We start from the raw sequence: 68860 nt of genomic DNA, 5'->3' as shown, positions 1-68860 counted from the left end.
GGGTGCTCTGCCATGTCCTAGGTGCAACTGAACACCAGTCTGTGGGTCTTGATGTGAATGTAATTCTGGGCAACCAACTGATCTCTCACCATGTGGAGGGCAGATTCCTCATAGAAGTCCCCTGTCCACTGTTGGATCCTGTGGAAAGGCAGGCTCTCATGACTCTTCCAGCAACATTCTGTGCAGAATAGGGGGCTGATGCAAGCAATCCAGACATCTGTATACCCTGTCATTGCCACACCAGGTGCAGTTCCTTGGCTCTGGGGAGGCTTCCAGCTCCAGGAGTATCTTCAAGAACTCCCCCTTCTGTGGAACCCATTTGCAGATGTAATTGTTCTGTGTCTGACACACCATGTGAAGTCCACTTTCAGGTTGGCAAACTGCTGCATACCTTTTTCTGCAGTAAGATCAGTTGCTGGACTGGTGGGCTCATGCTTGCATGTCCATCAAAGGCTGAATCCACCCATGCATCAAAGTACTTGTGGGAGTGAGACCTTGAATGCTTGGATGGTGAGGATCAGGGAGAATGGACAGGGGTTGTTGGATCTGGGGTTCTGCTATCCATTTGGGAGGAGATGCAGCAATTGGACAGGAACAAGGAGTTGAGAGGGAGCAAATTCCAGACCAAGTGCAAGGTATGCTCTAAAAGTTCTGATTCAGATGCTCACAATTCAAAGCACCCTTGTAGCTAATACAAGATTGGTTGAAAAAGCCCCTCCATTCCAAGAAGCCCCACATTACCCTTAGATCCAGTTACAAATACTCTGTGTGGGCAGTGGTCTGTGAATTGTACCAAGAGCAAATACAGGAGAAGCCTGCAAAAATGAAAGTAGAAGAAGGCAATACCCATGGAAGCAAGCAGATCCAATAGTATCAGAATGCATTGATGGCTTTTATTCAGGATGACCTGATGGAGGAACAATTGGCTGCAGCTGAAGATATAGCAGAAAGGTGGAATGGGCAGGAAGGCCCTGTGCCAGAGACAAAAGCAAGGTGCGATTGTATGAGGTCAACTTCCCAGTCTTCAATTTATCCTGGTTCCCAGGAATGCAGCCAGGTATGGGTACAAGTATGTCCAAAACTTTGCAATGGAGATGTGGAGGTATTGTGGAATGTGCATAGTGTGTATGGCTGGGTGGAAAAATGAGGAGGGAACTATACAGGCATGCACATGAGTCCACCATATTCTCCTCTAGGCCTAGGTAAGACTCATGCAATGACAGTGTGGACTTCAATAATGAAATTGCAGATGGAATCCCCTTCAATGATGTCTGCACACTGGAAGGAAGCTGGCGAGAGTACCTTGGGGAAACATTTGAGGAACCAGGAACACCACCTGAGCATGATGGCAAGTCAAGTCCTGAACATGCTTGAAAAAAGACAGCAGCCAATGCAATGAGGACTGGCAAGGTTGACTCCATGAAATTGGTGAAAAATGCTGATGCAGAGATTTGGATAGGAGAAATCATGGGCCTTAGCCAGGACCAACTACAAAAAATGGTTTGCAGATTCGTGACTGCTCACTACCATGAGTGGCCAGAGTATTTAGTGTCCTCAATCTCTGATGAGTGCTATCAGGATTAGCACGTGGAAATCCCTCATCAGCAGTGCTGTTCAAGAATTTTGGTCATCATCAAGCAGAAATGATAGCAGCCTGCCATCTTCCTGAAGGATTTACCTTTGACCATGACCCAAGTCACATGTGGATGACAACAGCTACCCAGCTGCTGTCCTTTTGGCACAAGCAACAGGAATCCCATCCAAATGATGTGTTTGTTACACCTGCATCAGGGGTCTTTCCTTTTTTGACTTCTCACAGTCATGTGCATCATGTGCCTCGTCATGTCTCTCATAATCATCACCATCTTAGGGGTACACATGATGCAAGGCTTGTTCAGATCTCCAGCTGTCAAGGTATTTCCAATACCTGTCGAGACTGTGCCTCCCCTTTGATCCAGTATTCCACTGCCCTCTCTGATGGATGACATGTTATGTTCCTGCTTTCTGACTTGTTTCTGACTTGTCTATATTGCCCAGATGTTGTACTATAGCTCCAGTGTCTGGCTCCTCACTGCGCTTTGATTGCACAGCTGGTATAGCCTTCATTCCCCTGCCTACCCCCATCATATGACTCCATATGACTCCATCTGACTTATGTATTTGACTGACTGTTCTGTTGATTACTGCAGATACACGTTGTGACTGGTATGGTACTTGTACTTAGGGGTATATAAACCCATGTACTTTACCTTGTATCCTCAGTTTTTTGATAGCTTGCAACTCAGCTAACTTCCTTCTCCCTCATTCTTGTTCCCTCCTCTGTGTGATCTCAAAAGAACTCACCAGAAGGAGTGAACCTTTGTTGAACCTCAGAAATAACTGAGCCATAGGGGTTATGACATGTTCGGCCCATAGACTCCCCCTCATGCACTTCATGCCTATTCCATTTGAAGAAGTCACTGTGCTCAGGCATAACAAAATCGAAAAACTCAGTGCAGCTTTTGGGACTTGTTGACCTCTTCGTGAAAGTCTACTTGTCCCTGGTTACTGAACTTCAACAAACCAAACCTCTATGCACTAGGCTTGTTGCTCTCCCTATGAGTAAAGACTGACTTGCCTCTGTCCTGCTTATTGAACAAGGTCGAGAAGCACCCCTCTACCCTCAATCAAATCCACTGCTCTACAGGCAGCCATTAGGCTTTAATAGATCACCTCCCTAGAGCCAGTGCTCATGCCTCCCTACATGTAAAGTCACTCACACATCCATCATCAACCCACTATGCTGACAGGTGTCTTACAAGAAATAAATCCTCCCTCAGCCTTTGTTGTCACTATCTGTAAAAGTGTCTAACCTGCAGAAATCAAAACTGCCAGTCCCTCCTCATCCTAATCCCCTTGGGCTCGGCAGGAATCCCCTGCTACCACCCATCCCACTAGGAAGACTTGGTCCTTCGGTTACTGCATCAAATCCCCAGTTATCTTATCTATCCTGGTTTAGGGATTTGGAAGTTGTGCTTAGTTCAGAAGAAGAAGACAATGTGAGTCAAAGTGAGGTTCAGTGGTGAAAACCAACCAAAACCAACACAAAAGACAATGAAAGTGAGTGGTGGTGTGCCTATGCGGTACCTAGATGGTAGAACCTGTTCTTTGGGAGGGTTTTTGTGAGCTACAACACTCAAAGATGAGTGCTGAGGGTTGGGGGTGCTCCTGACAAAGAGGGAGCAAGAATGTGATAGAAAGCAATAGGGTAGACTGCTGTCAGCCTACAGAAGGATGGATGGTGACTTAATTCGATGTCCTAAGCTGTACTGAGCTCAGGGAGGGCTTGGAGCGAAGTATATGGATGATAGATGATGATGAGCGAAGTAGATGATAGCTAGACCCTTAATAAAGTCTCAACTATCAAAGCTGATGAATGATTTACTGAGAGATGATAAATTGTGAGCAAGAGGGGCTCTCTGATGTCTTCTTTTTTTTTTTTGCTACCTAAGTACAGTGACTTATATACAGTACAGGGGCATTGCCTATGGAAAACAAGGTGCAAACACTTTGTAAGTGATTGGTAACTGATGAGTAAGGAATGTAAGCAATGGGTAATTGTCTTGGAAAGCATTGGTAAGCATTGGTAAGGATAAGTAAGCCAAAAAGTGAAGAATCAGTAAGCAAAGTCAAAAGATTGGTAAGTATTGGCAATAGGTGAGTCAAAGACAGTCAGAATGTCACAGTATGAGTCAAGCAATGTCAGGAACTGGGAAAGTGCACTGGAATCACATTAGGGGGAGGCCGTGCATGTCACATCTCAAAGAGATCACTTCTAGGCCAAAGTGGGATGACAGAGAGGCAGTGCTGATCTGATGCTGATATAGTACATCCAAAAGCGGACAGGGTGAGTCAGATGTCAACAGGGGTCAAGCTTTGGGGGTCTGTGGGGTGACAGGAGCATAGGGGATTGCAACTTTCCCCCCCAAACCATCCTCTCAGTGAAGCAAATAAAAACTTCATGAATGAGGCTCTGTTGGAAGAGAGGATGAAGGGGGAGCGTCTTCTGCTGTATCTTGCAACAAGGAGGCAAGATGTGCATCATACTCGTCATGGATGTGATCAGGGAGAGTGGAGAACAGTAGATTATACTGTAGCTGTCGCAATTTTGGAAGAATGATGGATGAGACTGGTATGAAGACATTGCAGGGGGCAGGGAGGAAGGATCCATATGCTTCTTGGACTGGAGAGACTGAAATGACCACATAAAACCTTTCCAAGCGAATGACAGACCTGAGGCGACCAAAGAATGTCCTCCTGGAGGTCATACTGACAAAAAGAACACGCTGTCCAAGCTGGATGGGCTGAGAGGGGGCAGATGAGGGTGGGATGTACCAGGATGCTTCAGGATGGAATCTGGTAGGAACTCCTGGTAGATATATGTAGCCATGGTCCCTAGCAAAGGGGACAAGCAAAATGACTGATGTGGAGGCAGCCATATCAGAAGAATTAGCAAAATGAGCGTCTTTTGGAGGGAGTGCTGTAGAAACGTGTGGAGTGCGCAAATCCTTTCCAATCTTGGAAGGTAGGATCACGTGGCTGAGCACTACAAGCGAGTGTGGGAATGGTTTCGGTGTCTGCAGAATTGGTGGAGATATGTCAAAAACCGGAATGCCGTACACAGGCACTTAAGAATTTTATTGGCGCTTAACTTGCCTCCTCCTTTTTCTTTGGCATTGACAACTTGTTCTTGTGCAAGGGATGACTGCCGACATTGCTGGCTGTCCTTCTTCACATGAGGGCTATGGTCTTCACCTCCATTCATCAGCTACATCCATGTCCACCTCACCAAACACCTTTGGTGTGTGACAATGATCAGAAGTCTGAGACTTCTTTCAGATCAGTCCTCAAAGAAGAACAAGAAGCATGCAATCAAGAAGAAATGTCCATGACAATTGGTCACAGAGATTCAGTTCCTGAAATGCCCCTGAGGACCATTTCAGAAGAGGAACTGAGACAGAGGTTGGAAGAACAAAGAGTCACTATGGCAGAGGAGCTCTGCTGGGCTATGCACACAACATCAAGTGACCCATTCCCAACAGGTACACCTACTGACTCAGCTTTGTGAGAATGGTATTGTAGGAACTTCAGAAGGGCTGTACCCCCAGAGCTGTCCACTGGTGATAGCAGCAAGGGGAAAGCCAGAGCCGATGAAGATGATAACTATGGCTCAAGCCACCCACCCAATGGAGGTTGGGAGTTTATGTCAGGCATCCTGGAGAATATGACGGAAGCCACAATGGGCTTCAGACCTGGGTTACACAGGTCGAAGGATATTTGAACCTGAACAAGCATGTGTACAACATGGAGTCACTCAAGATTTTGTTCATGCTCATGTACATGACCAAGGGTGCTGCTGTGTCATTTGCCAAGAACTACCAAAACAAAAACAAGATGCTCGACAGTACCATTTATTACACCAATACCTTTCAAAGGTTCGTTGAAAGGCTGAAGGCTACCTTTGAATTGGGTGATCAAACCACCCTTGCAATCTTACATCTCTTGGATATTCAACAAGGCAAATGAGAACTTGAGGTGCACATTGCCAAGTTCACCAGGCTTGTTAACAAGGCTCAACTCAAAGAAGAATCACATGAAGCAGGGATCTTCTTCAGAAAGGGATTGCAAAAAGAATATCATGACTGGGTTCTCAATTCTGGACACACCCCCTCCATGGTCATAGAGTGGATACAGTGCATGGGAGAAGCTTGAACTGTGATTGCTATGAAGGATATCCTAGAAGGGAAGGAATCTCAGTATGAAAGAAAGTTCATTCATTACTGCAGAGGTTCCTGAGATCCTGATGTGATGGACGTTGACAAATGCAAATGGAACATTAGACATTCCAGCTCGGAAATTAAGTGCTTCAATTGTGGAGCTGAAGGTCACATCAAACATGACTGTAAAGTCAAGGTGAAGACTCAACTGTCCAATGTCTGCATCGTCCTCTTGGAGGACAGAACGAAGACTGCATATGTCAGAGATCATGAAGCAAATGCAGAGGAATGGAAGTTGTTGGGTTTTTAAAGGGGACTGATGAATCTCCTGCATCAGTCAGTCCCGTCTCTGTGTTGTCTGCTAAATGTACTTCTATAAATGATGAATTGAATATGCGAATTCATTCTCCTCTCAGATTGGTCATTCTACTGGACTACAAGGCAGGAATATGGGCCTGTATTGACTCAGGTGCTGAAGTCTCCCTCATCTCAGAAAAGATGGTCCAGAAACTTAGGATCCCGATGTATCAGGTGGAAAAGAAGTTCAAGATGACCTTGTTCACTGGAAAAGATGAAGAGTGGGTAACTTGCAAGGTAACCCTGAAGATGGAGATCAAGGAGCACATTATTTGGGTCAAGTGTTATGTAGGGCCCCTTGTCAGAAAAGAACATGTCCTTCTCAGGATGCTGTTCCTCAAGGAGTTCAAACCAAGAATGAACTGGGAAACCAGCAAAATTACATGTTGGGATGATTGGTATGTGTATCCTGAAGGATCTGATTATTTTGTAAAACAGGTAGTGTCTTCAGACATGGACAGTACAAAGGAATCTTCCAGCCTGTCCCCAGAGGTGGTAAAACAGGGATCAGGTGGAACTCCCAATGTAAAAATTAATAAAACAACTTTGTCCACAGAACTTGAGGCCACCTTGGCAAGCAGAAAAGAGGAAGTCCAACTTCCTGGAAGGTACAAGGACTTTGCCAAGGTGTTCACAGAGGATGACATCCCACTCCCGGTACATTGGCCAGGATTAGATCATGAGATTAGACTCTGTGAAGACTTCAAGCTGAAGAAAGCTGTGGTATACCCAATGTCTCCTGATGAACTTAAAGTTTTAGACAAATTCTTAGACGAGAAAATTAAATGCAAGAAGATTCGACCATCAACTTTGCCACAAGCAGCACTGGTGTTTTTCATAGCAAAAAAGGATGGAAAGAAGCAGTTAATTCAAGATTACTGCTACCTCAATTCATTCACCATCCAGGATGCACACCTGTTGCCAAATGTGCAGGCTCTGTTTAATGAGCTTGTCAAATCCAAATACTATGCCAAGTTTGATATCTGCTGGGGATTCACCAACCTTTGGGTTAAGGAGGGCGATGAATGGAAAGGAGCATTTATCATGCCAAGAGGGCTGTTCGAGCCCATGGTAATGTTCTTCGGTCAATGCAACTCACCCCCTTCCTTCCAGAGATACATGGATAAAACTTTTGAGTCTCAGCATGGAAAACAAGTAGGCTACATGGATGATGTTGCTATCCATGCCAAAACAAAGGAAGAACTTTGGGAATGTGTTTGCGAGTTCCTGAAGATCTGTGAAAAGGAAGGTCTGTGCCTCAAGATCAGCAAGTGTGTCTTCGAGGCCAAAGAAATAGAATTCCTTGGAATGATCATAGGAAAGGGGCATATGGAGACTTCACTGATGAAGACCAATGCCATTAGTACTTGGGAAGCCCCTGACAACCTTACTGGGCTTCAATGATTCCTTGGGTTCTGTAACTTTTACCAAAAGTTCATCCCTTCCTTCTCAAGCATCACCAGACCCCTTCATGACCTTACCAAGAAAGGGGTTTCATATCAGTGGACTCCAGAACACAATGCCACATTCAAAAAGTTAAAGTCTTTGTTATGCTCCTCTCTGGTCCTCACCATCCCAGACTTCTCAAAGCCCTTTGCTCTCTTTACAGATGCTTCGAAGCTCAGTACTGGGGCCATGCTCACTCAGAAAGGAGCTGACAATGAGTAGCATCCATGCTCTTACCTCTCGCAGTTGCTGGTCAGTGCTGAGCAGCACTACCAAGTTTACAACTTGGAAATGCTCACTGTCATCCATGCTCTCAAAGCTTTCTGCCCATACCTCTTGTCACCCATTGAACCCACTGTGGTCTTTACCAACCACAAGAATTTGGAGTATTATTGTGAGCCTCAACAGCTCACCCCATGCCAGGCCCACTGGGCTGCTACTATCCAGTCTTACCCTATCTGGTTCTCCTGGCAGGCTGGTCACCTACAGGTCCTGGCCAACACTCTTTCACATAAAGGCACCCTGGAGGAGCCCACCCCAGTGGCCACAGTCCTTCCCCCAGACCTTTGGCTTTTGGAGGGGGTGGGTTCCCACATTCACCTTGTTTCACCCTCTTTTTCCATTACAAAAATACAAAAACAGTTAAAAATTAACCATCTGTGCTGCATAGGACATCTACCTGCTCGGATTCAGCATTCCAAGACAACTCAAAGCCATATTCTCACCCATCTGAGGAAAAATCAAAGGAGAATCATCTGCCCAATGCTCATCCCCTGAGGAAACCAACAAAAGGAGTGCAGGGAGTTTACACTATATCTGCAGACCTGTATGAACACATCAAGAATGATATGCCAAAGGATTTGACAGGCCTGGAACCCAAGGATAATGTCACTATTGTGAAAGATGGTACAAAACAGTTTGGAACAACTTGGCTATACATTCCCCCAGAAAATTGTCACCATTGCATGCGATCATATCATGACCATGAGTCTGCTGGACACCCCAGACAAAAGGCGATGTTCACAAAGATGCATAAAGAAGTATGGTGGGAAGGTATGGGAAAGGATATACAAGCTTACATGGCAGGTTGCCCTACATGTCAGACCACCAAGGTTGTGACTCACTTGCCAACACTGCCCATTGTCCTGCATGACACACCAAAGACCGTGTTTCCATTCTGGAAAATATCTATGGATCTCATCACAGATCTCCCAGTATCGGGAGAACAAAAATACAACTCTATTCTCACAGTTGTCAATCAGGGGCTGTCCAAAGCTGCTCTGTTTGTTCCATGTCATAAAACAATTGACTCCATTGGGGTTGCCCAACTCTTCCATCAATTCATTTATTCCCATTTCAGTGTCCCTGAATTGGTAATCTCCAATTGAGGACTGCAGTTCACATCTTCCTTTATGAAGGAGCTCTATAAGGCAATAGGGGTAACCCCTAAACTTTCGACAGGTTACCACCCACAGACCAACAGAGAAAGTGAACATGTCAACCAGGAAGTGGAAGGATACCTTTGGCTGTATTGTGCCGAAGTGCCAAACTCGTGGGCCACAAAACTCCCATCTGTCAAGTTCACTCACAACTCCCAGATCCACTCCATTCATCAAATGACACCATTTTCGTTACTCCTGAATTATGACCATCCCCCTATCCAGAAGTTTGGCTAACCATGGTACCCTCAGTAGATGAAAGATTAGAAAGGCTGGCCTCAAACCACAATGTCACCATTCTTGTGCACAAGAAAGCACAGGACTTGATGCATTCGCACTCAAAAGGGTCTCATGTGCTGCCCAAGGTAGGAGATCAAGTCCTCCTTGATACCAGACATCTCCACATCAAAAACCAGTGTGACAAGATTGCACCTCAACATCTCGGGCCTTTCCAGGTGACTCAGGTTGTATTTCTGGTAGCCTTCCAATTGGAGCTCCTGCCAACCTGGAAGGTTCACTCAGTGTTCCATGCCTCTCATATCTTTCTGTTTACCAAAAATGACACTTATGGGGCTGCACCCACAGCACTGCTACCGGAACTTGTTGACAATAAAATTGAATGGGAGGATGAATTGATCATCAATCACAAGGTGGATGGGTGCAGAGGTAAGAGGCAGTACTTGGCCAAGTGGAAAGGGTTCCCACATTTGTCAAATACTTGGGAACCCAAAGAACATATGAACGACCATGCTTTGGAAGCCCTCTTTCAGTGCAAGCCCGCCCACCATCTTCATAACTAATGGACTCCCCTCACTTGGTTAACACTGAAAATGACTATGCCAATCTCCCCCTCGCTGAATCCATTTATGACCCCACAGCCAACAGGGATGACCTCTTCATCCCCCCCATCACTATCTATGCCCCAACCTCACCTCCAACGACTGCCACCAGCTTTTTTGACTCATACCCCTTGTCCCCCATCTTGCAGCCTCGCCAGACATCGCCCCCTCTTGCCCACCCTCTCTGACTGCATCCACATGCAGGTTTCTTGGTCAAGAGAGTCCCTGTCATTGGGGACAGTAACCAGCGCAGAAAGGGAAAGGGTAAGATGCAAGCTGGTGATGACGCCCATAGTCGAGCAGCCAAGACCAATCCCACTGATGCTCCCAAGTCTCCCCACATATGCACCACTTTCACCACCCATTCCAACAGTGCACAACATGCAGCCCTTGACCTTCTTGCCACCACAGCCCTTGCCAGGGATGATGAGCCATGATTACCAGTTGCAGCAGCTGACTACCTGGATGTTGTTAGGGCACTCGATGTCTTCCACAATGGGGACCACATTGATGGGTGCTCACCAGAACAGGTTGCATATTTTGGGATGCTGTCTGAAATCTACAGAGCAACAGACATAATCAACACTGCTGTTTCCAAAATTTGCACCCAGAAACTTAGTGGAACTGCTCCACTGTCAGAAGTAATCATGATTAACATGCTGGAATGTGGCTTGTTGGAGCTTTTAGAAGCTGTTACTGGTGGGGCCTACCACCATCTTTGGAACCAACAGATTGGCAAGTTTCTTGCTCTGCCTGCTTCTTGAATTCTTGATTGGATTTGCCCAAAACAAGAGGAACCATCAGTTTCCTGTGAACAGAAAGAAGAGAAGGCAGCCAAAGAAGAGAAAGTAGCCAGGTGGAAGGCTCTGGAGTTGACATATGTCGATGCAGGAGAGTTGTATAAAGAGGTCGGTGCTCATCTCAGGACTGGGACTCACAACTCCACCTGGGAGGTTTTACTTCAGGATGCGTCATGGGCCAGATTGCATAAGCACTATCACAATGCCATCCACACCACCGACCCTCTCCCTGCGACTCCCTTCCTCCCTGTCCCTCTTGATCAACTTCAGTTCTACCTTGGAGGGCAGTCCCCTGTTCTGTCCAACCATGTCATTTACCAGCACACGTGTTGCCAGTGCTGTTACTTGGGACATTGGTCTTGTCACAACAGATGTGGATCCCACTTTACTCTGGCCCTCAAGGAACCACCATCTCCATTGCCATTGTTGCCCATCGCTTCACACACTTGTTCCTGTGTCTATACTACTTGCTGACCCCTTTCTGCCCACCCTGCTAATGCATCTGGTGCATCCTCAAGGGTCTGAGGACCTTAGAGGGGGGGTGATGTTATGCCTGCATCAGGGGTCTTTCCTTTTTCAACTTCTCATGGTCATGTGCATCATGTGCCTTGTCATGTCTCTCATAATTGTCACTGTCTTAGGGGTACACATGATGCGAGGCTTGTTCAGATCTCCAGCTGTCAAGGTATTTCCAATACCTGTTGAGACTGCACCTCCCCTTTGATCCGGTATTCCACTGCCCTCTCTGATGGATGACATGTTATGTTCCTGCTTTCTGACTTGTTTCTGACTCATCTATATTGCCCAGATGTTGTACTATAGCTCTGGTGTCTGGCTCCTCGCTGCACTTTGATTGTGCAGCCAGTATAGCCTTTGTTCCCCTGCCTACCCCCATCATATGACACTGTATGACTCTGTCTGACTTATGTATTTGACTGATTGTTCTGTTGATTACTGCAGATACATGTCACGATGCATCTCATCATGACTGGTATGGTACTTGTACTTAGGGGTATATAAACCCATGTACTTTACCTTGTATCCTCAGTTTTTTGATAGCTTGCAACTCAGCTAACTTCCTTCTCCCTCATTCTTGTTCCCTCCTCTGTGTGATCTCAGAAGAACTCACCAGAAGGAGCAAACCTTTGTTGAACCTCAGAGATAACTGAGCCATAGGGGTTACAACACATTCAGCCCATAGACTCCCCCTCACATGCTTTGTGCCTATTCCATTTGAAGAAGTCACTGTGCTTGGGCATAACAGTGTTTGGATTTCAGAAATGGATCAATTGATCTGGTGAGCTGCAGCCACCAGTGGATAGAACTTTGGCACCCCTCCAGGTTGTGAGGCAGTGGAAATACCAAAAGACACCTGCCCCCAAATGCAAAAAGAATCCTGGAAGGAAAAATGTCAAGGGCAAGGGTAAAGCACAGGAAGAGGGAGTGGCAGATGATAGTGTGGATGATAGCATGGATGACAGTTTGGATGATCACAGCAAGGCTGAGGTGAGCAATGTTGGAACAGATGGTCCCTCCACTAAAAAGGTGTGCCATGTGTGATTTTCATGCACAACAGATCAGCACTAATGTGATTCTGGTCTTCAGGTATCTGGCAGGAGGCAAAACTGTGCCAAGACACCATTCCCTTCTCATTCCCACTCAAATCCCCCACCAGCTGATGGTTCCCATAGTGAGTGGCTCTCTGCACCTCCAGCCCATGCAAAGACCCTGGTGCATTGTCTGCGAAATAAAGTGATAACTGACTATAATGGGCAGGAAAACAATGGCCATGATTCCAATGATGAAGCTGATGAAGACACTTATTTGCCCACCCTATCCAATTCAAAGAAAACAGCAACATCCCTGAATAGTGAGCTTCCTGCTGTAACTTGTATTTGCAGCAAACCCTGATCTGCACTCAGGGAACAAGTACACAACTGAACTACAGGACCACTCAGAATATGCAGATGAAGATGGATTGGAGAGCATTCCTTTCACTGACCACCCAACTGAGGAGGGGTCAACAAGCAGAAACAAAGGTGGAAAGCTGAAATCTGCCCTGAAGCATGCACACCAGGCAAGTTTGGTCATGTTGAATCAGCTGTTATGGCTAACAAGTTTGTGTTGTATATTAAGCAGGCTCTGTCAGAATTGAGTGAGCCAGACATGAATCAACATCAACCTGGGGCCAAATACTCATCCAAGTCCAACCATAATGGATCTGTGACCACCAATGCAGCATCCACAAATGTGAAACAGGGCATCCCTGGGAGCACCTGGAAGTCACCTCATGTCTGAAAGGCCCCTGCAAGGCCAGATGCAGATGTTCCATCTCCTGATGCAAAGAGATCGCACAAGCAAACAGGCAGCAATCAGAAGCAGAAGTAGTTGTCAAATCCCTCAAACAGTCAGAGTGGAAACCTTTTTTGGAACTCATGTATGGTCTATAGAGGGCTTAGCCTAGTGTGACACATTAGAATACAAGTGTATGGCATGTACAGTAGCTCATGACAATTGAGTGGAGAGCTGAGTGGCACAGGTCTACATATTGGCCATGTGGAAGCAACTGGTAGCTATCTATGTAGGGAGATATTGCTGCTCATCTCCCATGTATTGCTGTTACCCAAAATTTGGCTCCATCTGCCATTGTCCAACCTTGCTTCCCACAGTGTGAATGATATTCTCACCATTGTTCCTACAAGTTTAAATCTTGATTGATCATCAACCTATCAGTGAACCCATCATCATCGAATATGTCTGCTGAACAGTCCTGCCAAGTTCATTTCTGTTGTCAAGGTGAGGTTGTCTTCATTGTTGGATCCAGTAACCTAAGCCATCCACAGCTAATGTAAGACCAATCAAGCCAAGGCAATCTAGCTCCCATGTGAAGCAGTCCAAAAATCTGGAGGAGACACTAGTACAACTGCATGAGTTGCAAGAGCCAACCCCTCCACCAATTGTCTCAAGTGGCAGGGCAGATATGGTGGGGTTGAACATGGATATCATGGCCAGTGAGTGAACATGATTTCTCTCCAAGCTAAACAACAAATGTTCTTTTGCTATAGATTCATGTGAAAGCTTTCTGGATCAGTTCCTGCAGGAAAGGGAGCCAACTGCTCTGGCAGAGGGTGGAATTGTGGCTGGTGAGTTGGCACAATTGCCCTTCAAGCTAACAAACAAACTAATTTTCTAGTAATAGATCCACATGACAACTTGATGAATCGGTTCCTGAATGAATGGGAACCAACTGCTCCCCCAGTGGATGGTATGAACATGGATCTACTTGAGCAATTGCTGAATATGCAGGAACCATCAGCACTGCCAGTCACACACAAGAAATTAAACAGGATGGATGGGTCTTCAACACCTGCACAAGATGTTACTATGCAGGTCAATTTTCTGGCAGACTTGCAGAATGTGTGGGAACCATCTCCTCTGCCCATCACCTGCAAATCATCAAATCTGAGGGACTGATCTCCTCAACCTGATTCTCCAACTAACCTGCTTGCTCAATTGCAGGATATGAGGGAACCAATGCCTCCCTCACTCATTTCAAATGTGCCCATCGAATCTTTTGACTTGGCAGTGGATGAGGACAATGGCACAAACCATATGACTTTTGGCATGCCTGAATGATCAGAGATGAGGGATCTTTTCATGGAAATATGCAATGGTGAGCATTTATTTGGTTCTATTCATGTGATTGGTGATATCCATTGATTATGTAGGTGAACTTTCCATCTGCACAGCAATCTCTTCAAATGGAACAATGGGGATTGGCACCTGTTCCACATTGTGATCAAGGTATGGGCATGAGCTTAGTCTGATACACCTTTGACATTGATAATTTTAGTCCTGTGCACCTTACAAGCTGCAGTATCTTGCTATTGCAGAATCACCACTCCCAGTGACACACTGTTCAATCCCACCCCTGATAGGCACCTTGTGTGGGCTGTGAATGCCATTGTGAGAGAATTGGGCACAGCTGCAAGGGACCAGTATGGTGCAGCCTCTCAGGGCCTTTGACTCATCAACTTGATTTGATGGAAGTCATTCATTATCTGTGTTCTGCCTTTGAAAATTGTCCTGAGCCATTCATCACCAGCCAATCACACCCATCTCACCAGTCTGTGGTAGAGATGGGTATCCTCTACTTGGCATGCCAGATCGAGGTGGCCTCTGTACATCTGAAGCAGACTGCCTGATATCATGGGATGGCCCTTGCATTGGTTTGCAAACCTAGCAATGGACTTGGTAGGTATTACATCAATTTTTCACAGTGTGGGACTGATACATAATTCCTTCAGAATCAGCTTAATAACTTGATTCTGGTGATGGTGTTGTGTGCCAGTTATACTCCTCCCCTCCCAGCATGCTACCATGCATACCTCAGACACCAAGATGATGAGGTTAGCTTCCATGATCAAATGCAGCTCATTCCCCTTAGTGCATTTTGCATAATTCGACAATATCAGTGCCATCATCCCACATTGGACACCACATGCAGCTGATCCCAATTCCAGCTTTGCATTCCCTTGGTGGCTATATCAGTTCTGAGGAATATGCAGCAGTGATTCCCAAAGATTGCAAGGCGAGGGATTGTTTTCCATGGCCTGGGATTTTTTTAAGGTATGCTGCTTATTCTCATCACTGCAAATAGTTGATGATGGCCCAGGGCTTATGGCCATTGCCTGAGGTGCACCAATCACAGACCATCTCAATGGCCATATCAAGGAGCAGGTAAACTACTGCATCAAAAATATTTGGAAATATGCTGATGTTGTCAACAGGCAGGGTTGACAAATTGACCATTTCTATGCTAGGTGGTGGGCATTGTGTGGGTTATTGGGCATGCCACTTCAATAGTTTACATGTTTTTGACTGTGGAGTTGGTTGAATATACATTGCTGTGAATGTCGATCATTTATGAGATACCACCCATTCACATGATGTCTGAACCCCTGCCCATCCATGCAATGTCTGACAATCCACCCATCTGCATGATGGCCTGAGTAGGTTTATTGTTTTTGCAGTTTATGATGCACACCCTTTAGCTCTGAGTACCTGCCCAATCTATGATGTTGAAGCACCCACCCATTTGCAAAATCTTGGTAACACCACCTGTCTGAAGTTTGAGAGCCAGCATATCCTAATAAAATACGAGATCTGCATCGCCTACTAAATCTTACATTAAATTTTGCAGCTTCAAATCAACAGTTCTCCAGTTGCAACTGGTCTAGGTAGTAGGTCATCCATCCACAGTGATTGACACATGGGAATGTGCACCAACTGATGTACATTGGCACACATGTAGTATGCCAGGCATGCTCTGTCACCATCTACAGCTCCCACCCCATGCTCCAATGCTGAACCTGAAAATGCAATGATTGTCCCTGGGTTGTAGTGCAGCCACAGATTCAATGTTGGAATGACAAAGTCCAAGGGTGGGTAGTCACCCACAGTTACCAGCATGTCACACCATGGATGCTGTCCATTGATATCCCTGTGGTAACAAGTTGCCCAATTCACCATCACAGACATGCTGCTATATGTGGAGCTCCATATCAGCAGTATGGAGCTCATATCTGCATCTGCCTGCTGTTCTGCCTGTTTGCCAAGGCAGATCAACACTTCCCTGCCATCTTCATACATTCATGGATGGATGACATGCAGGATCACAGATAACAGGGCATTGGTGTCAGACATTTGGTCAACCCATTCCCTTGTAGAAGTGTTTTCTGTCCCGGATTTGAGCAGCCATGAGGCTTCCAGGAAGCCATTTTGGGGCTTCAAGACAGATGAGTGCTTTATTCACAAGGAAAGAAATGATCACCCACCCCATGACCCTGTTGAAACCATGCAGGTGACAGGTTGATGGCACCTTTCAACTCAGCATTATTGCAGAAATATGACTTGTCCATCTGCCATGCCTGTGGAGAAGCCTTTATGCTCTCCCACAGTGGTTCCCTCAGAAGATGAAGGTGGTTCCATATGTCAGCCTGCCATTGCATTAAGTCAGTAGAATATGAGATTCTGCATTCCCTTACCCTTCTTTTTGGGCTGAGAGCATCTGGCAAATACCAAATTCAGATGGTGTTTGAGTCAGTCACCAGAATGGATGGCTCAGTCACTTCCATGTATCTCTCAGCAGCTTCTGCATTGCAGGTTTTTCCACCCTGATTTTTCCCAACATTGACTGCAGAAAGATGAAAACTTCCATCACACCATTATGATGGACTTACTTGGGTGACAATAGGCCTGTGAGATTACTGATGATATGGGATCCACTTCACATAACACCAGAAACAGAATCAATATATCTGGAAGGGTGTGAGGTCTGCTGAATACCTCCTCTTGAAATCTGGCTTCCATGTATGATGCAATGCAGTCTGTTAGTTCCATTCACCATCTGTGGGGGGTTTTAGACATGTCTTGCATAGTATTCATGCTTGGGGTGGATGAGGTCAGAGTTGTATAGTGGGCAAGCTGCAAGCAGCTTGTTGGAAAATTACAGCATGTCAGGACACTTGCCTCAATATTTTGCTGTGATCCAATCAATATGTTGTGATGCTATACATGCTATTGGTGTTGGGCCCATCTTATGTTGCAACAGGGGTGGATCTTACTAGACAGACCCATCCTTGTTTTATGGCAATATAAAAGATATTACTGAAGGGCCTGTCCATACATTATGACCATATAAATAATACTGCTGAAGGGCCCATCCTTAAGTTGTGACCACATAAATGATACTGCTGAAGGGCCCTTCCATATGTTGTGACAGGGGTGCATCTTACTGGACAGGCCTGTCAATGTGTTGTGACACTGTAAATGATATTACTGATGGGCCTGTCTTTATGTTGTGACAGGGGTGCATCTTACTGGATGGGCCCATCTATGTGTTGTGATGCTGTAAATGATATTACTGATGGGCCCATCCTTATGTTGGGACAGGGGCATATCTCTCACTAGATGTGCCCATCTATGTGTTGTGACACTGTAAATGATATTACTGATGGGCCCATCTTTATGTTGTGACAGGCATACATGTTGCTATTGATGGCCCATCCATGTGTTGTGACCATGTGATTGATATTACTGATGGGCCTGTCTTTATGTTGTGACAGGCATACATGTTGCTATTGATGGGCCCACCCATGTGTTGTGACTGTGTAATTAATATTGCTGAAAGGCCTGTCTTTATGTTGTGACATGGGTGCATCTTACTAGATGGGCCCATCCATGTGTTGTGACCCTGTGAATGATATATATTGAAGGGCCTGTCTTTATGTTGCAACAGGTACATCTTACTATGGACAGTGTCACACACCAAAGGTGTTTGGTGAGGTGGACATGGATACAGCTGATGAATGGAGACAAAGACCATAGCCCTCATGTAAAGAAGGACAGCCAGAAATGTTGGCAGTCATCAGTGCCAAAGAAAAAGAAAGGGAGTGAGTTAAGTGCTGGTTAAAATTCTTAAGTGCCTGTGTATGGCATTCCAGTTTTCGACATATCTCTGCTGTCTCTGCAGATACTGAGACCATTCCTACACTCACTTGTAGTGCTCAGCCATGCGATCCTACCTTCCAAAATTGGAAAGGATTTGTGCACTCCACACGTTTCTACAGCACTCTCTCCAAAAGACACTCACTTTGCTAATTCTTCTGATATGGCTGCCTCCACATCAATCATTTCACTTGTCCCCTTCGCTAGGGACCATGGCTACATATATCTACCAGGAGTTCCTACCAGCTTCCATCCTGAAGCATCCTGGTACATCCCACCCTTGTCTGCACCCTCTCAGCCTGTCCAGCTTGGACAGTGTGTTCTTTTTGTCAGTATGACCTCTAGGAGGATGTTCTTTGGTTGCCTCAGGTCTGTCATTTGCTTGCAAAGGTCTTATGTGGTTGTTTCAGTCTCTCCAGTCCAAGAAGCATATGGATCCTTCCTCCCTGCTCCCTGCAATGTCTTCATACCAGTCTCATCTGTCATTCTTCCAAGATTGCAACAGCTACAGTATAATCTACTGTTCTCCACTCTCCCTGATCACATCCATGACAAGTATGATGCACATCTTGCCTCCTGTTGCAAGATACAGCAGAAGACACTCCCCCTTCACCCTCTCTTCCAGCAGAGCCTCATTCATGAAGTTTTTATTTGCTTCACTGAGAGGATGGTTTGGGGGGGGAAAGTTGCAATCCCCTATGCTCCTGTCACCCCACAGACCCCCAAAGCTTGACCCCTGTTGACATCTGACTCACACTGTCCACTTTTGGATGTACTATATTGGCATCAGATCAGCACTGCCTCCCTGTCATCCCACCTTGGCCTAGAAGTGATCTCTTTGAGATGTGACATGCACAGCCTCCCCCTAATGCAATTCCAGTGTGCTTTCCCAGTTCCTGACATTACTTGACTCATACTTTGATGTTCTGACTGTCTTTGACTCACCTGTTGCCAATACTTACCAATCTTTTGACTTTGCTTACTGATTCTTTGCCTTGTGGCTTGCTAGTCCTTACCAATGCTTACCACTGCTTTCCAAGATGATTACCCATTGCTTACATTCCTTACTCATCAGTTACCAATCACTTACCAAGTGTTTGAGCCTTTTTTTCCATGGGCAACACCCCTGTACTGCATATAAATCACTGTACTTAGATAGCAAAAAAAGAAGATGTCAAAGAGCCCCTCTTTCTTGCATTTTATCATCACTCAGTAATTCATTCAGCAGCTTCAATAGTTGGGGCTTTGTTAAGGGTCTAACTATCATCTACTTTGCTTATCCTTGTCTATCATCAATATACCTCACTCCAAGCCCTCCCTGAGCTCAGTGCAGCTCAGAGCATCAAATTAAGTCATTATCCATCCTTCTGTAGGCTGACAGCAGTCTACTCTATTGCTTTCTATCACATTCTTTCTCCCTCTTCATCAGGAGCACCCCCATCCCTCAGCACTCATCTTTGAGTGTTGTAGCTTGCAAAAACCCTCCCAAAGCACAGGTTCTACCATCTAAGTACTGCATAGGCACACCACCACTCACTCTTTTTGTCTTTTGTGTTGGTTTTGGTTGGTTTTCACCACTGAACCACACTTTGACTCACATTGTTTGGGCATTGATCATGGAAAATACTTCCACTGGAGGTCAGCAACATCATGTGCTTTGCCAGCAGTGAGAGTGTGGATGGCAAAACAGGTGTCATGAGTGGTGAATAGACATGTGTGACTGGGCTTCTGGGTGACATGATGGAAGTCTTCAGAGCAAGCATACCTTTCATAGATATGCTTGATCATTGTGCAATGGATGCCATGCTTTTTGGCTATCTCTGCATCCCCCATGCCTGCCTCCCAGTCTTGACAAATTCATGCCTTCTTTGTTGGAGAGGTGTACCTTGTCATAGTGAGGGGACATATAAAACATCCACAGAGTGTTTGAGGGAACTCCCCAGGAGCTGGGGCTTCACCAGCACACTGCAGGCTGTTTTTTGTAGACCAGCCAGCTGTCATGACCATGTGTTTATCCTAGGTCCCCACTCACTCTGCACCCTACTCTGCCAGTCATTCCACTCACTCTGTACCAACTCCACCAGTCCTCTGTCATTCACAGGTCTTCTCCACCCTGGCTACTGTCAGACTTGGTACCAGCCTTCTGTCAGACTGTGTGGACTGCTTTCCAGTGGGTCACATGACCCTTGCCAGTCCAGTCCTTTGGACTTCTCCTTGACAGTGTGCAGTCAGGTACTCCACAGCATGCACACCTCATGGTCCAGTGCCTGGACTGTTTCCTTTTTGGTTTGTTCTATGTTACCCATCATATGTTCTCTGTCTCCCCTTCATTTATCATCCAGGAAGTTTTCACTTGAAAATTTACAAGTCTCCATATGTCAGTTCCAGTTCCAGTTACTGTGCCTCCATAGTGGTATAAAAAGCCTGTACAGTACTCCACTGTCCATTAGTATGAATATCACCTAAGTTCCTACTCTGTATCTCTCTGTCTTCTGTCTGTTGGAGTTATCTCCAATCTTCTGTTTGGTCTCTTCCTCTGAAATATGAGGGCTGAGATCATGCAAGGGGGTAGCACATGAGTTAAACCCAATGCCCTCACTCTGCTCCACTTCTGTCCCAGCAGACTTCATTCCTGCCAATCCTCCACTTGTTGGAGTTCCATTCAACTGTGTCAGACTTGCTTCCAAACCTCTCCCAAGACCTTGTTATGTGTCAGAGTTGGTTGGAGTAGGCACAGGACTTGACAGTATATTTGTACTCACACTTGTACAGTCTCACTTCCTGTCTCCTAAAAAATTTATGCCATTATGAGAACTCAAGCTCAATCCCAAAGAGAGGTTGCCAACAACCTCACTGCAGCACTGGCTCATCCATGTTCACCTTCCTTCCATCATCAAACAGTTCCAAACATTCTCCACTCAACACTGCTCTTGTGCTGAAGGCAAAAGTGCTTTGCAAGCTGGTTGCTCTGACCTCTGTCTGATGATCTTCCACACTCTGTTGCCTCATAACCAAGATGATGGACCCAACCCCAACCCCAATGATCCTGATGGTGGTTCCAATGGTGGGGGCAGCAGTGACAGGGGTATCCCCAAAGACCTGGCTGAGCCACCAGAAGACCCCCTCATTGCTCTTGCTAGAGCTGTCCATGCACTTGTGCAGTCTGGTTCACATGCTGAGGACTCCACTCTGAAAACCAAGGTCTGCAAGCCTGACACCTTTGACAGCTCTGACCCAAAGAAACTCTGCAAGTTCCTTGTACAGTGTGAGCTGAACTTCCAGGACTGCCCCCATGCATTCTGCTCTGACAGGGCAAAGGTTACCTTTGCTCAGTCCTATCTGAAGGGTATGGCCTTGGCTTGGTTTGAGCTGGACCTGCTAAACCCCAAAGATTATGACCATCTGCTGTGGATGGATGACTACCATGAGTTCTTACATGAGCTCACAACCAATTTCAGTCTGCATGATGCCATAGCTGACACTGTCTAGCAACTCAAGAACCTCACTATGAAGGACAGGTCACAGATCACCAAATATGTCATGGAGTTCAATCATTGGGCTTCACAGGTCAAGGACTATGGTGTCAGTACACTCTGCCACCACTTCTATAGCAGACTTCCAGACTGCATCAAGGATGAGATTGCTTGTGTCAGAAAACCTTCTACCCTTGCACAACTCCATGAACTTGCCCAAACCATTGATGTGCATTACTGGGAGCACAAAGTGGAGATCTTGCACACTACAAAGCCCCCCACTGACAAGTCACAGTCTTCTAACTCTGACAACAAGCCTCAATCATCCTCCTCCTCCTCCACTCCAAAGTCCAACACCAAGGGCAAGGGCAGGCAGAAAGATCCACCCAAGTCCAACACATCTAAGTCCAATATTGCCCATCTTCTGGGTAAGGATGGCAAGCTCACCTCCACTGAGTGCCAGCATAGGATGAAGAACAATCTCTGCCTCTTCTGTGGCAAGGCTGGCCACTCTGCTAAGGACTGTCCCAAGTCAACCTCCTGCACAGCCAAAGCCCACACTGCTACAGCTGAAGCTCTGCCCACAGAGAAGGCTGAGCCAAAAAATTAGTCCACTGCTCCAGGGAGTCCACACAGCCTGGAGGAAGTGTTGACCCCAACTGTGCACAACTAGACATCCAACTCAATGCATCTGCTCTCTCCAGTCCCAATTCTTTACTTCTGCCTGTAACTCTTCTTGGTTATTCTGTTGATACTGTTTCTGCATTGATTGATTCCAGCTCTTCTCATTGCTTTGTAGACCTATCTATGATCAAAAAATATTCTATTCCTGTTTCCTCCATTTCTCTGCCTATTCTGCTCCACTTGTTTGATGGTAGTACAAATGCTGTCATTTCCCAAGAAGTAGATCTTTCCCTCCATTTTCCTTCCAGCAATGTCAACTCCATTTCATTCTATGTTACTCCATTGGATTCCTCTTGTTCACTGGTGTTAGGACACAACTGGCTCACCCACTTCAATCTGTCGATTGACTGGGTGTTGGGCAGTATATCATTTAAACCACCATTACAGGGAATGCCAATGCCCCTGGCACCTCCATCACCCTCTGCTGTGACCTTTGCTCCAGATCTGACACCCTCCACTCTGTCTGCAGCTCCAACTGCACTTCTGATTGACTCACTGCACTCTGCTCCACTCATGTCACTCATCAATGCTGCTGCATATGTCAGAGCTTGTGCTCTCCCTGGCTCTAGACAGTTCCACTTACAGCTCTCCACTGATGATGTCAAGCTACAAGCATCCTCCACTTCTTCTCTGCCTCCTGACCTCTCCTTGGTCCCTCCTGAGTATCACAAGTTTGCCAACATCTTTAGCAAAGACAAGGCTACTGAGCTTCCACCACACCACCTGTTCAATCTCAAGATCAACCTTGAGGAAGGAGCTTCTCCACCCATCAGCACAATCTACTCACTTTCTCTGCCAGAGCTTGAAGCTCTCCACACCTTCATTGACAAGCATCTTGGCTACAGCTTCATCAAGCAGTCCACCTCTGCCCATGGTGCCCCTGTCCTCTTCATAAAGAAGAAGGACAGTTCACTCTGCCTCTGCATGGACTATCAAGGACTCAATAAAATCATGAAAAAAGATCACTATCTGCTGCTGCTCATCTCTGACCTGCTCAACTCCCCAAGCTGCACTAAATTTTATACAAAGATTGACCTCCACCATGCCTATCATCTAGTCCACATTGCAGATGGTGATGAATGGAAAATAGCTTTCCACACTCACTATGGCTCTTACAAGTGGTGGGTAATGCCCTTTGGTCTAACTAATGCACCTGTGGCTTTCCAGCAATTTGTCAATAACATCTTTGCAGACATGCTAGATGTCTGTGTTGTGGTATACCTTGATGACATTTTAATTTATTCACAGGACATGGAGTCACACCATGACCACATAAAAGAGGTGCTCTGCCAACTTCAAAAGCATGGCCTCTATCCCAAGCCTGAGAAGTGTGAGTTCCACTCTGACTCCATTGAGTACCTCAGCTATATTCTCTCTCCCTCCAGTCTCACCATTTCCACTGAGAAGGTTCAGGCAGTCCATGACTGGCCTGAGCTGTGGAAGGTGCAGGACATCCAGTCCTTCCTTGGCTTCACAAACTTTTACAGACAGTTCATTGATAACTACTCCAACATTGTTGTTCCCCTAACTTGCCTCACATGAAAGGGTGCTCCTTGGAACTTTTCCAAGGAGTATCACTCTGCCTTCCTCCACATGAAGGATGCCTTCAGCTCCACTCCTATTCTCACTCACTGGGTTCCTGATGCTCCACTTACAGTTGAAACTGATGCCTCTAACTATGCCATCACTGGCATTTTGTCACTCACCTGCTCCAACAGTGACCTCCACCCAGTCACTTTCTACTCCTGCACCATGACCATGCCAGAACTCAACTATGACACCCATGACAAGGAGCTGTTGGCCATCTATGAGGCCTTCCACCATTGGCAGCATTACATAGAAGGCTCTGCCTTACCTGTTGACATGGTAATGGACCACAAAAACCTTGAGTATTTCTCCACCTCTAAGGTCCTCACCTGTCAACAGGCCCACTGGTTGGAGTACCTTTTCCAGTTTAACCTCTCTATCTGCTTCTGACCTGGCCACTTAGGACCCAAGCCCAATGCCCTTACATGCCATTGGTATGTCTACCCAAAAGGGGGGGATAGGGACTATGTGCAGGTAAATCCTCACAATCTCTGACCTATGTTTACACAGGAGCAACTCACACTGTCCCTCCATACCACTACCCTCATGGCACCTGTGCTCTGCACCACCATGGTCTTCAATGTCAAGTGCTTGCACTCCAACATCATCTCTGCCTTGCCCTCCAACCCTGTTTCTGCCAGTCATCTCCCCACTCCAACTAAGCCTCAGTGGTCCTTGGACTCCAATGGTCTTCTCTGTCTCAATGGTCATGTCTTTGTCCCCAACACTGATGACCTCTGCCTCAAAGTGCTTTGGTTCAAACATGATCACCCTCTGGCAGGCCATTTCAGGAAAAACCACACCTTAGAACTCATCCACAGAGACTATGTGTGGCCTAATCTCCACTCTGACATGAAAAACTATGTCAGGTCCTGCACCACCTGTGGACAGAGCAAAACTCTGTGTCACCACCCCTATGGTCTACTGAAGCAACTCCCTGTCCCAGAAAGACCTTGGAACTCCATCTCCATGGACTTCACCAAGCACCTCCCCAACTCCAATGGCTACTCCACCATCCTTGTGGTGGTAGACTGCCTCTCAGAGCAAGCAGTGTTCATCCCCACCCACTTCATTTCACTTTGGGTTACCACCCAGAAGGCAATGGCCAGACCAAGCAAATGAACCAGACCCTCAAGCAGTACCTCCATGTCTACTGTAACTACCAACAAGACAACTGGGCCAAGCTCTTACCTCTAGCAGAGTTCACTTTTAACAATGCACCAAGTGTGACTACTGGAGTTTCCCCCTTTTTTGCCAACAAGGGGTACCATCCAAACCTGTCTGTGGTCCCTGACCAAGACTTCACTTCTCTGTGAGCTCACAACTATGTCATCAAGCTCTCTGCCCTCCATGACTTCCTCTGCTCTGAGATGTCCACCACTCAGCAGCACTACCAGGGTCCAGCAGATGCCAAATGCATACCTCTGCCTGAGTTTAAGGTCAGAGAACAGGCCTATGTCAAAGCCAAGTACTTCTGCTCCACTCATCCCTCAGAAAAACTCTCCAAGAAGTACTTAGGTCTGTTCACCATCTTGGCCAGGCCAGGTATGCACTCTGTCACTCTAAAGCTCCCTGACTCTATGTGCTTGGTCCACCCAGTCTTCCATGTTTCACAACTGGAAACCACAGCAGCTAATCCCTTCCCTAATTGACATCAACCTCTGCCTCCACCAGTGGATGTTGATGGTGACCTTGAGTATGAAGTATTGGAGATACTAGACTCTAAGGTGGACCACCATCACCACCACTGTCAACTCTTGTACCTAGTCTGCTGGGCTGGTTATGAGAACACTGATGAAGAAACCTCTTGGTTGCTTGCAACTGAGCTAGATCATGCTTCTGACATCATCTCCACTTTCCATGAGCACTATCCACATAAACCTGGCCCATATCAACCCCCACTATAATACTCTGCCCACATGACCATCCTCCACAGACCAACTCCACCCCTTTCTGAAACTCCCCTAGGTACCTTGGAATTTTCTCCAACTGTCCACCTCATTTCTCAGAATCAAAGAAAAAATACAAGTCTATTTCATAGTAGTACAAAGAAAATACACAAGTCAAAAAAAAATCTATCTACTCCTCCATCACCTGCTCATTGTCACCCTCCTGTCCCTCTCTGCCCTTCAGCTCTTCTCTGGCTTCCTCCTCTTCCTTGTTATCCCCCTCCACACCTTTGTCCACCTCCTCAATCTTGTCCTCTGCTGCCTCAGACTGCAGCCTCTTCCAGCCTCCACCTGTGTGCTAGAACTCAGCCATCCTGGCCTCATGCATGTCCTCCCTCCTCCTCATCTCTGCCCACTCTGCCCATGAGTGGTACAGCCCCCACTCATCAGCTGTACACTCTGCAGCCTCTGCCATCTGCTCTGCCACCTCCACCATCCTCCCAAAGGCCATGGTGGCCCTCTTTTGTGCCTCTGCATACCTTTCTGCAGCCTGCAGCTGCCACTCCTGCTCCCACTCCACCCACCTTGAGGCTTCTGCCCTCAAGGGGCCCTCATGTGCCATAGCCAGCTCCTCCCCCTTGCCTGCCTTGCACTCGTTGTCCACTTCCTCCATCTCCACTGCCCTCTCCTTTCCTTTCCCACATGGCTGCTTCTTCTCCTCCCCTTGGGAGCTCCCTGTACCCACCCTCTTCTGCAATGGCCCTGCCACTGCCTCCTCCTGCACCCAGCTACAAACCTTTTTCTCACTTTGACAGGGCACACAGGCCCTTGCCTTGCCCTGCCCTGCCTTGCACAACCCCATGGTCTTACTGGGTATGCACTGCTTTCAGGGGGGCCTCCTGCTTGCAGTGACCACCACAGAGGCCCCAGGGACACTCTGGGCAGTGTGGGCATCATACACTGCACCACATAATCTGAAAAAAAAAAAAAAAACTGTGTCAGCTCCACCTGACTTGTAGCATTCCACCACACGCCTTTTGGCAGCCTCATTCCACCTGGCCTGGGCCCTCTCCTCCAAGGCCCTCTGCTGCTGCCCTTTTCCTTCACCTGTCCTCTTCCTCCACCACTTTCTTTCTCTGTACCTCTTCTTCCTCTCTCTCCCTCCACTCCACCTCCAGCCAGGCCTCCTCCACCTTTCATTGCTTGGCCTCCTCTCACTTGGCCTTGCACTCCACCTTCTGCTCCCTCTCCTTCTGCTCCCCCTCTTCTTGTTGGTGGGCCTTCTCTGCAGTCTTCTCCTGCTCAGTGTCAGTCAAGTTGTCAGTGAGAATGACCAGCACCTCATCCACAACTTGGGAGTAGTTGTGGGAGTGGCCTGGGGTTGGCTGGGGGGTTGTGTTCTGGTGCTGGGAAGACATGATGATGGGAGAGTAAGATATGAAGGTTTGGTGCCCTGGCACATGTTTTTAAGCAGTTCTTTGAACTCTGATGGAGCTCTACTGTTGTTCAACCTATTGTCCTCAAGGCATCAAAACAATTTCAAATAATCAACTTGTGTTGATCTCATTCTATACATGCAGCCTTCAGGGGTTCAGGCCCTAATGGGGGGGCACTGTCATGACATGTGTTCATCCTAGGTCCCCACTCACTCTGCACCAACTCTGCCAGTCCTCTGTCATTCACATGTCTTCTCTGCCTGTTACGCTTCCGTCAGGGGTCTTGCCTTTTTCGACTTCTCACGGTCACATGCGTCACATGCCTCGTCGCGTCGCTGGTACTCGTCGTCACATTAGGAGTGCATATGCTTCAGGGACGATTCGGATCACCTGCTGTCCAGGTATTTCCAATACCTGTCGAGACTCATCATTCGTGATCCGTGACGTTCACTGCTCTTCTGATTGACGAGATGCTTCCTTTCTGATCCGTTGACTCCTTCTGACTCGCCTTTATTGCACGTATGTTGTACTATAGCTCCAGTGTCTGGGCTCTTGCTGCACATTGATTGCACAGCCGGTATAGCCCTCGTTTCCATCCCTATCCCCATCTCTGACACCGGATGACTCTTATTTATTTCAGTGATTAGTTTGTTGACTACTGCGGATACGTGTCGCGACTGGTACGGTACTCGTACTTAGGGGTATATAAGCTCCCGTACTTTACCATGTATCCTCAGTTTTTCGATAGCTTGCAACTGAGCTAATTACTTTGCTTCGATCCTTGTCTTCTCTCCGTGCGAAACCCTCGCCAGCAGACAAGACCTCTGTCGGATCCTCGCAATAACTCAGCCATAGGGGTTACAATAAGTTCGGCCCATAGACTCCCACCTTGCACGCTTCGTGCCTATTCCATTTGAAGAAGTCACCGTGCTCGGGCATAACAAAATCGAAAAACTCAACGCAGCTTTTGGGACTCATCGACCTCTTCGCGAAAGTCTACTCATCCCTGGTTACTGAACTTCAACAAACCACGTTTTCCACTTCGCGTTTCTCGCAACAAGATCAAGAAACACCCCTCTACCCTTAATCAAATCCACCGCTCTACAGGCAGCCACTAGGCTTTAATAGATCACCTCCCTAGAGTTCGCGCTCGTCGATCCCTACGTGTAAATTGACTCGCGCACCAATCTTTCCCCATACTACCCAGACAGGTTTCTTTCGAGAAATAAATCCTCCCTTGGGTTTTGTTATCACTTCCTGTTAAAAGTGTCTAATCCCCAGAAGTCGAGACCACCAGTCCCTCCTCATAACACCCCGTTAGGACTTGGTAGGAACCCGCCTTTACTGCTGATACCTGGAAGATTAGGGCCGTCAGCCACATCAAGTAATCCCAGGTTATCTTATTTGTCCCGTTTTAGGGAATCGGAAGTCACGCTTAGTTCAGAAGAAGATGATCAGAAGTCCGAGACTTCTTTCGGATCAGTCCTCAAAGAAGAACAGGAAGCACGCGAAGTACCCATGATGTCAATGATGTTAGGTCACGGAGAGTCAGCCCCTGAGATGCCGCCGAAGGTATACTCCAAAGAGGAGCTGAAGGAGAAGTTGGACGAACGGATGCACTCTTTGGCCGCAGACTGGCGCAAGATAGCTGGTGTGGGACAGTCGAGTGATCCCTTCCCAACAGGTACGCCTACGGACTCGGCTCTACGAGCCTGGTACGCCAGAAATTTCAGAAAGGTAATTCCCCCAGAGGTCCCCACTAGTGGGTCCAGTAAGGGTAAGGCCTCTGCCGAAGATGGCGGTGACTCGTATGATGTCCGCCCACCCAATGGAGGTCGGGAGTTTAATGTCGGGCATCCCGGAGAATATGACGGAAGCCACAATGGGCTTCAGACTTGGCTTACCCAAGTGGAAGGTTACCTCAACCTTAACAAGCATGTGTACAACACGGAATCGCTCAAGATCTCTTTCACCCTCACGTATATGACAAAAGGGGCCGCCATGTCGTTCGCCGAGAACTACCAGAATGAGAACAAGCTTTTAGACGGTACCATCTGGTACACCGACACCTTCCAAAGGTTCGAGGAACATCTCAAGGCTACTTTCGAATCCGGTGACCAGACTGCTCTCGCAATCTTACGGTTGTCCGATATCACGCAAGGAAAGAGAGAATTAGAAGCGTATATTGCCGAGTTTACAGGGTTGGTTAACAAGGCCCAACTCAAAGAGGAGTCACGAGAAGCAGGGATTTTCTTCAGAAAAGGATTGAACAAGGAGTATCGCGATTGGGTACTCAATTCAGGACGAGCCCCGACCATGGTGATCGAATGGATCCAGTGTTCCAGAGAGGCTCGAACCGCAATCGCCACCAAACATATCCTTGAAGGAAGGGAGTCGCGTCATGAAAGAAAGTTCATTCATTACTGTGGCAACTCCCGAGATCCCGATGCGATGGATGTCGACAAGAGGAACCGAAAGGTTCGCTGATCAAACAATAACGTAACATGCTTCGAATGCGGAGCTAAGGGTCACTACAAGCGTGACTGCAAATCCAGCAAGCCCGTGCCACCTCCTGGTGTTTGAGTTGTTCTGTCCACTGACGGAACGAGAACTGCCTACATGGGAGATCGTCTGGCAACCCCAGAAGAAGCCAGGGCGCATGGGATAAATTTTTAGATGGGACCACTGATACTCCTAAAGTAGGTCCCGCTTCTGTGTTATCTGCTAAATGTACTTCTATAGAGGATGAATCAAATATGCATGTTGGATCCCCTCTCGGAAGAGCATGGCTGCTGGATTACACAGCAGGAGTAATGGTGTGCGTCGATTCTGGCGCTGAAGTATTGCTCATATCAGAGCGAATCGTTAACAAACTCAAAATACCAAGTTACCGCGTCAAGGCCAAGTTCAAGACTACGTCCTTTACCAGAAAAGATGTGGAATGGGTAACCCGAAAGGTCTCCATCAGGATCATCGTCAAGAATCGGGTTATCCATATCAAGTGCTATGTCGGACCCCTCGTAGGAAAAGAACATGTACTCCTCGGCATGCCATTCCTTCGGACCTTCAAGCCCTGAATGGATTGGGAGCACAACAAAATAACATGCTGGGATGACGGGTATGTTCCTACTCAGGAAACTGACATTTACATCCACAGAATAGTACCGTATTACGAAGGAAGCGCTGTCAAGTTCAACAAGGATGGGACAATTAAAGAAGAACCGAGGACGAGTAGTGTCAACAAGACTACTTTGTCCATGGAACTCGAAGCCGCTCTCTCGCAAGGCAAGGAGGAAGTCCTCTTACCCAAAGAATACCAGGAGTTCGCCCAGGTTTTCTCAGAAGAAGATATTCCCTTGCCAGTCCATCGACCCGGATTGGACCATGAAATCCGACTTCGAGAAGACTTCAAACCGAAGAAAGCTTTGGTATACCCGATGTCCCCGGAAGAACTTAAAGTGCTGGACGAATTCCTCAAAGAGAATCTGAAGTGTAAAAAGATTCGTCCCTCCACGTCACCACAAGTGGCTCCGGTATTCTTTGTCGCGAAAAAGGATGGAAAGAAGCGGCTAATTCAAGACTACCGCTATCTTAACTCCTTTACTATTCTGGATGCCCATCCTCTACCCAATGCCCAAGCCCTCTTCGACGAACTCGTCAAGTCAAAGTACTACACAAAGTTCGATGTCAGATGGGGGTTTACCAATCTTAGGGTAAAGGAAGGAGACGAGTGGAAAGGGGCGTTCATCACTCCCAGAGGACTATTCGAACCTACGGTACATGGACCAGACCTTCGGGTCTCAATGTGGAAAGCAGGTAGGTTACATGGATGACGTCGCTATCCATGGGAAGACAAGGGAGGAACTTCGCACCCGCATGCGGGAGTTCCTGAAGATTTGCCAGAAAGAAGGACTTCGATTGAAGATCAGCAAATGCGTCTTCGAAGCAGAGGAAATCAAGTTCCTGGGAATGATCATCGGAAAAGGAAGGATGGAGACTTCCCTGACCAAAACCGATGCCGTCAGTACCTGGGAAGTCCCTGACAACCTCACGGCATTACGCCGGTTCCTCAGGTTCTGCAATTTCTATCGCAAATTCATCCCATCCTTCTCAAGCGTCGCGCGACCTCTCCATGATCTTACTAAAAAGGGAACGTCCTACGTATGGACTCCAGAACGAAACGATGCCTTTGAAAAGCTAAAATCTTTGTTATGCTCGTCTCTGGTCCTCCTTATTCCAGACTTCTCAAAGCCCTTTGCACTTTTCACGGACGCCTCCAAACTTGGCACAGGAGCTGTGCTTGCGCAGAAAAGCTCTGACGGAGAGTGGCATCCGTGTTCGTACTTATCCCAGTCCCTCGTGGGAGCCAAGCAGCGTTACCAGGTCTATGATCTGGAAATGTTGGCAGTAATACATGCCCTCAAAGCCTTTTGGCCATATTTGCTCTCTCCTGTCGAGCCCACGGTGGTCTTTACCGACCACAAAAACCTGGAATACTACCAAGGGCCGCAGCGACTAACTCCGTGGCAGGCTCGGTGGGCCGCCACCGTCCAGTCCTATCCTATTCGTTTTTCCTGGCAGGCCGGCCGTCTCCAGGTCCCCACTGACACTCTTTTGCAGAGGAACGAAACCATTGAACCTGCCCCAGTGGCCATGGTCCTGCCGCCGGACCTTTGGCTTTCGAAGGGGGTGGACGCCCAAATTCGCCTGGTTTCGCCGCTCTTTTCACTGACAAAATTACAAAAACAATTAAAAATAAATTGTTTATGTCATATAGGTCGCCTTCCGGCAGACGTCGCACAGTCTCGCAGCCGCACGAAGCTGTACTCCCGCCCACTTGAGGAAAAGTCAAAGGGGAGTCAGCTGCCCAATGCTCGCCCTTCTGAGGAAATCACCAAAGGAGCTAGGGGCGTGTACGCCGTGTCGACAGAATTGTACAACCGGATCAAAAAGGAAGCTTCGGAAATGACCGAAGGACCGGAACCCCACTCCAACGTCACCATCGCTGCGGACGGAACGAAGCAGTTCGGAACCACCCGGCTGTACATTCCCCCGGATCATCGTTGACACTGTATGAAGTCCTATCATGACCACAGGTCCACCAGACACCCTGGTCAGAAAGCCATGTGCGCGAAGATGAGGAAAGAGGTTTGGTGGGAAGGAATGACTAAAGACATCAAGATGTACGTTGCAGGTTGCCTGGTCTGCCAAACAACAAAGGTCGTCACCCACCCACCGAGACCGCCGGTCGTCCCTCACGACGCGCCAAAAACCACTTTCCCCTTTCAGCAAATCTCGATGGATCTGATAATGGACCTTCCTGTCTCGGGAGAACAGAAGTTCGATTCCATTCTCACGGTTGTCGATCAGGGACTTACAAAGGCCACCCTGTTTGTCCCCTGTCACAAAACTATTGACTCCGTTGGACTCACCAAGCTGTTCCATCAATTCATTTATTCCTGATTTGGGGTCCCTGAATTGGTGATCTCAGATCGAGGTCCACAGTTCACATCGTCATTTACGAAAGAACTCTACAAGGTGATAGGAGTCAAGCAGAAACTCTCTACCGCCTACCATCCTCAAACGAACGGAGAAAGCGAACGGGTCAACCAAGAAGTAGAAGGATATCTGTGGCTGTACTGTTCCGAGTTCCCGAACTCATGGGCCTCCAAACTACCCTTGGCCGAGTTCGCACATAACTCCCGCGTCCATTCGGTACATCGCCAAACGCCTTTCTTGCTAATTCTGGGATATGACCCCTCCCCCTATCCTGAAATGAGGTTAACTCCGGTCCCTGCGGTCGAAGAATGACTAGAACGCCTGGCTGCGGGTCGAGATGTCGCAATTCTCGCACACAAAAAAGCTCAAGAAGTGATGAAGTCTCGCTCAAAAGGGACTTATGTTGCACTGCAGGTTGGAGATCAAGTCCTCCTGGATACTGCCCACTTGCGCATCAAAAACCAGTGCAATAAAATTGCGCCCCAACGTCTCAGGCCTTTCAAAGTGACTCAGGTCGTTTCGCCGGTTGCCTTCCAGTTGGATCTTCCCCCGTCCTGGAAGGTCCACCCGGCCTTCCACGGCTCACGGATCTTCCCGTTTGTCGAAAATGAGGTATATGGGACTGCGCCCACAGCCCCGTTGCCAGAGATGGTAGATGATGAGGTGGAGTGGGAGGTCAAGTCAGTGATAAATCACAAGATTGATGGTCGTCGCGGTAAGCGGAAATATCTGGTAAAGTGGACAGGGTTTCCACACTCATCAAACACGTGGGAACCCGAAGAACACTTAAAAGAGCACACTCAAGAGGTGCTCGACCAGTACAAGCTCGCTCGACACCTCAAAGGATAAATGGACTCCCCTCGCTCCGTAAACACTGAGAACGACTATGCCGACCTCCCCGCCCCTGCAGAATCCTTTCGCTACTCCAACGACGACGGGATCTTACCCCCAGTCACCACCTATGCCCCAACCTCACCCCCGTCGTCCCCCGCCGGCTTTTATGTCTCAGGATATTCCTCGCCTATGTCCCAGTCCCATCCGATATCGCCCCCTCTCACCTGCCTACTCTGACCGCGTCCGCACCAGGGAATCATGGTCAAACATGTCCCCGTCCCAAAGGTCAGAGTCCCCCTCAGTGAGGACAGTAGCCAAAAGGGAAAGGGTAAGGCGCAGGTTGACAATGACTCCGATAGTGTCCCAACCCAGTCCAGTCGCGCCAATGCTCCCGAACCTCCCCATGTACGCAGTGCCTTCACCACCTATGCGGACCGAAGCAATTGGGCAGCCCTCGACCTCCTCGCCGCCGTTGCCTCCGCTTCCGGGACTGACAAGCAAAGATTACCAGTCCCAGCAGCTGAATACCTGGACGTTGTTAGGGCACTTGACGTCTTCCACGACGGGGACAACATTAACGGGTGCACACCAGAACAAGTTAAGTATTTTGGGATGCTGTCTGAGATCTACAGAGCATCAGACGTAATCAATGGGTTGGTCTCCAAAATACGAACTCGGAAGCTTACCAGTGTAGCGCCCCTGTCAGAGGTGATCATGATCGAGATGTTGGAGAAGGCTTCTTCCGAAATTACCGAAGCCATCATGGGCGGGGCCTATCATCACTTACGGCAACAGCAAATTAACGAGTTCCTCGCTCCACCTGCCTTGCGTATCTTGGACCGGATCATCCCGAAGGAAGCGGTCCCCGCCGAGGTCAAATTAAAAGAAGATAAAACGGATCAGGAGAAGGAGAAGGAATGGCATGCTATTGAGTTGGGATATGTCGACTCAGGAGAACTGTTTAAAGAGGTCGGTGCACGACTAGGAACGGGAACTCATAACTCCTCGTGGGAGGTGCTTTTGCAGGATGCGTCGTGGGCCAGTATGCACAAAAACTACTTCAACGCCATGCACGCCTCTGACCCTCTCCCTGCGACTCCCTTCATCCCCATCCCTTCGGATCAACTTCGGTTCTACCTGGGAGGACAGTCGCCCATCCCCCCTGAACATCCCCTCTATCAACATGCCTACTACCAATGTCGTTACTTGGGACATTGGTCATGCCACAACAGACGCGGCTCCCGCTATACTCCGGCCCTCGAAGAGCCGCCATCTCCATCGCCATTGTTGCCCGTCACCAGTTGAACACGCTCCCACGTTTACACTACTCGCAGACCCCTATCTGCCCGCCTTGGAAATGTGCCTACTGGCCCATCCTCAAGGGTCTGAGGACCTTAGAGGGGGGGTGATGTTACGCTTCCGTCAGGGGTCTTGCCTTTTTCGACTTCTCATGGTCACGTGCGTCACGTGCCTCGTCGCGTCACTGGTACTCGTCGTCACATTAGGAGTGCGTATGCTTCAGGGACGATTCGGATCACCTGCTGTCCAGGTATTTCCAATACCTGTCGAGACTCATCATTCGTGATCTGTGACGTTCACTGCTCTTCTGATTGACGAGATGCTTCCTTTCTGATCCGTTGACTCCTTCTGACTCGCCTTTATTGCACGTATGTTGTACTATAGCTCCGGTGTCTGGGCTCTCGCTGCGCATTGATTGCGCAGCCGGTATAGCCCTCGTTTCCATCCCTATCCCCATCTCTGACACCGGATGACTCTTATTTATTTCAGTGATTAGTTTGTTGACTACTGCGGATACGCGTCGTGACGCGTCTGTCGCGACTGGTACGGTACTCGTACTTAGGGGTATATAAGCTCCCGTACTTTACCATGTATCCTCAGTTTTTCGATAGCTTGCAACTGAGCTAATTACTTTGCTTCGATCCTTGTCTTCTCTCCGCGCGAAACCCTCACCAGCAGACAAGACCTCTGTTGGATCCTCGCAATAACTCAGCCATAGGGGTTATGATAAGTTTGGCCCGTAGACTCCCACCTCGCGCGCTTCGTGCCTATTCCATTTGAAGAAGTCACCGCGCTCGGGCATAACACTGCCCTGGCTACTGTTGGACTTGGTACCAGCCTTCTGTCAGGCCATGCAGACCACTTTCCAGTGGGTCACATGACCCTTGCCAGTCCAGCCTTTGGACTTCTCCTTGACAGCACACAGTCAGGTACTCCATAGCACATGCACCTCATGGTCCAGTGCCTGGACTGTTTCCTTTTTGGTTTGTTCTATGTTACCCATCATATATTCTCTGTCTCCCCTTCATTCATTGTCCAGGAAGTTTTCACTTGAAAATTTACAAGTCTCCATATGTCAGTTCTGGTTCTGGTTACTGTGCCTCCATAGTGGTATAAAAAGCCTGTACAGTACTCCACTGTCCTTTAGTATGAATATCACCTAAGTTCCTACTCCATATCTCTCCATCTTCTGTCTGTCAGAGTTATCTCCAATTTTCCATTTGGTCTCTTCCTCTGAAATACAAGGGCTGAGATTGTGCAAGGGGGTAGTGCACAAGCTAAACCCAATGCCCTCACTCCACTCTGCTTCTGTCCTGGCAGACTTCATTCCTGCCAATCCTCCACTTGTCAGAGTTCCATTCAACTGTGTTGGACTTGCTTCCAAACCTCTCCCCAGACCTTGTTATGCATTGGAGTTGGTTGGAGTAGGCCCAGACTTGACACCAGCTGAAATAATATGTAATGCACAGCACCCTTCTCACTATTGCCCACATAACTCACTGTTCATTTGATGTACAGCACACAAAAACACATGGACAGGTAGGCTAGAGACAGGAGAACATGTTCACATTGATATAATTGCCAGATATCAATTACTACATGAGAATGAGAGGAATTTTTGTAAAAGTGGCTGTTGTGCATTTCCATTTTGAGACACTGTATGTCTTATTTGTACTATTTGCACTAAAATAGTCATAAAAGACAGAAGAGTCATTTTAGTAGGTTCATTTACTGTCCACACTATTCTTTGTACTATCTTTTGACTATCTTTCAACTATCTATGCTATTTTCCCCACTATTTCTACTATCCAACTTCTCACTGACATCATTTGTTCAGCTCAAAGGTAGGGAATAGAAATCAATGTACAATACCCCGGCAGTTGCGAACTGATGGCCCTCAGAACCCGCTGGGTTCCGTGAAGCCTTCTTTGATTACCAGTACGTTTCATAAATAGCAAACTACTATTCGAACGTGACTCATCCCATTAATCCAGCTTTGCAACTTTAGGTGTTGCAAAGGACTTGTACCGCCCCTTTTCCCTCGCATTGGATGTCCCTGAAGCGTACTTTGATGACAAGGACCCGTTGTTCCCACGTATAAGCTCGTGATCTTCAACCGGGTTTTCAGCTCAAGCGTAACCTCATGCGGGGTCTTCGTTATCCCCCTCAAGCAGGTCCGAAGACGATGCCATCGTCGGAATTGGCGCATACTCAGAGCAGGCATCTCATTTTCATCGTTGAATACGCCTTGACAAATTTCCTGACAGTCTGGAGGTCGGGATTCTCACCAAGGCGTTCAACTTTGCGAACACATGACTGAAATATCATGCAGTTTTTACCATCTTATGGCAAGAACCTAGAACCCAGGCCTTCCAGATCCTAGACTCCGCGAAGCAATGGACAAAAATTGCGCCAATCCCTGGGACGTTGATCATCAAGAACGTGCCAGACCGAAAGGAATGTGCATAAATTCCCCGATTGCTTGCGCTTAGTATGGGCGACCTGTTTTCAGGATGGACGAATGAGCTGCGATTTCGAACATCGTGATGATTCGAGTTTCACAACCTTCCCCTGAAAGACGATATATTGAGGTCGACCGTGCACCGAGGTCAACAGGAGCGGCGTCTGCCGTTATTCCGTTCCAATGCGGATTCCCACGTCAAGGTCTAGGTGTGTTGGCCTTTGATTTTTGCCACGAGGCCCGTGCTGAGTTGTGTATCTCCTGAGAGACCAGCCAAGCATGAAACCATCAAATCAGGATAAATACGTCCAGAAGCGCATTCGGGATATGCACCAACAAAGGGAACCATCCCGATGACGCGACTAGGCATAACGGACAATGAGACACTCGCCCGCGATCGGATATGTCCCTGTTGCTGATTACTTGAATGCATTATAGGATAGAACTTACCCTTGCTACGGGAACCTCCACAGGCAGGCAGAGTGATGAACGTCCATTTCCTGCACAAAATCAACCTCGACGACCTTACTTGTCGCGCCGAATGTAACTAGGCTCCCCTAATTTGCACCAATAGAAAACTGCGTCAATTGGATTCGTCCACCGGTGCACTTCGACGGCGTTCCTGATGAGATGTATCCCGTGCAAAAGGCATTTGCTCGATGGACCACTCGTGATCTGTTCGCATAGTCAGCTGCCAAATCTAAGACAAAACACCTTTGGTTTAAGCATGATGCACCTCCATCAAATAAGTCGTTTTAGAGACAGATAAACCACACGTTCGACCTGCATGCTGGGTACAGAAATGCTTCTCCGCAAGCTTGACTGAGCAACCAACCTCTGCACAAGTTTGAATTCGGAAGTCGCCAGTAAAGGTTACCTGATCACGTTCACCTCTCACAAGGCTCCCGCCAAGGACTTTGGTTGGCGCTAAGATATCAGGCATTTATTGGGTCCAGCACTCTTGACACGCATCTCCTGGGGCACCAATCACCTACCTTCTTCCCACGTTTGGTTCACGCCAGCGGAAGCGCCTATAGTGGGAACTTCCTAGTATCAGATAAGTGTTGTGTATTTATACCGAAGATGAGTTGTAAGGCTGTCCCCACGAGCGACCCTTGAGATGTCTCTGGCAGAAACCGCGGCCTCGGTGAGTGGTGCCTTCGATAGCATACCCATCATGTGCGTCGTTTCCTACGTTCTCCAGCACTACCTAAGCTCTCTTATCGGACAGCGATATAGGACATGTGTCGACACCCGAGGAACGCGCTGCGTTGGCCCTGCAAATTAGAGATGCCTGCATGAATGTTGGATTCTTTTACAGTGGGCACAGACCGTCCTGTCTTGACACCTACTTTCTAACGACCGATTCGCAGTTAGCAACCATGGTATACCCCAGGAGACCATTGGCAATGTCTTCTTGGCCAGTGAAAGCCTACTTTTCTCTGCCACTCGAGACAAAGATGAAGGTAAGCCTACCGTTCTTACGTCGTCTTATCTTTCTTTCATCCGGAGAAGCTCTATCACAAAGAGGTTGGAAATTTCAAAGGATACGAACCCCTGTTGGGCTCCAACGCCGACCCAGCCAACAGAGGCGACCTACACGAAGGCTTCGAAATGGGTTGGGAAGAATTGGTGCCCAAGGAAAACGACAAAAAGCGAGCGAATGATGGTGCTATGGCTGGTGCAAATGTATGGCCCTCGGAACCCGGCGGGTTCCGTGAAGCTTGCCTCAATTACTAGTACGCTCCATTCTGACGTATCGTTCGAGTGTACCTCATCCCGTCCCGTGATCAAGTCACGCAGCTGTAGGTGTCGGAAAGGTCCTGTTCCACCTGTTTGCCCTTGCATTGGATCTCCCTGAAACATACTTCGATGACAAGGTACGGTCGTTCCTATGTATCCAACTTTCCTTGCTGATGGTTTTCAGACCAGGAATTCTGCTGCAGCCATGCGCGTTCTCCATTATCCACCTCAAACTGGTCCTGAAGACGATGGTATCGTCGGAGTCGGTGCCCACTCAGAGTAAGCATCTCACCTATTCCCACCCTTGAATCTGCCATGACAAACCTCTTCGTAGTTTCGAGGTTGGGGGTTTTCATCAAAGCATATAGAATCTCGAATTGAAATGATATGCAGTGTTTCACCATCTTATGGCAAGAACCCGATATTCAGGCTCTTCAACTACTGAACTCCGAGAAGCAATGGGTAAAGGCACCGCCGATCCCCGGAACGCTTGTTATCAAGTGTGTGGAAGATTGAATGACATTTGAATGATCCGACTTATTGCAACTAGTATCGGTGACCAGCTTGCACGATGGACGAGTGAGTGTCAATCCGGGTATACATACTGATTCCTTTCTCACATGTTCCCCTGGGAGACGACGTATTTAGGTCGACCGTGCATAGAGCGATCAACAGGAGCGGCGTTCGCAGATATTCCATTCCTTTGTTCTTCGGCACGGATTACCACGTCCAGGTCGAGGTAAGGTTGACCTTGATTCTCCTTGCGGCACCTAGATCAATCACCTCGTCCAGCCCATGCCGAGTTGCGTATCCCCCGAGAGACCGCCCAAGTACGAACCCGTCGCTGCAGGGGACTACGTCCACCAGCGTCTGCAGGAGGTGTATTACCGAAACATCTCTACCTCCTAATGTGGCCAGGAACTTGTCATGGTCCATAAGTCGATTTATAATTGTATGTATGCTTTTCAATACACATGATCTTTATTAGATAGGTTTACAACCTTGTCTCACGCTTGTCGCATCCTGTCGGTGGTCGGGCTCGGCCCCAGGAGGGCGGGTAACCCGCTCGCTCTGACAGGTAAAGGTGATGCAGACGTTAAGGTGGCAGTGTGTAGCGCAGAACCTACGAAATATTTTTGAAGCAGTCTGGAAGTCCGCGTTCGACAATTGATTACCTGGACTGGTGTTGTTATTACAGTAAGTGTCTCCAGGTGTATGCCTGCAGATCCGAAATACTTAAAGCGTGTGTCGGCAATGGGGACTGAGCTTTATGATTTGCGCTTTCTTTCCGAACGCCGTCTAGTCTTGTCAAATTTGCGTGGTGCATGCATTGGTCCTGTTTTCAACCAGATAGACCCCTGTAAGCGTGGATAGGCACTGGATGGAGCTGGTCACTTGAGTATCGATATCTTCTCTGAGGTTCTGAACCGCTGCCAGCTCGCAATTTGTCTTAATCTAGTCCACTCCTTCCGCTCCTCAACATGAATAGTACACACCCCTACACTCATGTAACCGGCAGGACCAGCCTATCAAAACATTGGCGACGAACATCTTCATAGACCTGCGTCTAGGAAGCAGTGGTATTTCCAGTTATAAATACAACATTTTATCTTGCGGAGTAACAACGGAACGTCGAATGCCCCTAAGTGCCGCATCGGCAGTGATGTTGATGACAGCCACTTAGCGCATATCAAACTGCCTTGCTCCATCCATTGAACTCTCTACATCATCCGAACGCTTTGGAAAATTTGCAACGTGGACAGCCTTGGTATATCGATCTGGCTCGGTACCTGAAGGTGAACCCTGGCTTCGAAGGTGTTGCCGGGTATTCAGTGATGCTAGAAGCGAGTTGGCATATACTATTAAATAGTAAGCTGGGGTACTGTGTCCGCTGTATGCAAGGTACGAAAGACTGACACTTTCCAATGATGAAGTCCAATACTGTCGCCCATGTGTTTTGTTGATAAACACTCTGTAAAATTGTGTGAGCGGCACAGCCGTCTTGCAGTTGTAACAGGTAGCAAGTACCGCGGTAAGCTCCCCAATGGCGACCAGTCTACAAATTTCGATCAAGTCTCAGTTGCAACGAGAGGGGCATCAAACTTACAAAGTCAGCAAACATCGGTTGACAGCATAGATGATAAGCGTGTTCAGGAGTTGTTCCGTTCTAAACATGGTTCATTAAGCACGAACCAACAAGGCAGAGTGAAGTCACCTTGGGAACATGGAGCGACTGCTGCTGTCATACAAAAGTATGCAAAGTGACGCCGTAATCAGACCCTCTGGAACTATGGCAAGGGCCCCGAACGGTATCAGGACGGAAAACTATCAATAACGACTTGTGAGCCAGTGTGCCAATGTTTCTATTAACACAACTACCCTAATTTGCTCAGCGGCGCTGGCCTCGGTATTGACGAACCTATATGAAGAGATCAATATCTCAGTAGAGATGGTTGGACAGCTTGGAGTACATGAAAACAGCCATCCCTGCTTGTTGATTAGAATAAGGCTCAGAGTGGAGTTATATCACGCACCCATGCCAAACCCTATTAAAACATCATTAGAAATGCCTCATAACTTGCACAATAAACAAAACTCACCGAAATGAGCTAGTACCGAGATTAGCTATAACATAGAAGTCTGGATGATATATGTTTTCCATCACAAGCAGACATACTCACAATCGGGGCGGTCACCAACCACTTCACTTGAGGGCGACAAACTGAATACTGATCAACAAAGATACAAAGCATAGGTCGAATGCGACATACGGTGATATATTTTATGTGCAAAAAAGCTAATAGCATTCAGTATACGAGTATCAACCCATATTGGGTAGTTACTTACCATTGAACTACAAAAACCACAAGTACCTGCAATACAGGGAGACGTTATCATCAAAGCTTGGAAGGTGAAAGGAACGTACATCCACCAGAAGTGATGCCTAAACGACGGAAATATTGAATCAGTGCTTTGCAGAAATTGCAGTTTGCATACCGGTAATGACCTGCCACATGTCATATTTCATCAGTGAGATCTAGCAGCTTTCAAATGGAAAGGTATATGAACCAGACAAGATACTCCAAACTCGTTGGAATTCCATAATTGGTTACCTGCAGTGATTGAGCATAACAGCTACGAGGGCTAGATGGATCAGTTTTACCAGGTAGTAATACAACATATGGCACACTAGTCATCCATTAATGTCTAACCATGTATTCGCTTATATGCACCAAACACTCACTGAACGAGGCATGTAAGCTATCCAAAACCCTGACATCGTCTAAGCAGGTTTGACGAGCGTTCCAAAGTCGCCCAACTTACCATGTGACAGCAACAAGGAACTTCGTAGCTGAGGCATCCTCAGAGTAGTACATGTAATACACATAAGTCTTTATAACTAGTAAGCAGAGCACCAAGCTGAACAATTTCGTTAAAACGCCCCTGTAGAGTTGTTATGCCATATAACCTTGACATGGAATAAAGACATCAGAGGGGCAGACATAACAGCATCAAGCAAAGTTACACATACATCACGGAGACGAAACCCCCAATGAGGGCACAACCTATTGCGATCCAATTAATAGGAAAGACCACATTCGGGTAAGAAAGGTCCTCACTAAATCCGCCCAGGATGCTCATGACGTTCCAACAACTTGTAGGAGGCAGACTCGTTACAAATTTGCTACTAGGCGCGAACTCGAATGAGTGATCGAGTGTGGACGTATCAACCTGATAGTAAAGCAATCCTGCTGTTGCAAAAGGATGGTGTCCGCATTTAAGTACGACTTGGACAACTTGCATCGCCCAAGCAGTACCTCTTTTAGTAGGTAGACTAAATCATCAAAACCATTGATCCATCAGAGATGACGGAAACCTCAATGATGACGGCCAAGTCCAGTCGTAGTACACCTGTCTCTTTATATGCAGCGCTGCATTTCGCGGGGTCCTTGGCTTCCAGGTAGTCAGTAAAGGGGATACCTCATTGCTCTTGGAGAGTGCGCAACATAGATGGAAAAACATCGAATGTCAGCAGTTCATGCATAATAAGATCTCTCACGTACGAACTGCAAGCGTGAACCATCATAAAAGTCCTAAGGCTCTCCGACGTTCTGATGATGGCTCCACATCGATTTATAACCGCAGCCTGGTTGCACAATAAATCAGGTGTATTGGGCAAGATCTGAGATCCTGAAACATCGATCTGATCTGGCGTAGGGACAGGCATTGTTGATTGGCAGAACATGCTGCAACAACACTGATACACACCTCGTCAGCTGTGGACGAAACCAACGGGGGAAGAGAAGAAAGGAAGTACTGTGTACCTGTGACACGTACCGTACCACCAGCTCATACCGCGCACACAGTTCAGGCCAACTCCAACCCGGCCACCTGAGGAGCTGTTACAACACTCTATCGGGTTCGTAACGAATTTGCTTTTCGCATACGCGGCCCCGCTTGGGGTCAGGGCGGTGTCGCTGCAGGATAGCGAAAATTGCTATTGCTGCGATACCAGTTAGGTTCCTAGCGGCGTTGATTAATTTCGCCACGCAGCGACGTAAGGCACACGTAGGTAGAAAAAATACAAAGTACTTGGTTTGGCTGTGCACTTCACTTGTAGCTTGATCAGACACGGGTTTCGGTTTCAAATTCAAACATCTCGTGGCCATCAATCAGTGGCGCAATACTCACAGTTTTCCAGGACTAGTCCTGCTCTAGGATTACTACTCCGTCATTTCGTCGTCTTGTAAAGAGGCCGTTAATGCCGCTAGCCCGGGAGGCTCCACGTAATCGCAGTACTCACCTATTTCTTACCAGATCACTCGTAAGTCTTGAATGGCCGCGGGATCTCCCGAAGACCAAAACCGACAGTTGAGGGGGGTCAGCTAGTTTGCATGCGTATATAAGTGTGAAGCTGCCATGTGAGTGAGCGCTGAGCGCTGAACCTTGAGATGTCTCTGGCACAAACTGCACCTTCGGCAAGCGGTGCCTTCGATAGCATACCCATTATGTGCGTCGTTTCGTGCGTCCTCCGGTGCTACCTGAACTCACTTATCGGGCAGTGACATAGGACATGCGTCAACACTTGAAGAGCGGGCTGCGTTGGCTCGGCAGATAAGGGACGCGTGCACGAATGTCGGGTTCTTCTACAGTGGGAATAGACCCTCCTGATTTGACACGATCGTTTGCCAACGAGCTATTTGCAGTTAAAAATCATGGTGTACCTGAAGAGACAATCGACAAGGCGCTTTCGGCCATGAAAGCTTTCTTTTCTCTCTCAACTGAGGCGAAGATGAAGGTAGGTCCAACATCCTCACATCGCCTTGATCCTCGCCTCATCAGAGTAAGCTTCACCACCGACAAGGCGCGCATTACAGAGGATATGAGCCCCTTCTAGATTCCAACATCAACCCAACGAACAAAGGTGATCTGTACGAAAGCTTCATGATCGGTTGGGAAAAACTGGTACCAGAAGAAAATGTTGGCGATACTCCGGCAGTTGCGAACCGATGGCCCTCGGAACCCGCTGGGTTCCGTGAAGCCTTCCTCGATTACTAGTACGTTTCATAATGGTAAACCACTATTCGGACACGACTCATCCCATCGATTAAGCCATGCAACTTTGGGTGTCGCAAAGGTCTTGCACCGCCTCTTTGCCCTCGCTTTGGAATCTCCCTGAAACGTACTTTGATGACAAGGTACCACCGTTCCCACATGCACACTCATGATCTTCACCAGGGTTTTCAGCTCAGGCATAACCCAATGATGCGGGGTCTTCATTATCCCCCTCAAACAGGTCCCGAAGACGAGCGCATCATGGGAATCGGTGCCCACTCAGAGTGAGCGTCTTATATTGCACCCCCGAATATAGTCTGACAAACCTCCTAATTAGTTTCGAGGTGGGGGGTCTCACTACGGCGTCCAACTTTCTGATGATGGGACCGATACAATTTTCAGTGTTTCACTATCTTATGGCAAGAACCTGGTATCCAGGCCCTCCAGATCCTAAACTCGGAGAAGCAATGGATAAATGCCACCCCGGTTCCCGGTACTCTGGTCATCAAGTACGTGCCAGACCGAATCATGATGGGCTTTGCATAAATTAGCCAACTGATTACGCTTAGTATCGCCGACCTGCTTTCGCGATGGACGAGTGAGTGCCAATGGCAACATATCTACCGATTTTTTGTCTCACATGCTCCCCCGAAAGATGACGTATTTAGGTCGACCGTGCACAGAGCTATTAACAGGAGCGGTTTCAGCCGTTATTCTATCCCGATGTTCATCGGTGCAAATTCCGACGTCGTCGTCGAGGTATGTTGGCCTTTGATTCTTGCCACGAGACCCAGATCACGTAGTTCTTCCAGCCCATACCGAGCTTGTGTATCTCCTGAGAGACCGGCCAAGTACGAAACCATCAAGTCAGGAGATTACGTCCGGAAGCGCATTCAGGAAATGTACCAACAAAGCGTCACCACCTCCAATGGCGCGACTAGACAAAATGATAGACAATAACTCGTTTACATATGTACGCCTTTGAACACACGTCCTGGACTTTATCGTATATGTCGCTGGTTGCTGGTACTCGAATGCTTTATAGGACGAATTTGAATCTGCTACAGGAAGCTCCACAGCAGGCTGAGTAACGAACCTCCATTACCTGCACAAAATCACTTGTACGAACGTCTGCGACCTTTCTTGTGGCCGCGAATGCAACCGGGCTCCCCTGATTTGAGCCAATAGGAACTTTCGCGGTTGGATGAACCTACCGGTGGACTCCGACGCTGGCAGTGAGACGTAGATAGGCTGGAACCTCGTTTCCATTTCTGATAAGACATGTCCCGCACCGAAGGCATGATCTGTTCGAGCCGCACACTCAACGTTCAACGTTCAACTGCCAGGTCTATGCAGCTTAAGCATTCCATGCAGGTTTGTAGAATAAGACAAAACACGTCTGGTTTATCTCACATTATGTACCTCTATCCCGAGGGTGTGCTGATAACTCTTCGGGAAGTGTTTCACCATCTTATGGCAAAAACCCGATATTCAAGGTCTTCAGGTGCCAGACTCAGAGAAGCAATGGATAAAAGCCCAGTGCTCAACAGTAGACTTTGAGCATTGAGTGGAATCCATGAAGCACCTCCACGTCAACCATTATCAATTGTTGGACCCAAATTTAATCACGGATGAGTCACAGATGTTGGCATGACTGCCGTTGGTCTGATGCAGAGGGACGTTACTCTGCACCAGGCCGGGGGTCCGGTATCACGGGCTTTTGTGTACAACCTGCGCAACTTCGCGCGCAGAATGTGTCTGGACCGTTCATGTTGGGAGGGACCATGCCCAAAGGCCGGAAGTGTTTGGGCGCTCGTAAATGTTTATGAAATGACGTGGGATTAGGATGGTGAAAGAAGAGGCGGGGGACCACAATGATTGCAACTTCGATATGGATACGAACAACGAGCAGTATGGAATGGGAAAGTATTGTCACGGTGAATGTCATCGTTGAAAGGGCGATACACATGAAACCGAGCAGGGGAGGCGTCAACGGCACAGGAGGTACACCACACACGTAGCAGAAAGGGACCTAGCCTTGTTTGATCCAGCAGACGGAGCAACAAACATGCAAAACACTGACAGAGAACAACTATAGAATAAAAAGTGTGGCTGAGTCGTGCGCCCGTGACACAAAGCATGACAGCAGAGGGAAGTAGGCGCACCACGCAAGGACAGTAGTCTGGATACCAGACAAGGAAGGGAAACCCAAAAGGGGATGAAAGCAAACAACGTCAAATGTGATCAGTGGATACGGATATATTGGCACTGACTCATCACCACTTCCCCCGACTCCAAGTCACCAAGACTCTTATGTTCTCTAAGTGGTTCATATGGTCCGGACTTTGAGGTTTGTATTTGCATGTTTGCGCCAGTTGTTTCTTATCAGCTAGGCGCTCAGGTTGTATATTTATGCAGAGAATGAGTGATTAAGCCACCCCCCTCAAGATGTCCGTGGCGATATCTGCGACTTCGGTGAGCAGTGCTTTCGATTCCATTCCTATTATGTGCGTCGCCTTTCGATTCCTAGTACTACTCGGATTCACTTTTCGGACAGAGATATAGGACATGCGTCGACACCTAAGGAGCGGGCTGCATTGGCTCGGCAGATCAGAGATGCGTGCATGAGTGTTGGGTTCTTTTACGGTGGGGGAAGACCCTTTTGACTTGACATTAAACATTTTCCAACGAGCCATTTGCAGTTAAAAATCACGGTATCCCTGAAGAGACAATCGATGAAGCCCTCTCGGCGATGAAAGCTTACTTTTCTCTCCCGACTGAGACGAAGATGAAGGTAGGCCCATTGTTCTCGCATCACCTTGATCTTCGCCTCATCCGGAGTAAGCTTTTCCACAAACAGGGCACACATTTCAGAGGATATGAGCCCCTTTTAGATTCCAACATCGATCTAGCCAACAGAGGTGATCTGTACGAAGGTTTCGTAATCAGTCGGGAAGAACTGGTACCAAAGGAAGGCGATGACAAGAAACCAGATGGCGATACTGCGTTTTCTGGAAACCTATGGCCCTCGGAACCCGCTGGGTTCCGTGAAGCCTTCGTCAATTACTAGTACGTTTCACAGCGATATGCTGTTTGAGTGTATTCATCCAGCTCCGTCATCAAGCCACGCAGCTTTTGGTGTTGGAAAGGTTCTGCACCGCCTCTTTGCCCTCGCACTGGATCTCCCTGAAACGTACTTCGATGGCAAGGTACCGTCGTTCCTACTTATAAACTCATCGTCTTCACCCCGGTTTTTTCAGCTCAAGCGTGACCCAATCATGCGGGGACTCCATTATCCCCCTCAAACAGGTTCCGAAGACGACCGTATCGTTGGAATCGGTGCTCACTCCGAGTGAGCATCCCACTTGTATTTTTAAACATGCACTGACAATATTCCTTGCAGTTTTGAGGTAGGGAGTCTCACCAAGGTGTTCAACTTTGCGAATACAGCACTGAAATAACATGCAGTGCTTCACCATCTTATGGCAGGAACCTGGTGTTCAGGCTCTGCAGATCCTAAACTCGGAGAAGCAATGGATAAATGCTACGCCAATTCCCGGCACGCTGGTCATCAAGTACGTCCCAGACCGAAAGCGCTTTTCATAAATTACCTGGCTGATTACACTTAGTATTGGCGACTTGCTTTCGCGATGGACGAGTGAGCTGCCATTCCGAACACCCTGTCCTAATTCGAGTCTTACATGCTTCTCCTTAAAGATGACATATTTAGGTCGACCGTGCATAGAGTGATCAACAGGAGCGGCGTCTGTCGTTATTCTATTGCACAGTTCATGGGTGCAGATCCCCACGTCGAGGTCGAGGTATGTTGGTCTTTGATTCTTGTCCACGAGAGTCAAGTCACTCACCTCCTCCAGCCCATACCGAGTTGTGTATCCGCTGAGAGACAAGCCAAGTACGAGACCATCAATGCAGGGGAACACGTCCGGAAGCGTCTGCGGGAAATGTACCAACACAGTATCACACAATGAGTCGTTTTTGGACTTGAATGTACGCTTTTGAATACACAAGCCTTAGTTTTTGCAGATATATATCTCTGGATGCTGCGTGTTGGAAGCAATCAAAGCCAGCTCGTCTTTGGGAAGTGGAAGCAGCCAAAATTACCGTACGATCGCCCTGCAGGAACCACAAGGACTCTCGAAATGGCCCCCCCTCACTGGGGTGATGTATACGCAACCGAGGCGGATTCCGTGAAAGAGGCCCGTAAACAAGTTGAGGTTCTCAAGTGTGATTCCGAATGTGGGAGACTCGAGAGAAACATTGAATCGACCACAGAATCAACCAATGTCAGGAGTGTCAAACAGAGGCAACGTTAGTTAGATAGTAAATGTGTTGTGTGTCACATCAAGATTCTGCGGGGGGTCCGTCCTTTCGTAGTTGACAATCGTCGCGTGAGAACTGTCGAAGAAGCTTGACTTATCAGCGAGTTTGAGGCCGTTCCTCCCGAAGGTTGCAGTTGCTCACCGCTATCATCATGCACCCATGCCTTTCCGTGGATGAGATTCTACGACTCATATTTCGATGCGTCGAAGTTCGCCCGACATTGTGTGCGTTGGCCAGGACTTGCCGCACGTTCAACGAACCAGCTACGGATCTGATCTGGGAGACTCTGACCGCCGTGGAACCTATCCTGCAGCATCTCCCTTCTGCAAGGTTTGTGGCGAAGGAGGGCAGCGTGGTAAGGGATTGCTACTATGTCGTTTCTGAGAATGCAGAGAAACACCACCAACAGACCGACTCAGTCCAGTACCTGGTGTTATCAGATCTGCTCAGTGAAAATGACTGGAACACCATCCGGCGACTCTCAAGTCGTGTCCGCAGGTTTTATACATCCTTCGTAGATGTAGGACCCGACTATGTGCATAACGACGTTCCCCTGTGGTTTGGCTCTCTTGCCTCCCCACCGGGCCCAGGCTTTCTTTTTCCAAACCTTCGCGATTTATCATTCCAGGTGTCCGGTTATCTTGAGTTAAGTAGTGTTTGGAATCACCACACGGAAACCTTCCAGGCCGTCATTCGTTTCTTCCATCTTCTTCTGGGACCACACTTGTCTTCCCTTCGATTTGACATACCTGCGGCATTCTACGCCTATCTCGACATCCCTTCCATACCAGCACTTTGCCCAAACATCCGCATGTTGAGCATAGGAGGGCCAACATTCAACCATCATGGGTGCTCAATTCCCGACCAAACTGTGTCTGCATTTTCCAAGGTAGTCTCCGAGCTTTGCCATCTGGACCTCGTTAGGTCTTATATGACCTCCTGGGAATTGCTCACCAGTCTGGCCCAGGCGAAGGCATTGCGGTGGCTGTGGATGTTTCTTCCTCGTGGGATCGGCCGTGGGCCTGAGCATCCCAGCGGCAACATTTTCCCCCAACTTCGTGCTCTTGATGTCGTGGCCGAATCCCTGGTATCATGCGTAGACCTGTTTCGCTGGACCTCCCCCAATAAAGTCACTGAGATATGTATTTGCTGTCAGACATGTGAAGATGACGGCGATCCTTCGCAAACACTGGTTTCCATGTCGTCTCTGATTTCATCACGATGCAAGCATCTAGAATTCCTCTGGATTCTTTCCATCTCTGGCGCTGTCCGTGAACCTCTCTCCGCTTGGCCGCGGCCTATGCTGGAACCCTACCAAGCTTGCCATCACCTCAGGGTCATTGCATTGCGCACGCATTGTAGCCTGGCACTAGCAGACACTGACTTGGAGGATATGGTCAAGGCTTGGCCGCACTTGGAGGTGTTCCACCTATCTCACAATGTCATAATGGGCCCTTCACGACGTCCAGTTCATCTCTCGTTACGAGGAGTTACTGCCCTTCTACATCGCTGTCCAAAACTCAAATGCTTTACCCTGGAGTTTGACGCAACCCGTGTTCCGGAACGTGCTACTCGACTTAGCTACGGGACCCCTGTGCGAAACACCGCGGTGAGGCGAATGGGAGTTTTCGCGTCCCCTGTTTCAGCAAGTAGCAATGTTACTGCATATCTCTCCACCATTATGCCATCCTTGGCACTCATCATTGTCGAAATAGGGGCTGGTTATGCGCCTGAATGGGTTCAGATATGTACCCACCATCCACGGAAGCCTTCAATATGTGCATCCATACCGGTGATAGAACTCAACTCTCTACGAGCCGCTGGTACTGAAGGTAGAGGCAGGATGTATGGTGAGGAATGGCTTGGGGGATGGTGATGCAAGGTACTGTAGGATAACCTGCGGATAGAATTCCCTATATACGACAATCGTACGGTCTTCCGGAAAAAGTAGTTGCGACCCAAACCAAGCAGCGCGTCACCGGACCATTCGAGGTCACGAACCAATGATATACCGTACCACACAAATGATGGAATACCAGTGCTTAGTATTGACGCCATCGGCGGACAGAAGGCAGTACGCATTAAATCCTGCCTCATCGATAACGATGTCCCTGCTGGCCTGGAGTTCCTGGGGAAGCGTCGCCACGTCTGGGTTGGCGAAGCCGAACGTATACTTCTGAGGGTGGCAGGTAAGTTTAATTCTGCGCTCATGGGGGTGACAGTATGTGAGCGCTATTCTGGCGTCTTGGACGTGCAGTTTCGGGTTTACATAAAATGCGATGAAAATATTATGATGATGAAAGGATCAGTGGACCTACTCGAGTAGGCCAACCACTTTAGCCCCGGTACAAGTCTCCGATCCCAGGAAAGAAGATTAACCGACTAAATACGAAAGTTGTAACGGAAGATATCACAGACACAGCATTCCGCGAAGTCCGTCTGGAGGGGACGAAATCCTACGAGCATCAGGAAGCGAAAAAATGGTTTAAACCTGTTTAAACCCGTCACTGACTGGTCGTGACCGCGATTCCATCATTTCCTGTCCCTCTGATGAGTTGCGATGCCTAGCCAATGAGATAAAAACGGATTACTTACCATGACCGCTGCAAGTATCACCAACTTGGTTGTCTGCAGACCCCTAACGAAGCTGGCAAGATGCAGACGGAGACGATAATTACTATCGTCTTGGTCCTAAGTGAGCGGTTTGGCAAGCGTGCTTCGCTATCGTCCTCCTTTCGTATTGGCTTCGGAGCCACACCAGTCCGCCCAGTCGCGTTCGAAAGCCATCGGTGCGTCGCACGTATCTCCTGCTGGGTCCTACTTAACCAGGATTCACGTCGTGGCTCTGCCTCGTCTTTTCAAGGGTGTCGCATTGGGAGACTGCCTCCTTGGTGCGTATTCGAGAGGAACAGCGCAGTGATGGGTTTATGTAGGTCGACACGCACGTCGGAAGTCGGAGGATGTTCTTGTACCAGCGGGCACCTTTGGCGAACGGAAAAGTCGTCGGAGGCCTTGAAGTTGGCGTCACGATAACGATTCAACACGAGCGCCTTGAAACACTCGATAGGACTGGTCTCATCGTCGAACTCTTTTTCCTCCATCATCCTTCCGTAGATTGTGGAAAACTCATCTATGTGGCGCCTGTAAATCGTTATTCGCCAGCTTTCTCGTTGACACGCCACGAACACTTAGGCTGTAGTTGGCAATAGCTGTATTGAACATCTCGATAAAGCCTCCCTATGGTATACGTTATTTAGTCACGGTACGAAAAGGTTCCGGAGTCTGGCCTACCAATCGATGATCAAAATTCTTGGCTACTGCCTCTCCCTCGATCTGCACGTTCGTGAATCTCATGCGTCCGGCTTCCCTTTGCTAAGCAACAACTTCTTGTACTGGTCGCGAGTGACATTTTCCCCATTGACGGCGATGTCAAGGTTCTAGGCGAAAGTAGCCTCAAAAATCCTGTCGAACCTGGGACTGTCCTGAGACCCGGCAATAAGTAGCGCGTAGCGTCGAATGACTAATGCTTACCGACTGAGTGAACTACTAGGACTGCTGGAGGTACCACAGCACCGTCCATGTTTTCAGGTCATTAGACCCTCATTCATGCAAACGGCGTCGAAAGCACCAGCTGGGCGCGAATTTTTTTCTATAACACGGTTAGTGTAACAGTCCAGACGCTATGGGTTACCCTGAACTCACCTCTCCCATCCACACAATTATATCTCGACATTCCAAACTCGTGGTTCCGGGCTGGCTCAATCCTGGATGTGCCGGGATTCTTATGGAAGAATCGTACAGAATAGCGTTGATACACGTCATGATGGACACTGGATGATAAGGAGGAGCTCGTCGTTCGTGCGCGCTGCAGAAATTAGTCTCGCGGTCTGCATGTGGTTGTCATCTACGCTACGTCGCTAATCACACAACCAGACAGGCCTGCATGTATCGCAGATCTAACTGTGCAATTTCGCACACGCTTCCTTCTACCCTCAACGCGGTCGTTAGCGCGTATCTCGCCAGTGTCAATGTCTATCTGACCTAAATGAATGCATGCAGACCGGCACAACTATTTCTGCATCATTACACCTTATGACGCTCGCTGGATGGCGAGTGAGAAGGAGCAAAAGACTGCTAATTTACTCTGAGAGGGTAAGGTCTTCATTTCAAGGTTCCTCGTTTCCTTCTGATGGAAATTGTAGGTAACGAAGACGACCACATTGTCGTGTCGGTAGTTCGTTCTGCAAATATCGGCTTCCTCTTCCTTCCACAAACATGATGCTTACCGTTTCAGACAAGGGTATGATCATCTGCGTTATCCAATTTTGACCCAGTCACTGGTGTCAGACACAGTCGTCCGTCGGCTTCCAGCTTTCCATGGATAGTGGGAGATACGACACACCCGACTGTTGGTTCACCTTGCAATCGACTTTAGCCATTGCACAGACAATACTAGCAACAAGAAAGCGTTAATAAGTCAGAGCAGTAATCGTGATCTGGGAACTGGCATTCTAATTTCCAAGATAGTCGGAGTGTCCCGTGGTTGCCTCGTTGTGTGGGCCATGGCTGCATTGGTGCTCTACCTTAGCCACTCGCCTTTGAGTTATCGCCTCATCGTTTCTACCGGCTCATCCACTATGAGATCCTCCAGCACTCGTATTATCCACCAAAATCTGGTCACTTAGATATGGACGGCCTGGATGTCAAGTTAATCAGCTTATCTGATGTCAAAAAGGACCCCTCCGACCTGGGCATCATCGTTGGTCGCAACGAATACTGTAGTCAGTTTATTCCGGAAAAATTTGGAGGTGGCTGTGCTCACAGCCACTGCAAATGCACGGGCAGCCTGCTGACTAAGCGGAGGGCATGCATGCGAGAAAGTGAGGGTCGGGCAACTTGCGGGCTGCATGCAACCCTTGCCCGTTCATCGGTACTCAATTCAATGCTACTGAAAGCCACAGTATGCAGGCCATGTAATTATTCACGAAATAAATGGGTATTCTGCGAAGAGACCCGCCCAAATTTGCTAGATGAGTGGTGTTCGGGTGCGGGAAGCGGTCACGTGATCGCGACCTTCGCGTGGCACTTGTGCTTGGGGCTCGGCTGCGCGCGTGCGAACGCGCGCTTGCAAAAAAAATTGGCACGGGCCGCCCTCCCACCTGGGAAAATTTGCTTATCTGGCTGCAAATTTCCCACTTTTCGTTGGTTAAGAGCATAGATAAACATGTGTAGGACGTGAACAGAGTTCCTCGGCACCCTCCCGAGCCATCCCGCCCGAGCCCTGACGGTGCGATGCCCCGCAGGGCCCACTCGAATGCCCGAACCCCCTCCCCGCCCACCCGCCTGAGGGCGGCCTTTCCTTTTAAGGAAGTTCCCACGGCATCGCCACCTGCAAATTTTTCGAACTAAGTATGTATCCCGACAATGATCATGCATCCATGCCTCCACGTGGATGAGATTCTGCGACTCGTGTTTGAATATATCGAAGATAGTTCGACGCTGTGTGCATTGGCAAGGACTTGCTGCACCTTCAACCAGCCAGCTACAGTCCGGAAGCTGGAGATCTTCTAGTATCTTGCAGACATCCACCTTGTAAAGGTTTGTGACCCGGGAGAATGGGGCATTTCTAACATCGGTAAATTCAGCCAAATTACAGCATGCACATTAGACAGTTTTTGAATGCTCGGCAAACACTGGCGAACATTAAGCGCTTGAAAACCCAGGTTTTTGAACGCTTAGCTTTACTGATGAAGGACCTACTGTTCTCTTGTTGTATGGACAGCTAGAGTGACACCACCAACAGCATCCGGCATTATCACATCCACTTACTGACGATGACTGGAACATCATTCGGCGACTCTCACGCCGTGTTCGCAGACTTGATATGTATGTCCTTTCACCTGTGTCTTTCCATGACTATGATAATGTTCCTCCATGCTCGACATCTCTTCCATACTGGCACCTTGCCCAAACATCCGTATGTTGAGCATAGAAAGGCCTTTCAACTGGCGTAGACTCCGGGTTCCTGACAAAACTGTTGAGAAGTCTTGCTCAGGCGAAGGCATTGCAACGGCTGTGGGTGTTTCTTCCTGATACTTGAAGCTTGGTCCTGAGCCTGGGTAACAATTTCCAGCAACTTCGTACGCTGAATGTCTGGACCCACTCCCTTGCATCGTGCACAGACCTGTTCCGCTGGACTTCCCTCAATCAAGTCACAAAATATATATCCAGTGTTCGGCATCCGAAGATGACGGCGGTCCCTTGCAAGCACCAGTTAACATGTCGTCTCTGATCCCATCGTAACACAAACATCTGGAATCCCTCTGCCAGGATTTCGTCCTACTTTTGTGTCTTCCACAAAATTCCCTCCGCCTGGCCATGACCTAATGTTGGAACCCTACCAGGCTTACCATCGGCTTAGGGTCATCGCATCAATGACTTCGAGGATATAGTTCAGGCTTGGTCACGCTTGGAAGTATTCCACCTATTTCATGGTAGTACAGGCTGCCCTCCATTTCACCTCACGTTACGAGGCGTTACCTCCCTTCTACATCATTGCCCAAAACTCAAGCACTTTACGTTGATGTTTGATCTAATCTGTGTTCCTGAACACGTCGCTCGCCATAACCACGGTAGCGGTAGTGAGGTATATGAGAGTCTACACGTCCCTTTGTTCGAAGAGTGATGATGTTGCTGCATATCTTTCCATCGTTATGCCACACTTGGAGATCGTCTGCGTCGAGGAACAGGGTGGTTATCGGCCTGAATGGCTTTGGGTATGTACCCGTCGTATGAGTGGACGTGTGGCCGAAGAAACTACGCCGCCTACTAGCTAGGTACTTAAGAGACGCCTGATGGAGAGTTTATCCGCCAGCGCGAGCTTTCGCTCTAGGAACTAGAAATGTCAGTGCAGTATGTAGTCTTGAACCAACCGACGACCATATCGTTAGATATCGTATACAATAGTTATCATGGCGCATGCGCGCAGACACTAAGTTCGACATACAACTGCGCGAACACGTCCTCCCCCGGGAAACTGACTGAGTCCCCACGTCGCTATCGGACAGTATAAATTTGCACGACAGTCTCGCCAGGCGACGACGCCCCAAAATGCCTGACCGAATAATGAATCTCCACATCGAGCTCCCTGGAGTTCCCCTCGTTCTTCTTACACGAGAAAGTCCCCGACACGACCGTGCCTGCGCGATCGCAGATCATCAACCACCATTAACAGTCCACTCTTGTCACCCCCAACAAGCAAAAAAAAGAAAGATCACACACCTTCCTCTGCAGCGATAGGCTCGCGCAACAAGAACACTGTCTGCTTCCAATGCGTAGGATGACTCAGCGGGCCCGTACTAAAACTCGTGAGCTTCCCCTTCTTCTTATTCTCCTTAGCCTTCCACGCCGACGAACCCATACTCGCGCGTCGTTTAGGGAGCGATTTACCCCCGACAGGCCATATCTCCGCCAACAATGGGTCCCCTTCTTTTACGATCGTCACAGGAACAGAGGGATCCAGCGGTTGTTGTTCGCCAACACCGTCATCGTCGTCACGGTGCCCGGCGACGAAGAAGGTATCGAAGTAAAGAACGAAAGCGTGGATTTTGGTCCGTTTTGGGGAGGTGCAAGTGAGTGAGAAGGGGGATTTGAAGTCGAGCTGGCGGGGTGCGATCGTACGGAGGTGGAGGTCCTGCGAGAATTCATTAAACATGTATGTTGAAGAGAGGGAGGAGGGAAACGGGCTGGTTACTTACCTTGATAATACATGGAGAGCTAACAACGGATTCTGGGGATACGATATCGACGATGGCATTGTCGTACACCTCTTTCGCCATTTCCGAGAGGTCGAATCCTGAACCAATTAAAAGGTCAGCTTCGACCTACCTACGTCGCCAAAGACTGCACCATAGACATCGTTCCAGGATCCAACGCGGTCCTTGTACGTTTCGTTCCCCTCACAAAGGACAAGCATCATTCTGCATTGACTGGGTGCCAAAATTCCACCGTTGGGAGACAAGAACCTATCGCGTGCGCGTAAGACGGAGTCGAGCATGGACTCGTATAGAAGCGCGTATCCCATCCATTCGGAGATGATGATGTCGACGTGGGTGTTGCCATCTGGTAAACTGATCTCTTCGACTTTTCCTCGTATGACGCTGAGTGCAAAAAATGAGCCTCCAGCAATAGAATCCACTGGAAACGTACGTGATAACATCTGAGAGTTCATTTGCCTGAACGATCTTCTCCGCCTTCTCGGCGATATCGCTAGCGTCGACGGCATAGACGTGTTTCGCGCCGGATTTGGCGGCAAATAAGGAAAGGATACCAGTTCCGCACCCGACGTCGAGGACGATCGCGTTTTCGAACAGATGTGGATTCCTAAGGATGAAGGATGCGTACGAGGAGGTTCTAACTTTGTCGTTGATCATCACAGCGTGAATGTCTATTCGCAAACGTTGAGTGGCGTATTCCGTTATGGGAGGAATAGATGCAACCGTACCGATTTCGCCATAACTTTGGAAGTAATGCGAGTCGTCATCGCGAACGTCGTCGACTCCATCCTTGGTCAACGATGACGATGGTCCAGGTTCGCTGACGATCTCAGCAAACCTCGCCACATCAACTTTCTGGGAAACGATATTTCGATAATCTGCGAGATCTTTTTGTGCTTGGGAAAGTTTCTCCTCGAGGTGTCTGATGCGACGGACAGCGGTGGCGAGATCGGTTGGTTCGTTGGGTTGTTGCGGGTTCGCAGTGGGTGGGCTTTCGTCGTCAGACCAGTCGTCGTCCAAGTCCAGTTCTATGTATACGAGGGATGTTGGATACACAAAGAGGCATGGGTTGAACGGACTCACGTAGTAAAGGGTCATCTTCGATGACGGGTAGGAGGTACTCGTCGGAGGTAAAAAACGGTTCTTTGCCTGTCAGACTGGACAGTTGGGAGGGGGTCGGTTTCTGCCAAGGACGTGAACGTCAGTTCATCTCCAGTATCCAAACGCACGTCTTTTCGAATGTAGTTGATCAATCTTATTCGTTGATGCAAGTCCAAGTCTGAGTAATGATCAAGCACATAAGACATCCACCGTCACTATCATAAGATCGAGAGACACGACCCACTCAATCGCGTGCATGTTTCTGCCAGGCTGAATCCATGGGTGGATTGATCGTATCGCAGAGCCTCGTCGATAGATGGAAAGTCTTTTTCTTCGTCGAACAGAGATCGACAAGGACGGTTGAGTGCCTGGTCTGACACCCAATCGTCGAAATTGTTGTCTTCCTCAGGGTAATCGTTATCCTCTGAATCGCCAGATGACGACGACAATTGCAGGCTGGCGTTGTCGCTGTCGCCTTGAGTGTCCAGAGGAGTGGCGAATCGGATGCTCATGAGGGACGCAGGTGGTGTGAAGGGTGGCAAGTCGATTCACTACGGACGACAACTACAGAATACAGCTACATGAACTCTTCTTCGATGGCTTTACCAGTCAACTTGGGCGCATCCGGATCCTCCTCGACGTTGAACAAAGAATCATACGATCTAGCCGATTTTTCTTCAGCTCGCTGTCTCGCCAGCTCCGCCTCTTCTTTTTTCTGAGGGAGAGTAGTGAGTATTAGGACGAATGGTTCGGATGTTAGTCACCCTCTGCGCAGCCTGTGCACGTTTCTCCGCGTTCTCCTTTTTGACACGGTCGATGCGCTCTTGTTCGTGGTCGACCTGTTTCTCGACCTTGGTCTTGTTCAGACGGTTCACGATGGGGTTCTCTCGCTTCGCAATATGTACTGGGAGCAGTAATTCAGTTTGATTGACGCAGGCATGGCAAACAAGCGCACTTCTCTTGACCTGAGACACGTATGCATATGGTAGATGACAAGCGAGGAAGGACAGGAAAACGTACCCGTTTATCGTTGTGGAAAGCCACCTGTCCGACTGCCATGTCGCCTTGTTTCTTGGGACAAGGATTGAACCCGGCCGTTCCGTGCCAAATCCATCATATGGACCGTACCTTCAGGTTGTCAGCAGGGGTATATATGACTGTGATATTGTCCTTCTTGTTCCCTGTATTACGAAGTTGGAGCAGGACGTGGTTGACAATCGCAACACACCCCACCTTCGATAGAATTGGCTTTGACCAGCTGAGCACAGTCGATGAGGACTGCCTGCGGGATGTCCTCCCAGGTCATTCCGTCTTGCATGCGGAGGTATACGTGTGCAGAGGAGAGCTTGTCGACGTGGAACCAGACGTCCTGTGGCCAGGCATATTTGATGAGGTCCTCGTCTGGTTGTGATCAGCGGGGGTCGCTGTGAGTGCAACGAGTGATACTTTCTACTTTGTCCCTGCCCATGTAAATCGTTACTGGCGGGTTCGCCGCTGTGAACTGTCTGTTAGACGTGCGCGCCGTACGCATTTTATGGGCTAACCTGTCGAGGAGAAGAACAGGACCATTGTTATCAAAGGGTGAGTGGAGTCGAGTGTCAAAGATGTACAGCAGCACAACACCACAATGAATTTACATGTACAACATGGTCTATGGAATGACAGCTGGCGGATATGATCGAAACACTGGAAGACAGTGGGGAACACAAGTTTTTGTAACAACGGAGTTCATCCCAGCGGCATGGGTTCTAAAACGACTGATGCCTCCAAGTGGGCAACTACTACGGTTTTGTGGCCCTCTTAGGTAGTGCCAGCCGTGGGAACCTTCTCTTGGACGACGACAACGACGACGACGAGGATGCAGCCAGCACCCAACAGCAGACTCGGACTGGGCATGCGACCACCGCTGCCAGTCCTACGGGCAGGGGCCGTCCATCTCAGCACTGGCTCAGCAGCAACAGCAGCAACAAATGCTACACCAGCCATTCCACATCATGGCGCCACCAACTCAGAAACAGACAACCTTGTTCGTAGGGTCGATATCAGGCGGTATATCAGACGACGTTCTCAACAGACTACTCGGGGTGCGTGGATTAACGACGACGATGACGACGCCCGCTTACCTGCGTTGTGTGTGACCAGGCTTGTGGTCCAATGAAGGCGTTCAAACGTCTCATCACTCCAGCCAACAAACCACAGGGCTTCGGATTCGTCGAATACGAAGACCCGGACTCGGCAATAAGGTGCATCAATCTGCTCAATGGCGTCGAACTGCCAGCGCTCGAAGACGGTTGCGCAAGCAAAAAACTGCTGGTGCGTCCTCGTCAATCCCTCTCTTAGCCCATTTCAAGCCTACGCCTCCCATGACGATTCACAGATCAAAGCCGACGAAAAGACTAAACTTTTCATGGACGCTTATTCTGCACAGAAAATGAAAACAGATGTATGTCGTATCTCGTTCGCGCCCCTGTACCGACGCTAAATGGTTTCAGGCTGACGAGGCAAAAGTGCAAGAGGCCCTCCAAAAAATCACCTCCCTTGTCGAAGATATCAACCGCAGCTCACAAGACGCCGCAAATCGTGGTCTGATCGACAAAGAGCGCTACGTCATCCCGCCCCACCTCCATGACCTCCAGGAGGCAGACCTACCAGAGGGTCAACGCGGCCTCGTCATCTCCGAGATTGCCCAATTCAGAGAACGTGCCGCAAAGAGGGAACGCGAGAAAGTCAGGGAAGTCAGAGAGAGCATACCGCATATACTCTCTTCGACAGCTACGACACCGAGCGGACCCAAGATGAGGGAATGGGGCAAGCCACAGCAACAACAGGCATCCACATCCCCCGGCGGAAAGAGTCAGCAGCCACAAGGAAAGGGTTCTCAGGTTTATAGTAAACCGGTCGGCTTCGTAAAGGCTGAAGATGCAGGGGCCGCCTACTGGCTCGTTGAGCACTGGGCTTAGGACGGATGAGGAACTCGAAAAGGAGCGGAGGGAAGCCAGGAGACGAGATGAAGAACTCTCCTTTAAAGACGTGAGTCCTCAAATAGACTCGTCGTGCTTTGACGGACAGTAAATTTTCTTCAGCGAGAGCGTCGATACGAACCTCGAGAACGAGCTCGTATTGCAGCCCTCGAACGGACAATTGCACGACAGAACGCCATCAAGGAAGCTGAAGAACGTGATCGGGTAGAAATGCAAGCACGACTAGACGTCTGGGACGACGACGAGAGTGACGAAGCTGTACTACGTAGACAGGTGCGCCATTCGTTTGCACTATCACATATCGTTTATTTATATACATGATGTGCACCTTCAGAGCCCGCTGGCGACAAACCCGGTCACGTCGTCTAGTCGCAGAGGAAGCTGCAGACGGCGAGTCCCGTGCGTACGAAGAACGCGAAGCAGAGAACCTCCGTATCGAATCCGAGAAGTTCCTCGCCCGCCAAATGGAGGATATGCAAGCGCTGGCAGAGGAACAGCGCAAAGCGGGGATGTTGCTTGACGACGGTGCGCCCGTCAAACTCAACGTCTCATTGCTTGGTCCTGCACCTGTCAACAAACTGGAGCCGCACGCTCAAAAGGAAGTCGTCAAGGGGGCGGCGGCCGTGTTTGGGCAGGAAGAGGAGGAGGAGGAAGGGGGGATTAAGAAGCGGAAGGTGCCGTTGGTCAAGCTCGACTTCAGTGCTGCGGAAGGCGAGAAGGCCAAGGAGCGCTTGGAGACGATCAAGCAGTCCGTTCCGCACGATAAGGAGACGCTATTCAAGGCCAAAGTCAGATGGGACGGTCTTACCGACGTACGTGTTTCGTGTCATATCACTTTTTTTTATAATGCTTATATTGGTTTTGTTCAGATGATGATCGACAGGAAGTTTGAACCAATCATCAAGCACCGGATGGTTAAGTATCTGGGTGAACTCGAAGATGATGACCTAATCATGTTTGTGGTCGAACATCTCAAGGATCACAAGGGTCCTCAGAAGCTCGTCGAGGGTCTCGAACCTGTACGCATGTATTCACGCCTCAACCTTTGCTTCATCTTATAGTTTCATCGCAGGTCTTGGAAGAAGAAGCACAGGAATTCGCGATCAATATCTGGAGGCAAGTCATCTTTGAGAGCATGGCTTATGGAGAAGGTCTTCAAACCGAGCGCATGACGGTCGATTAAGCGGATGAGGATGGGAGGACGAAGTTGGTTCTTTACGCCGACGGTACCTGCAGGGCCAGGTGCGTTGTAGCATTGGCATGATGTCTGCTAAAAGGTTGCGCGTGATCTCGAAGACTTGTGGTCCGAATGCATGCTGTAGGAATGGAGAGTGGGTGGTGGAACGAGGGATGTGACGGTTGATATGATGATGGCAGCGATAATGAATCCATGCGAATTCAGATTCAGGTATTCGTAAGTACGCCCTTGACTAATTTTATCTCGAATGATATACTTCTCTCTTCTTTCCCTCCATGCAAAACGCGAAAAAAAAAATCCGTTATGTTGAATGAGGAGAAAATGAATTGTTTGAGCTGCGGTCAACCATGTGATAAGTGTTCATCGCTTTTTTTCCCCCTTCCCCCCTGTAACTGCTTGAATATATTGACCGTAGCACCTTGACCTGAGACCAATTCGGCCGTATCTACCACCCAAAAGGCGCAAGTACATAATTGACAAGGATTGTATGGCAGCGCTTCAAAATATTTGGCCAGTGATATGGATCTGGAGTGTGCCGCCATGTTGAGTTCCACCGTCATTGTCGTTGCAAGTTGTGCCTATTAGAACTCTTTGATCATCTACATAGCGCTATAGCTATTCTCGTCCTCTTCATCCAGTGCGTTGTGCTTTGAAAGGATCGCCGAGCGTTGCAGCCTCGTGGTCGTATTGGTAAAAAGGTAAGTTCCGCTCACTAATCATCGTAGTCATGCATCATGGGCGGACATGCTCGATCTAGGCTTCGCGATAATGTGAACAATATGGGAGATAACTCTGGAGCTATTCTTGTCATGTAATGCAGGCTTTTTTCGAAGGATCCCTCGAGTGCTTATGAGGCAGCCTTGTTCTCATATTGGTGAGAGGTGAGTCCCCGTCCGTGTTAATTGTTGTCGAGCGTAAATGGAGTTTCTCCGGTAAGAATGATCTCATCAGTTCACCTCGTGGTCATACATATGTCCATGTGACCTTTGAAAACTGAACAAAGCTGATGCTGAGAAAGTCCCAAATGTTTCCTCTCATGGGTGCTCAGCTATTTTATGGTTGCCAGTAGTATTGGGTAGGTGCTTCTCATCTCCAGTGATCATGGGTATCTGTGTGTGAAACATTCCTGTTGAAAGTTGGACAATTGCTGTGCATGTTGGTGTGATAATTTTGGTAGACAAAACAGGATCCAATATCATGTAGTGTTGTCACATTTGGTCATAACATATGGGTAGCCTGCATGCCAAAACACCATTACTCATGTAGAGCCCAGGGGGTGCCTGTCAAAATAGTTTAGCCATAACACATGAATGGGCCTGTGGGCCCAGAGTGACAGCAGCATATAGTAGGCCCATGAGTGGGTGATTGCAACATATGGGTGGGCCTGTGTGGGGTACAGTAGAAGAAAGCTGGTGAGGATGTCCTAGTTTGAGGTTTTCTTTATCTAGCTGGAACTTTTTGATGACCCTGGCCATGATAGAGTTCCCCAGACCAGTTTTAGAGGAGTTCTTTTTTTACATGTCTGAATTAAAGTGCATGAGGGTGGGTCTACCCTATGTTGCACTATTCTAGCATATTAGTATTCTATGTAAGCAGAGGCACAAAGCATCACATAGAATTTAGTCCATGTCTGAGTAAGCAAAGTGTGACATGTCTCTTGTTTCTGCACACTCTCTCAGTGAATTAAATAAAAACTTCATAAATGAGGCTCTGTTGGAACAGAGGATGAAGGGGGAGCATCTTCTGCTGTATCTTGCAATAAGGAGGCAAGATGGGCATCATACTTGTCATGGATGTGATCAGGGAGAGTGGAGAACAGTAGAGTATACTGTAGCTGTTGCAATTTTGGAAGAATGATGGATGAGACTGGTATGAAGACATTTCAGGGAGCAGGGAGGAAGGATCCATATGCTTCTTGGACTGGAGAGACTGAAACAACCACACAAGACCTTTCTAAGCAAGTGACTGACCTGAGGTGACCAAAGAATGTCCTCCTAGAGGTCATACTGACAAAAAGAACATGCTGTCCAAGCTGGATGGGCTGAGAGGGGGTGGACAAGGATGGGATGTACCAGGATGCTTCAGGGACAGAAGCTGATAGGAACTCCTGGTAGATATATGTAGCCATGGTCCCTAGCAAAGGGGACAAGTGAAATGATCCAGGTGCTGGACCATGCAGTGTGCATGCTGCAGAGTACCTTGCTGTGCACTGTCAAGGAGAAGTCCAAATGGAGGTCACATGACCCCTCAGAGAACAGTCTGCATGGTCTGATGGCAGACCAGCACAAGTCTGACAGCAGTCAGAGCAGAGAAGGTTTGTAACTGACAGAGGGCAGGCAGAGTTGGTGTAGAGTGAGTGAATGACTTGGCAGAGAAGGGTGCAGAGTGAGTGGGGACTTAGGACAAATGCATGGTCATGACAGCCTCAGCCAACACAGGCACATCTGTGGCATCAACACATATGGTGATGCCAAGCTGCTTGCCTCACTCAGCCAGTGGCATCAGGACCACCTACCCTCATGCAATCAGTTCTGCACTAATGCATTGCAATGTTCAAGTCCACTCACCATCTTTTCCTCCCAGTGCTGCAGCCATGTCATCTTCTCCTCCAAGAGCTCCTCCCAGTTGTCAGGCATACACTGTGCCTCTGAAATAAACCCCACCAACACAGCCATGAGCTGTTCCTTCAATGTGGTTTTCTCCACTTCTGCTGGGTCCAGGGTCAGTGCATGAACCACATAGTGTAGTCACATTTAGTCACAACACATGGGCAGCCTGTGTGCCAAAACACCAACACTCATATAGACCCCAAGATGGGCCTGCCCAAATAGATTAGCCAGTACACATGGACAGGCCCAAGGGACTAAAGTGAGAGCAACATATGTATGGGCCTGTAAGTGCATTACCACAACATATGGGAGGGCCCATGGTGGGTAAGGATATTGAAACATTCAGATGGGTCCATGACCAATTAAGTATACTGAGTTGCTGTAAGATATGGACAGGCCCATCCTGGTAGCTTACCCCCCTGTTGCAACATCAAGGCAGGCCCACCTATCATAACATGGAGAGGGTCACAACATAAGGATGGGCCCATCTATGATTAGAATACAAAGTTGGCAACATATGGATGGGCCTGGGAGTAATATCATTTATGGTGTTGCAACATCTAGACAGGCCTGTTCATAATAAGCTGTACCCCTGTCACAACATAAAGATGGGCCTGTCAGTAATGTCATTTCATAATGTCACAACATATAGACAGGCCTGTTGACAGTAAGATGTACTGCTGTTGAAACATAAAGACAGGCCCATCACTAGTATCATTTAATAGAGTTGCAACATAAGGTCAGGCCCATCAGCAGTATTATGCAACATATGGATGGGTGTGTCCACAGTAAGATGTACCTCTGACAAGACATAAAGACAGGCCCATCAGTAATCTCATGTATAGCATCACAACATATGGGTGGACCCTTCAGTAGTATTATTTATATCATTGCAACATATGGGTGGGCCCAGCCCCAGTAAGATGTACCCTGTTGAAACATAAAGACAGGCCCATCACTAATATCATTTAATAGAGTCACAACATATAGATGGGCCCTTCAGTAGTATTATTTATATCATCACAACATATGGGCAGGCCTGGCCCCAGTAAGATGTACCCTGTTGAAACATAAAGACAGGCCCATCACTAATATCATTTAATAGAGTTGCAACATATGGACAGGCCCTTCAGTAGTATTATTTATATCATCACAACATATGGGTGGGCCTGGCCCCAGTAAGATGTACCCTGTCAAGACATAAAGATGGGCCTGTCACTAATATCATTTAATAGAGTCACAACATATGGACAGGCCCTTCAGTAAGATTATTTAGATTGTCACAACATAAAGACAGGCCTGTCAGTAATCTCATGTATAGCATCACAACATATGGGCAGGCCTGGCCCCAGTAAGATGTACTCTGTTGAAACATAAAGACAGGGCCCATCACTAATATCATTTAATAGAGTCACAACATATGGATGGGCCCTTCAGTATATTATTTATATTGTCACAGCATATGGACAGGCCTGTCCACAGTGAGATGTGCCTCTGACAAAACATAAAGACAGGCCCATCAGTAATCTCATGTATAGCATCACAACATATGGATGGGCCCATCAGTAATATCATCTAATAGTGTCACAACATAAGGACAGGTCCTTCAGTAGTATCATGTATATCATCACAACAAATGGACAGGCCAATCTAGCAAGATGCACCCCTGCTTGCAACATAAGGACAAGTTTGTGTATGGTATTCTTAGGCAGCAGAAAGGGAGATCCAAGCTATCTACATAAGGACGGTCCATGTAAGGCATTCTCAGGCAGCAGAAAGGGAGATCAAAGGGATCTACATAAGGACAGGCCCATCCATGGTATTCTCAGGCAGCAGATAAGGGAAAACAAAAACCAGTGTTACAACATAAGGTGGGCCAGTCTGTCCATTGCAGGATTACAAACCCTTGGCACTGCATAAGATGGGCCAATCTGTCATATCATAGATAGCTCACCACAAATGGACAGGCCTATCCATAATTGGGTTGTCCCCCTGTCACAATATAAGACAGGCCCAGGAAGACAAGAAATGAAGAGAGTGGAACCTCTCACACTATAGAGTATCTGAATTTCCCACTATAAATTGTGTTTCATGTTGGATGATTTGCCTATTTAGTTGGAATCTCAGGCACTGGTCTATGTAGCTGTGAGCCAGGCTCTGCCATTGGAGCAGATGGGAAACACACAAAACAAACAGCAATGCTATTCCAGAACAATGCATCATATTTTTATCTGAGCTTCTGCTTCATATATGCATTCAGGATTATTGACTTGTACTGGTATTGCCATCATGCCATGGGAATCATTCATAGGAGGGATAAAAAATGTGACATCTGCATATCTCATCATCCATCTTTAACCTCTGGCTCTTCCACTCTCCAATCACCATCACCACTCTCACCATCAAACTACTCCATTGTCTCATCATCAGAAACATGTCATTGTTGTTGTCTTGCAAGCTCTTCAAGAAATTGCCTGAGCTTGATGCTGTGGCCAACTGCATCCTTCAAATTTACTTCAAGGATATTGCAGAAAGCAGCAAGATGGGAAAGGTGGACAAGATTGCGAAGTGGAGAGGTGCCATCAAGGTGATAAATGATGAACTAGTGCATCATAGCATCATCACATTTTTTTCACTAACTGATGCATTCAGGATGCTGTACATGACCTCATTGCTAGGATGGATGAGATTCCAATGACCCTCATTGGCATCAGCATGTTCTTAAAGTGGCATGAAGACCTCAGCTTGATTGAGCACCCATGGCCTGAGTGGAAGACTGCCCTATCCCCTTCCAAAACTGTCATTGCCAACCACAAGTGGCTCAACATTGTCAAGCATCAATATGACTACCACTGGTTGGGCCTCCCTATGCCCCACATTGTGTCAACACCAACACCACCCACTCAAGAGACTGAAATGCCTATGAGTGACAAAGGAAAATGGAAAGTGACCAAGGCAGAGGTGGAGCAAATGATAGCAGATAGCTCACACAGGATGGAGGTGGAAAATGAGGGTGAAGATGAGGTGCCAGAGAAGGAGGATGACAAGGAAGAACCAGCATGAGGCAGGCAGAAGCACAAAGCTGCTGCAAAAACAATGTCCCATCAATCCAGACATTGATCCAGCTCTAGGAAGGCAACAGCAGAAACTGATGATGAAGAAGATGTTCCCACTCAAGGCCAATCAAAATGCAAGCCTTGTCCACTGTTGGATGGACTATATGGTCACGCTGCTGTAGCTGCCAGAAGGATGCCTTCCCCTGACCCCCATTCCTGCAACTTGTGCTGCAGATGCAAGGTCTGATGCTACAAGAACCCTGGGAAGTCCTGCTTCCCATGTGATGGTCGCAAAATTCAATGTAGCCATGCCAAAGGTGGGATTGCTGCTCCAACTTGAGAGAATCCATCACAAGCCAGGGGAAAAAAGCAAGCTCAAAGTCTGTCCCTGACAATGAAGGCCCAAGAATCCCAAAGTCCAAAGGAATGTCCCCCAAAGTGACACATTTCGATGGCTTCCAAAGCCATCTACACCAGGGTTGGGCCCTCCAACCAGGGAGAGATGATCCCCAAGGGATCTTCACTCAGTATGTTCACAATTTCATGTATTTACACTGACTCAAATTTTATTTAGAGATTCATATTCCTGCATTCAAATGCAGGGATTCCTGCCCAATTCCAGCCACTGTACAAGGAGATTCAATCGTTGAGGCTGGCCCATCCATTGTGCAGGAGGTAGAGGGATCTATGGCAGCAGGCATGTTTAATCAATCTACATTTATGCTAATTATCATGGTTAACCCTTGTATTCAAAGCAGACACCCACCCATTGACAACAGCAGCACCCATCCAACCCACAACCACTGCAACTCCCAGTGCACCATCACCTGTCTGTGCCCCAATCACTGAGGTGTTGCAAATGTCCAACACAATTGAAGAGCAAATCAAAGATTTGGAACATCAACTCTGCAATGCTGAGGCCCACTGCCAATACTATGAGGATTGAATGTATGATTTCCAAATACAACAGGATGAAACCATGCAGATGCTGGACAGGATGGCTTGTGAGCTAGAGGCTCTGCATATTCAGGTATATGGACAAGCATTGGGTGATGATCTCATTGATCTCTTAGGGCCTCTGGCAGATGAGACAAGGGTGGATAGGACAGCAGGGTGGACAAGGCCATCTATCATTTTACTCCTCCATGGTACATATGATGTCATTTTGTATTTCTATTTTAATTGACACTCA

At 48.1% G+C, this 68860-nt stretch overlaps 12 protein-coding genes across 12 annotated transcripts; 7 read left to right on the top strand and 5 right to left on the bottom strand.

The window, feature by feature from the left end:
- Positions 1-12107: 12107 nt before the first annotated feature.
- On the top strand, positions 12108-12935 carry F5J12DRAFT_899200 (uncharacterized protein; the record flags this gene model as incomplete). The annotated part of the gene is made up of 5 exons (XM_051748160.1): positions 12108-12182; positions 12243-12368; positions 12414-12507; positions 12560-12723; positions 12777-12935. 5 exons carry the CDS (start codon positions 12108-12110, stop codon positions 12933-12935), a joined length of 618 nt encoding a protein of 205 aa, XP_051594244.1.
- Positions 12936-13390: 455 nt separating this feature from the next.
- On the top strand, positions 13391-14663 carry F5J12DRAFT_787528 (uncharacterized protein; the record flags this gene model as incomplete). The annotated part of the gene is made up of 6 exons (XM_051743656.1): positions 13391-13433; positions 13481-13648; positions 13703-13780; positions 13831-14027; positions 14366-14441; positions 14491-14663. The coding sequence occupies 6 exons, from the start codon at positions 13391-13393 to the stop codon at positions 14661-14663; spliced, it is 735 nt and encodes a 244-aa protein (XP_051594243.1).
- Positions 14664-38428: 23765 nt separating this feature from the next.
- On the top strand, positions 38429-39960 carry F5J12DRAFT_899194 (uncharacterized protein; the record flags this gene model as incomplete). Its single annotated transcript, XM_051748159.1, has 11 exons — positions 38429-38487; positions 38540-38628; positions 38686-38774; positions 38824-39047; positions 39104-39188; positions 39236-39330; positions 39386-39392; positions 39445-39551; positions 39602-39630; positions 39687-39790; positions 39844-39960. The coding sequence occupies 11 exons, from the start codon at positions 38429-38431 to the stop codon at positions 39958-39960; spliced, it is 1005 nt and encodes a 334-aa protein (XP_051594242.1).
- Positions 39961-40610: 650 nt separating this feature from the next.
- On the bottom strand, positions 40611-42565 carry F5J12DRAFT_63974 (uncharacterized protein). Its single transcript, XM_051740190.1, has 16 exons — positions 42215-42565; positions 42121-42164; positions 42049-42058; positions 41978-41995; positions 41899-41924; positions 41823-41848; positions 41733-41773; positions 41652-41676; positions 41586-41597; positions 41523-41538; positions 41431-41470; positions 41267-41376; positions 41159-41218; positions 41080-41107; positions 40969-41023; positions 40611-40910 (listed from the first exon to the last, which is right to left on the bottom strand). Exons 1-16 carry the CDS (start codon positions 42230-42232, stop codon positions 40732-40734), a joined length of 708 nt encoding a protein of 235 aa, XP_051594241.1. The 5' UTR covers positions 42233-42565; the 3' UTR covers positions 40611-40731.
- A 1438-nt stretch (positions 42566-44003) lies between these two features.
- Positions 44004-45446, top strand: F5J12DRAFT_899193 (uncharacterized protein; the record flags this gene model as incomplete). The annotated part of the gene is made up of 11 exons (XM_051748158.1): positions 44004-44062; positions 44115-44203; positions 44259-44350; positions 44395-44609; positions 44665-44689; positions 44791-44891; positions 44945-44951; positions 45010-45116; positions 45177-45205; positions 45263-45366; positions 45420-45446. The coding sequence occupies 11 exons, from the start codon at positions 44004-44006 to the stop codon at positions 45444-45446; spliced, it is 855 nt and encodes a 284-aa protein (XP_051594240.1).
- Positions 45447-46307: 861 nt separating this feature from the next.
- On the bottom strand, positions 46308-46809 carry F5J12DRAFT_64024 (uncharacterized protein). Its single transcript, XM_051740191.1, has one exon. It carries the CDS (start codon positions 46746-46748, stop codon positions 46449-46451), a length of 300 nt encoding a protein of 99 aa, XP_051594239.1. The 5' UTR covers positions 46749-46809; the 3' UTR covers positions 46308-46448.
- A 93-nt stretch (positions 46810-46902) lies between these two features.
- F5J12DRAFT_63645 (uncharacterized protein) lies at positions 46903-48988 on the top strand. The gene is made up of 12 exons (XM_051740189.1): positions 46903-46971; positions 47026-47114; positions 47165-47253; positions 47310-47401; positions 47453-47676; positions 47732-47816; positions 47868-47959; positions 48011-48017; positions 48076-48182; positions 48237-48265; positions 48325-48428; positions 48483-48988. Exons 2-12 carry the CDS (start codon positions 47056-47058, stop codon positions 48594-48596), a joined length of 1002 nt encoding a protein of 333 aa, XP_051594238.1. The 5' UTR covers positions 46903-46971; positions 47026-47055; the 3' UTR covers positions 48597-48988.
- Positions 48989-49099: 111 nt separating this feature from the next.
- On the top strand, positions 49100-50824 carry F5J12DRAFT_899191 (uncharacterized protein; the record flags this gene model as incomplete). The annotated part of the gene is made up of 1 exon (XM_051748157.1): positions 49100-50824. One exon carries the CDS (start codon positions 49100-49102, stop codon positions 50822-50824), a length of 1725 nt encoding a protein of 574 aa, XP_051594237.1.
- Positions 50825-51330: 506 nt separating this feature from the next.
- On the bottom strand, positions 51331-52528 carry F5J12DRAFT_787522 (uncharacterized protein; the record flags this gene model as incomplete). The annotated part of the gene is made up of 8 exons (XM_051743655.1): positions 51331-51404; positions 51461-51512; positions 51544-51639; positions 51894-52089; positions 52124-52185; positions 52240-52320; positions 52420-52430; positions 52480-52528. 8 exons carry the CDS (start codon positions 52526-52528, stop codon positions 51331-51333), a joined length of 621 nt encoding a protein of 206 aa, XP_051594236.1.
- A 3034-nt stretch (positions 52529-55562) lies between these two features.
- On the bottom strand, positions 55563-58491 carry F5J12DRAFT_63476 (S-adenosyl-L-methionine-dependent methyltransferase). The gene is made up of 9 exons (XM_051740188.1): positions 58069-58491; positions 57953-58002; positions 57807-57906; positions 57452-57751; positions 57157-57394; positions 56857-57107; positions 56706-56803; positions 56230-56641; positions 55563-56147 (listed from the first exon to the last, which is right to left on the bottom strand). Exons 1-9 carry the CDS (start codon positions 58334-58336, stop codon positions 56005-56007), a joined length of 1860 nt encoding a protein of 619 aa, XP_051594235.1. The 5' UTR covers positions 58337-58491; the 3' UTR covers positions 55563-56004.
- F5J12DRAFT_870685 (cytoplasmic protein) lies at positions 58361-59511 on the bottom strand. Its single transcript, XM_051747118.1, has 8 exons — positions 59369-59511; positions 59271-59318; positions 59058-59225; positions 58953-59005; positions 58845-58895; positions 58780-58789; positions 58589-58728; positions 58361-58539 (listed from the first exon to the last, which is right to left on the bottom strand). Exons 1-8 carry the CDS (start codon positions 59391-59393, stop codon positions 58402-58404), a joined length of 633 nt encoding a protein of 210 aa, XP_051594234.1. The 5' UTR covers positions 59394-59511; the 3' UTR covers positions 58361-58401.
- On the top strand, positions 59345-61988 carry F5J12DRAFT_936523 (uncharacterized protein; the record flags this gene model as incomplete). Its single annotated transcript, XM_051749632.1, has 9 exons — positions 59345-59908; positions 59967-60137; positions 60202-60267; positions 60317-60706; positions 60750-60854; positions 60908-61089; positions 61140-61617; positions 61675-61824; positions 61878-61988. Exons 1-9 carry the CDS (start codon positions 59795-59797, stop codon positions 61986-61988), a joined length of 1767 nt encoding a protein of 588 aa, XP_051594233.1. The 5' UTR covers positions 59345-59794.
- Positions 61989-68860: the final 6872 nt, after the last annotated feature.

This window comes from Pisolithus orientalis (assembly GCF_024613125.1).
Source record: "Pisolithus orientalis strain OTSU chromosome Unknown F5J12scaffold_119, whole genome shotgun sequence".
Taxonomy (NCBI): Eukaryota; Fungi; Basidiomycota; class Agaricomycetes; order Boletales; family Pisolithaceae; genus Pisolithus; species Pisolithus orientalis.
This window is presented reverse-complemented; position numbering and strand designations above follow the sequence as displayed.

Excerpts from the sequence above, each read along its gene's own strand:
- F5J12DRAFT_63974 (XM_051740190.1), bottom strand. Across the intron at positions 41,774-41,822 it reads TGCACATAAAATATATCACC|TTTGTCGCCCTCAAGTGAAG; the intron begins GTATGTCGCATT and ends ATCAGTATTCAG. Across the intron at positions 40,911-40,968 it reads GGACTTCATCATTGGAAAGT|TATATGCCAACTCGCTTCTA; the intron begins GTCAGTCTTTCG and ends ACTATTTAATAG.
- F5J12DRAFT_63476 (XM_051740188.1), bottom strand. The coding sequence starts at position 58,336 with ATGAGCATCCGATTCGCCACTCCTCTGGACACTCAAGGCGACAGCGAC. Across the intron at positions 57,752-57,806 it reads CGAAGATGACCCTTTACTAC|AACTGGACTTGGACGACGAC; the intron begins GTGAGTCCGTTC and ends TCGTATACATAG. Across the intron at positions 56,642-56,705 it reads GCTCTCCATGTATTATCAAG|GACCTCCACCTCCGTACGAT; the intron begins GTAAGTAACCAG and ends GAATTCTCGCAG.
- F5J12DRAFT_64024 (XM_051740191.1), bottom strand. The coding sequence starts at position 46,748 with ATGCTTTGTGTCACGGGCGCACGACTCAGCCACACTTTTTATTCTATA.
- F5J12DRAFT_63645 (XM_051740189.1), top strand. The coding sequence starts at position 47,056 with ATGTCCGTGGCGATATCTGCGACTTCGGTGAGCAGTGCTTTCGATTCC. Across the intron at positions 47,677-47,731 it reads GAAGCCTTCGTCAATTACTA|CCACGCAGCTTTTGGTGTTG; the intron begins GTACGTTTCACA and ends TCCGTCATCAAG. Across the intron at positions 48,429-48,482 it reads ATCCCCACGTCGAGGTCGAG|CCCATACCGAGTTGTGTATC; the intron begins GTATGTTGGTCT and ends CACCTCCTCCAG.
- F5J12DRAFT_870685 (XM_051747118.1), bottom strand. The coding sequence starts at position 59,393 with ATGGTCCTGTTCTTCTCCTCGACAG. Across the intron at positions 59,319-59,368 it reads CCTGTTCTTCTCCTCGACAG|CGGCGAACCCGCCAGTAACG; the intron begins GTTAGCCCATAA and ends GACAGTTCACAG. Across the intron at positions 59,226-59,270 it reads GGGCAGGGACAAAGTAGAAA|ACGAGGACCTCATCAAATAT; the intron begins GTATCACTCGTT and ends GATCACAACCAG.